Source organism: Argentina anserina, chromosome 5, assembly GCF_933775445.1.
Source record: "Argentina anserina chromosome 5, drPotAnse1.1, whole genome shotgun sequence".
Lineage (NCBI taxonomy): Eukaryota > Viridiplantae > Streptophyta > Magnoliopsida > Rosales > Rosaceae > Argentina > Argentina anserina.
In genome coordinates this window covers 17,980,932-18,045,630 of record NC_065876.1, presented here as the reverse complement: position 1 = coordinate 18,045,630, position 64,699 = coordinate 17,980,932, and the positions used below count along the sequence as shown (strand labels likewise).

At 38.1% G+C, this 64,699-nt stretch overlaps 3 protein-coding genes and 1 long non-coding RNA gene across 5 annotated transcripts; all 4 read right to left on the bottom strand.

The window, feature by feature from the left end:
* Positions 1-3,484: 3,484 nt before the first annotated feature.
* On the bottom strand, positions 3,485-6,588 carry LOC126796490 (PHD finger protein MALE MEIOCYTE DEATH 1). The gene is made up of 3 exons (XM_050523332.1): positions 6,243-6,588; positions 5,259-5,502; positions 3,485-5,168 (listed from the first exon to the last, which is right to left on the bottom strand). Exons 1-3 carry the CDS (start codon positions 6,541-6,543, stop codon positions 3,662-3,664), a joined length of 2,052 nt encoding a protein of 683 aa, XP_050379289.1. The 5' UTR covers positions 6,544-6,588; the 3' UTR covers positions 3,485-3,661.
* Positions 6,589-11,486: 4,898 nt separating this feature from the next.
* LOC126796509 (uncharacterized) lies at positions 11,487-14,409 on the bottom strand. Of its 2 annotated transcripts, XR_007672362.1 has the most exons (6): positions 14,135-14,409; positions 13,953-14,059; positions 12,940-13,550; positions 12,774-12,814; positions 11,893-12,341; positions 11,487-11,643 (listed from the first exon to the last, which is right to left on the bottom strand). It is a non-coding gene; the product is annotated as an uncharacterized LOC126796509 (long non-coding RNA). The 2 variants fall into 2 exon arrangements; XR_007672361.1 differs by having other exon boundaries at positions 11,487-12,341.
* Positions 14,410-17,675: 3,266 nt separating this feature from the next.
* LOC126793275 (protease Do-like 7) lies at positions 17,676-34,398 on the bottom strand. The gene is given in 27 exon segments (XM_050519741.1): positions 17,676-18,039; positions 18,646-18,783; positions 19,381-19,524; positions 19,669-19,705; positions 19,707-19,882; positions 20,235-20,459; positions 20,570-20,649; positions 20,741-20,911; positions 21,499-21,604; positions 21,707-21,889; positions 22,876-23,135; positions 23,263-23,389; positions 24,215-24,380; positions 25,295-25,344; positions 26,017-26,097; positions 26,665-26,772; positions 27,414-27,479; positions 27,601-27,657; positions 27,747-27,812; positions 28,994-29,083; positions 29,605-29,730; positions 30,321-30,357; positions 31,277-31,335; positions 32,975-33,109; positions 33,661-33,679; positions 33,681-33,711; positions 34,004-34,398. Coding segments are annotated over 27 exon segments (3,246 nt in total). The 5' UTR covers positions 34,284-34,398; the 3' UTR covers positions 17,676-17,811.
* A 3,355-nt stretch (positions 34,399-37,753) lies between these two features.
* LOC126794262 (pentatricopeptide repeat-containing protein At1g10270) lies at positions 37,754-39,929 on the bottom strand. Its single transcript, XM_050520926.1, has one exon. It carries the CDS (start codon positions 39,879-39,881, stop codon positions 37,968-37,970), a length of 1,914 nt encoding a protein of 637 aa, XP_050376883.1. The 5' UTR covers positions 39,882-39,929; the 3' UTR covers positions 37,754-37,967.
* Between the last annotated feature and the right edge of the window lie 24,770 nt (positions 39,930-64,699).

Below are 64,699 nucleotides of genomic sequence, written 5' to 3'. Positions count from 1 at the left end.
GAGTTTGAGATGAAAGACCTAGGTACACTCAAGTACTTCTTGGGCATTGAGGTAGCCAGGGGGAGTGATGATATCTATCTTTGTCAGAGGAAGTACATCCTTGATCTACTAACAGAGACATGTATGTTGGATTGCACTCCAATTGATACTCCTATTGAGCAGAATCATCGATTAGAGGAGTACCCAGATCAGGTGCCTACTGACAAAACTCATTATCAGAGGCTAGTTGGACGCCTGATTTATTTATCACATACCAGGCCAGATGTTGCGTATGCAGTAAGTGTAGTGAGCCAATTCATGCATAATCCCAATGAGGATCACATAGATGCTGTTGTGAGGATTTTGAGGTACTTGAAGTCAGTTCCAGGGAGAGAAGTAATGTTTTCTAATCACAACAATATCCTTGAGGTTTGTGGCTTCACAGATGCATACTGGGCTGGAAATATTACAGATCGGAGGTCCACATCAGGGTATTTTACCTTTGTTGGAGGTAATCTTGTTACGTGGAGGAGTAAGAAACAAAATGTGGTAGCTCGATCTAGTGCTGAAGCAGAATATAGAGGTATGGCTTAGGGATTGTGCGAGTTGTTGTGGCTTAGGAATTTACTACAAGATTTGGGTATTAAACCTAAGTGTGCTATACAGCTGTACTGTGACAACAAGGCAGCTATTGATATTTCACAGAATCATGTGCAGCATGATCGTACAAAACATGTAGAGGTTAATCGTCACTTTATAAAAGAGAAGTTAGACGCTAAGATCATTTGCTTTCCGTTTGTTCCTACAGAAGAGCAACTTGCGGATATACTCACCAAAGGAGTATCCAAGAAGGTTTTTTATGACTCACTTTGCAAGTTGGGCATGGTTGATGTGTATGCGCCAACTTGAGGGTGAGTGTTAGCGTGAGTGAGCTGTGTAAAGCAACAAACATGGTGGTAGAACAGCTAGATTCATCATTAGAGATAGTGCTAACAGCAATGCAATTGTCCAATTCATTTCCTATAAATAGCTAGACTTGTATCAAGATCAATCAATCAATATCAAACAATCAATACAAGAATTTGTTCATACCTGTTTTAACTAATGCAAGGGACCTTCGCAAACCCTATATGGATGAATTTATAGAAGCTAATGCGGCTTAGAAAACAAGTAGAACCGACTTGATTGGGGTATAATACATGATTATTACGTGGACAACTAAGATTAATGTAACTGATCGATCATATTGATCTAAACGAATGACCCATTTCTTGATCAAGAAGTAACGAAATTACAATGCTCTATTTGGAATCACTTGTATGTACGTACAGTTACATCTGGGTGAGGTCAGAAGCATGAACTAGCATCCTTACGATTTTCTCCCAATACATGGATCTTTAACCAAAACCGTTTAGTTCAATGTTTCTGTTGGTATAGTTCACCGGTTACGGCTCCCCTAGCTTCCTTATCGCTCTGTTTCATCTCAGTCGACTATATCTATCACCTTATCGACATTGAAAGCAAGATTTCACCAACCACTAAATTAATTTGATATCGATCACTTCGGAGCAAAATTGTATGAAACCATCACGTACCTCGCGCAATTGACCGGAATAATGTAATGCAGTTCCGATCAACAAGATGCGAGTAACGTACGTGTGGCTGCAAGCATGAGATGTGATCGAGAATGTTATTGACAGCTAAGGAAGACTAGAAGAGAGAGAGAGAGAGAGAGAGAGAGAGAGAGAGAGAGAGAGAGAGAGAGAGAAATCCGAGGGAGTATGTTCCATGCTGAGGAATGAGTGGCCGATAAGGACGTCAGTGCAAATGAAAGATGTACTTTACAATTTCTTTTCATATGTACTTAACAATTTCTTGGGACCTTGGACTTGAGCCCTGAATTCCTGAAAGACGCAAAGCCTAAAGTTTGTTTTGGAGTTTGAATGATCTCTGATGTAAAGGAATAAAGGGCATGAACAATTTTAAAGAAACTCACGAGTGATTCAATAGTAGGTATATTCAATCATACCATGAAAATAAAGCATTAAACTTAAAAGTGGATTAGTTGAAGTGTACCGGGTAGTGCAATTAGAGAGATGAGGTGTGCTGGAAGTGGCATGAATGGTGGGGTAAAAACCTCATTACAGAACCCAGAAACAATAGCTACAACACAAAAGAATATAAATTCAAGACAGACATTGTTAAAATGTCACACTTTCATGTACTGTTGATATGTAATATCTATGTTCTCCATACATTAGAAGTTGGTCCAAGATTTATTCCTAACATCTTTTAGGTGCTTATTGTTATAGCTCTGTTAATGTAACTATAAAGTTAGCACACCATACCCGCTTCAATTTGTTGGACTGAAATAACTTCATTCAAGGCAAAAGCACCAGAACAAACATAAGAGCTAACAACAACAAAACAACAAAGAACAGCACTAAGCAAGAAACAGCTTAGGCAAAGCTTAACAGCTAAACAGCAAAAGAAATTAAAAGGGCGGCCCAGGCAGGCCATCATTCCGCAGAATCAAAACCAAGGAGGTCGGGGGCCATACCCGCTTCAATAGGGAAGCCTTTTTCGGAAAGCCTGAATTATCATTTCCACCTGAAATACATCCTTTGCTGACACAGAAACTAATAATAAGCAACCTTTGTATCTCAGAGTGATGTTGTAAAAGGAAAGCAGATACATACTTTATCAGAGATCAGAAACAACTCACAAAGATTACCCAACAGCTAAATTAAGTTTCAACTAATGAGAAAAAACTAAAGCATGGAAAAATGAATAAATTAACTGAATAAAGAAAACAAAAAATACAAAAATACATTAAAAAGCCAAGAAAATCAGATGAATATATACCCAATTACCTGGAGCTTGTTCCCATTACCCTTCTGACTTGGGTTCACATCAATCCAATAGCAAGCTTGTGAAAGAAAATTTCAACAAACCCAAAATAAAAATTCAAACTATAGAATGACGACAACGAAGCAAACGCCGGATCTGGAGACAATCAAACGACGACACGCATGCAATCGCTGGAAGCACCACCGCAACCCACGCAGCGGAAGCTCACCCAAACCCACGAACAAAAGGTCAAAAGAGTCCAAAAAACCCAACAAAAGGGTCCTGATGTATTAGCACCAAATTTATGAACAGTGCCAGGAGTGTGAACTTTATTATATAGAATTATTTCCAGACAAGAATAATGATATTCTCTTAAAAAAATGAAAAACATTTACTGATGTATAGACAGCCTTTGGATTTAGTAATAAGATGAACATATCTTAAAGAAAGAGAACTCTTAGAAGAGAAATAACGGTGTTATCTTAAAGCCCTTAAGCAGTACACATAGATGAAAATTCAAAGTAGTAAAATAAAATATGCATGAAAGAAACAGGTCTGGTGCATCAGATTATCTTTTAAAAACCTGTTTATGAAATTTGAACAGAGAGAGAGAGAGAGTCAAAAAGAATGTATTGATGATCCTTTATCTGTTCAAAAGAATGAGCTATTCAGCATGACATTCACTTATCTACACTATTGAAGACACAAAATGTATCATCTATGCATATACAGTGCAACAGTCATTGTTACCAGCACAAATATCTCAGTCGGTGTGCAAAAGTCTGCAGCAGAATTCCAACGGGTATATTAGAACCTAAACCCTGTTCCATTCTTAGTGTCTCCATTCCAGAAAAGCAGTGGAGCAGTCAAATCCAGGTGCAGGTTCAGTTTTAGGGGGAACAAGTGTAACATAACATGTTGAGCAAATGAACAAACGTGGGACTTCATTGGCATCCTCCATTCCACAACAGCGTGTATGCTGCCACACTTCACATATATCACAGGCCACCATCCTTTCACCATCATCATCAGTAGCCCCACATTCACATCTCACTGTCCAAGTGTCAGATCCCCCTTGGTACCTCAAAGGTGTGTCTAAATTGATCCCACTCCCTCTCACTCCAACCTCTGTTCCTGATTGAACTGCTCCAGAAAGTACATCCATATCATCTGATTCCTCCAGGCCTTTGATTTCCCTCACTACAAACCGTTCTGTGATACAGTATGTATCCCTCAGTGCACTTTCAGCTTCATGCTTTAGCTCCCCAACAGTTGCATTCAGCGGCACTGTCACTATCTCACCTGGAGGCAACTCCCTCTGTTCCATTTCCTTATCAGTCAAAGTTGGCAAGATTTGGCAAAACAGTGTCAGTAAATTCTCTTTATCATCTTTAAATGAACATTCCTTAACAAAGTGTTTAGTGTCCAATACTGCTCGCGTAGCCAACTCTACCAATTCAGATTCTGGATACCCCAGCAGTACATGCTCATACAGATATAGAACATCACTGTACACATCAATTCGAGGAACAATAGCTGCTGGTAGAGGGGGTAGGGAAAAAACGATCTCTTTTTCAGGTTCAGACACTTTCTCCCCATCATCAAGATCATGAACCGTATATTCCAAAATATGAGTTGTTGGATTCATTGAACGGCACACAATGTGATTCCCAACAACCACATTGTTCAGTGATTTCAGCACGTAATCCAATAAACCTGTATCTCCAATATGTAACCTAGCCGCATCTCGCACATCCTGCCGGGCCATCCCACCATTTTTAGAATCCTTCTCTTTCTTTTCTATCAATGCATTCACAACGACATCTGCTGCAGACTCTAGCCTTCTGGCAGGCCATCTGCTATCCATGTGAGAAACAACAGCGGCAAACTTCCTACAATTTGTAGACTTTTCCTTTATCGGAGGCTTGATCTTGAGAGATTCTCTGGTTACAGGTTTTGCATTCTCCACCACATCTGCAGGTTTTTCGCTAGGAAGTAGGGAGTTTCTATGTGCTGGAAAGCAAGCCCTGATAGTAAGCATAAACCTGAGAAGATCCTTGATAGTAATCAACTGTGTCTCACTCAGATATCCGTAGTAACGAACAATTTTCTTCAGCTCTTCATACTGGTCCATGTCCCTAAAATCTTGGATTATCTTTTTAAGTTCTAGTGAGCTGAGAGTCTCAAGTGCTCTTCCATACATGTGCTCTTTGACCCCAAAGCTTCCATGGCAAAATTTGTAACCCCATCTACCAAACCATGGATGCCCATAAGCAACTCCATGGAGCAGGCGAAGTTCCATGGACCGCTTCTTTGAGACATCTTCAACTGTGATTTTCCTGCAAAAGATATGACATCATCAAAACCAATAATTCAGCTTACATTAATATAACAGCAGGAGATGATGATATAAGGATTGCTTCTATTACCTAGTTCGAAGATTACTGCAGATCCGGTCCCATAGATCCATGAGCTCTCTGCCACAAAGATGCTTAGAACCACCTTCAAGTCCATTGATGCAGAGCAAATGAGCAAACCCATTACAGTGAATCAACCCATGTAAGAGATGGGTTGTAGTATCAAAGACACCATCATCCAAAGGCTTATTCCAGTCGTCATCCATTGGGATTATCATGTGGTAGTTTCTCTTCGATACAAAATGGTTACTCCAACCTAAACAACAATAACAACATGCCATGTCTCAACCACAGGGGAAGCTGAGAGGTAAGCCGAAGATGATGTAACAGAAAACCTGCAACTACACTGGTGTAGTACAAAGAAGAGAATAACGCCATCTTACTCAACTAACAGAGTTGTACAGATTTCAATACTCCCACTATAGCTCGATGACTGGATAACCAACATTTGCATATTAACAGTAAAAGAAGTCTCGTTTTGCTATAATACAGAATCGATAACCAAACCATTAGTGACTTACTATTATTCCCTACGGTCATGGTCTATCATCTCGCTAAGATTAGCTTATTTCTTGATAATTTTATATTCATCAAACATTCTTCAGAACCCAATTCAAGTACATCAACATAGACTAAAGCAATTCACAAAAAAGACAAAAAAAGTGACCAAACAGAGTAGAGTACTGATAAAGAACACACAACTGTACAAATGCTAAGATTAAAGGCAACCTCCATTACAAGAAAAGCAACAAGCTTTATTGATTTACCCAAGTAACAAATCAAGTGCAGCAATTTAAAGAACCAAACCAAGCAAAACCCCCAAATTCCCAATTTGGTTCCTAAAACCCTAAACCCAAGTAACAAACCAAAGGCAAGTTGAACTGAAAATCAAAGGCAACCTCCATTAAAGAAAAAGCAACAAGCTTTATTGATTTACCCAAGTAATAAACCAAGTGCAGTAATTAAAACCCCAAATGAAGGAAGAAGCAAGAATACCAGTGCAACGGCAGTAATGGCAGAAAGGGTTGTCAGAATGGGCAACGTTCTCTTCAATGGTGTAGAGAGGAAGAACAAGGCCGCTGCGGTGGTCGTGAACAAGAAGAGTGGACCAGATGGGCATGCGGCCATGAAGACTGTAACTCTCAAGCTCTGCGCATTGTTGAAGTAAGAGACGAATGTTGTCGCGGAATGGACCCAATGCTTCAATCGGGCTACCGGGTTCGCCGAATGAATGGAAGTCGTACACTTTGGGCCTCCGCTTCCTCTTCTTGCAGCCTTCCAGGGTTGGGATCACCATTCTTCAAAAGCTTGCTTTCTTGGATTCTTCAAGAAGAAGAAGAAGAAGAAGAAGAAGAAGAGTGAGTGGTGAGTTTGTTGCAGGATGCTCTGTGTCAGTTACACAAGTGGAGAGAAAGCAAATGAGTTTTCTGAGAAATACGCGGCGGCCTCTTCGTAATTTTTCACAATTTTTCCACATGTTAAACGATTTTCATTTTTTCTGATCTTTCTTTCTTGTTGGATGGGATTTTATTATTTTTATCACACTCAGCGTAAGCATACAGAGAATATCTCGAGATAATAAAGAGACTATAATTTGGCCAGACAAGGAACTTGTTCCCTGCGTAGAACAATAAGAGGACGCGATGTGTGCAGTGCAAGACATACCTCACTCCCTTTTTTTTTTGCGATGTAATTAGGATCACACACATCATGTCGTCTTGCAAGGATAGAGTAAGGGCTTATTCTTGGCATAAAGCCACCACTATTTTATCCTAAAACAAATTATAAACTCAAAATTCACCAACCTGCGACCAGAGCGTAATAGTATCAGCATGAAGTTAAATAGAAAATGTCAGGCACTAGGTCGCAATCGCATTGTCTTATATTTGTCGTATATATGGTGTTCAAAGGATATCATTACGACCCAGTTTGGCAGGGATTCATGACCTGCTTTTGGGGTTAAAAGCGATTTTGGGGTCAAAAGCGATTTTGAGTATTTCACATGGTGTTTGGTGAAACACCAAAAATCAGCTTTTGGAGACTTCCGCTTCTCCTAACAGCAGATATTGAGAAACAGCTTAAGGGTAGCTTTCCAAAACTGATTTTGGAAAAACACGGAGCTGCTGCACGGAAAATTCTATAACACAGCGCTGCATATAATGCAGCGTGAATAGTGCCTATGAACATTAGTTAACAGTAACATGAACAGTAGTGAACAATATTTGTGCACAGTAAAAGTAAATAGTGATACAAATGTAAAAACTAGATAGTAAAAATTTATTACTACTCTATTTTAAACATATTTTTGTTTTCCTATGAACTAGCCTTCAACATGTCAATATTACCTAAACGACCTATTTGTTTAAACGGTTGCTTTTAGCGGAATCATTGTTGTCCTAGAAAGCAAAAATTGAGTTCTAATAAAGCAGAATAAACATAGATGAAATAAATTTAAATACTCATATGCAGTGCTATAAAAATCTAAGTAAAATTAAATATTTTTGCGACGGATTTTAGGGCACCCGATAAAGTTTATTTATTCAACATAAATACAAATATAAAACTCAGAGTCTTCCTCTTAGGTAAACAGTTATAGCTATTTAGCTACTCATATTTAAAATACAAACTTATTTGAAAAATACACTCCACACCGGATTTATACAGTAGAAAGATTTTACACAACTATAGCACACTCATGCTCGAACTATCTATTTTATTTTCAGAACCCTTGGTAGAACGACACTCTTTGAAACTTATACTAGTCTTCTGATTTTTTCTTCCTCCCAACTTCTGCCTTCTCAAAGAAGTTCCTCCTCCTTATATAGAACTCAGACCCTAGACATCAAACCAAACCTGCTTTTTAAAAATAGACGACAAAGAATCTTTTCCTTTTTTAAAAAACCTGGTTGTCCTTATGCGTCGGCAAACTATTTCACAAAAACAAAAAGAGACGTTTTTATTGTTTGGATGTGTCGGCAGCTTCTCGTTCCTTGTTTGGATGCGTCGGCAGCTCACGTTCCTTGTTTGGATGTGTTGGCAGCTCACTTTTCCATCATGTTTATGATATTGTAATATTCTTCATCAGCACAGTCATAATCTGCCAAAGAATCTTGGCCTTCATGGTCACTTTCTTGCTCTATGTCTTATTTTTCATCCAGATCTGAGTCGTAGGGAAAATGATAAGGAATCATGTATCATTTTTCTTTATCTATCTTTTTTAGCCATGTAGTTGTTTCTGGAGTTCAATCTATCTCGTTTCTCATTATGGCAGAGAAGAAGTCACAGGCATTTGGTGGAAGATGATTGTAGCATGTGACTATGATTTTTTCTCCATTGGCTAAAAGACATGACTCATAATCCTTTGGAACCATGTTTTTGATGCACATTATGGCCATGGCTTTCATCCACAGAATGCTATTGTTGGGATTGACATTTTTCCATGAACCTTTTGAACTCTTAATCGGACCCTAAATAATTCTCACATAATGATATGGAGAAATGTAACTTATGCGTTCATCCACTACTTCCCATTCCGGAGGGGTAGAAATGAATTTCAGTCTGAAGATGCATCCATCTGGACGAATGTTCCTCACTGCCTGAGTTATGATTTCTGGAAAACCCTCTAGATCCTCGTTTGACTTAGTCCAAAGATTGTGCACAAAACCATTATCAATGAGCCATAGCTTCTGAGGGTGTTCGGCTTGAACATTTACAAGATATCTCCCATAATATGGGCCAGAAACTATTGCCAAGGTTGAAGGAAGCATATACCATCTCTGATTTTATAGTGAAACTCCCACCAGGCTAGTTCTTTTAGGGCTGAAATAGGAACTCGCGCGCTTTCATGATCTTCTACATACTTGATCATTGCACCTCCTTCTTTCGAATTTTCTTTTTCCTTTTCTTTTTCTTTTGCATGGACTCCATACAATTCCTTTGTCAAGGCATTGAGACTTTTCAACAGATGTTCTTCGTCTTCCTCATAGAAAGCTTGTAGAACGTTATCCATAGCAATCTTATGCTTGAAAGCCAATAGCTTCTCCGTTTTGAATATTGGTTCTTTGAATATCTTCAAAGGATAGCCATGAATATTTTTCTTATCAGTGACTTCAACCATTTTCCCCTAAAAGGGGGCATTCTACTTTTTGGCAAAGCAGCAGCCTTCAACGGACTTGATAAGCCTTTACCGTCTGCCGTTTGAGACGGGCTAGCCAGTCTTTTTCCCTGAGATCGATCAATTAAGGTTGTATCATTTGGACACAACAAATATTCTTTTCTGAGATTTTCTTCTTCATCAGATCCTCCAGTACTTTTCTCGGACTCTTCATCCCAACCTTCTGGTTGAATCTTATCTTTAGTCTTGGTCTGAGCCGATGCAGCTGCTTCATAAGACACGATGAATTGGTAACCTGGTCCATCATGTAGAGGTCGGACAGTCTTGTCTCCTTTTTTGTATCTGTTCCAAAGACTAGGTGGTTTCGATTTCCTGCTCCTAGGATTTCGCCTTTCATCTCCATCTCCATCTTCTCTTCTAAATGTTGTCATTTCTCTAGTGAGAGCGTCTGGCAAGAAGTTCTTGTTACCTGCAATCATTTCCACATCATATTCATAATGGGATAAAAACATTTTCCATCTTAATACTCTTCCTCTATCTGTTGCATTAGTTAATTTGTAGTTTTTAAAAATTTTAACTCTTTTATTGTCAGTTCTAACTACAAAATTGTTTCCTAGGAATGCTTCAGCGCCTTTGATGCTCTTGATCAGAGCCAACACCTCTTTATCCCTAGTGGAATAGTTTAATTCTGCTGCATTAAACTCTCCAGATATGAATTTGCAAATCTTTTCTTGATTGGTATCCGGGGTCATGGCCAGAACCACTTCTGCCTAGTAATAATCATTTGCATCTGTTTGCAAAATAAGTCTCTTTCTTCTGGCAATTGTAATGGGGTAGACTCTGGGTTAATTCCTTGATCTTTTTGACAGTATTACTGTCATCTTCCGCAAAACACCATTTTTTCTTGGAGCTGATTTTTGGTGAGAGTAAGGCAGTAAGACCACTTAGTACTTACTTGAGGTATAAAGTCTCTGGCAAAGTTGACAACTCATAAAAATCTTTGCAATGATTTTGCATCAAGGATTTGATCTGGGAATTGGCTGATCTTCTTAAAAATGTGTTCTTGGAGACGAATCTCTCCATCTTTAACATGAATACCCAGAAAGTCGATATCTCCTTTGACCAGATGTATCTTCTTTTGTCCCAAAATGATTCCTTTATGGACAATAAGCTTACAGACTTGCTCCAGGTGCTTTAGATGTTCATTCATAGTTCTTGAGAAGACTAAGATATCATCTATATAAACTATGCAAAAGTCTGAATATGGCTTAAAAATGTTGTCCATCTTCCTTTGGAAAATAGAAGGAGCTTGCTTGAGACCAAACGACATAACTAGTCATTCGTAATGCCCTTGCGGTGTTCCAAAAGCCGTCAGGGCTATGGAATCTGGAACACAGCGTACATAGCTTTGTGAAACAACAATGGTGGGTGCTTTCAGAGTTCTCAGACTCGGACATTACAAACCCAAAGCCTCTGTCTTTCCAGACAACTCACTAACTCCCACACCCAACCAATGGCTTCTCCAAACTGGTCGCACTTCTGAACTCCTGAACACTACACCACAAAACAGATTTAACAACATTCATTGCATGTTGTCAAAAGTAATTGACAACACTCAGCGCATGTTATAGATGTCAAAGTCATTAAAAGTCTAAAATTTTCAACAACACTACTTGCACGTTGTAAAAAATATCATACACGTTGTTGTATTCTTTTGACAACACAAATTGCTTGTTGTCGTAATTTTTCAACAATAAACATGATGCACGTTGTGCTTTTTAACAACATACATTGCATGTTGTTGTAAGTTTTCAACAACATGCATTTTGCGAGTTGTACTTTTTAACAACAAGTTATGTATGTTGTTGTAAGTTTTCAACTACAAGCTCTGCATGTTGTAATTAGTTTTCAACAACATGCAAGACGATCGTTGTACTTTTTAGCAACACATTGTGCATGTTGTTACAAGGTTTTGACAACTTCAGGGCATGTTGTCATTTTATGAATGTGTTATTATATGAATTCAATAAATACACAATTTACACCCAATTTACTGGGCTCTTTTTTCCTATAACTCTATAAATATTCACCAAGATTTAACCACAAGGATTGCATCACAATATTGGTGCACACTTTAACCATAGAAAATATATATATGCCTCAAAAAGTTTTGATACATCATGCATCCTTCCCATTACAACTACAATGAGAAACATCAACTCGTATTACTCAGTAAATTACAAAACTAGACCAGGTCCTAGAGAAGGCTTGATCACCTGTTTGCTGCATTATAAAAAGAAGATAACAAAAAGAAACATTGAGTATGATAGTCACATTTACATAATGTTCTATAAACAGTTTATAAAGCTAGTGCAAAAGATATTAGTATATAAAACCAGTGAAGTTACTACCAAATTGTTTTTTTTTACTCCTTTAATATATAGACCAGTTAAAATTGCAAAGATGACAAATGTAAGCATATGTTGTTGATTGCAAATCGCCATTTCATATTGTTTGAAGTTCATCTTATACCTTGGGAGGAACTCAGTAATGATAGTGATGTTGGGAGGACGTGTAATAGCACCCATGAAAAGCACAACATTTGGATGGTGCAGCCTACATATTATCTGTACCTAACATTACAGACCAAAGATTACATACAAGGTACATTCAGATTTGGAACTAATGATATTGAGCTTATGTGAGGACAGTCATAATCCACCATAAAAGTTAAGTGAGGAGAGGAGAATTATCATTTGTAGTTTTAACTTAAATTTAAAAAGCTATACCATACCAATTTATTTTGTCTACAACTTTGCTAGGGTGTAAGTTTATTTGGTTTCTTTCTTTTCCTGAAAATGCTGGAACTTTAAAGCAGAACATTAAAATGCACATAAGGACTAGAGAATTACTTATCTTTTGAACTCAGCCAAAGCAGCACCCGAGAAATCCTGGTCCAAGAATTTCTTCACAGAAACTTCCTGTAACACAACAACAATCCACCAGCCAAAAGTTTAACCGTCAATCTTAATTCCTCTTGTTAATACTGTGAAATTAAAAAGCACAACGATTTCAAGCATCAGCTAATGAATTAAGTAGATGCATGGTTCCAAAAAGTAATGGCAATTGCAGATGTTACCATTAAGATTAATGAGGATACTCAGGATATGAGTCCTAATTATGAAATAATGCAATTCTGACTCGAAAAAATCGCTTCCCAATTAAACACACCAGCAATTTGCCTTACTTTACCTGATGTTGCTATCTTTTTCTATGCAACTATATGACCCACTAATTTACATACCTCCACAGTGCTAGTGATATGGAAACAAACCCCAAACAATCGAAACAAAATATAACTTAAGTTGCACACGAAATATGGATGGACATATAGGTTTTAAAATTAAACTCACTGTGCCATTCCAGTCAGCATGGTACACTTCTCCATATGAACCTAACATAAAAATGAGAGAAGAAAATTAAACAGCTCTCCAGGAAAATTGTATAAAGTTGTCTTAGGATTGAACACTGACAGTTTTAAAGACAGAATATGGGAGTCTGACCAGGCATGTATAATACCTAGTCCAATTCTTTCTCCAATAACCAGTCTTCCCATGGATTTCACTTTCACTTACACCAACATCATCAAATACTTGCTCAACCCTACTTGAAACGGAATCAAAGGATGAATTGCAACTCTCTGGATCCTTCAATTTGGAATTGGTCTCCAAGAAGTACTTCAGTGGAATCAATGCTATCAGTTATTATCCAAGAAGTACAAAGTTTGAAGCCTCAGTAGAATGACAACCTCATATTTATGGTTAATAACCCTACAAGCTAATTATATAAGAAACTGATCAATACTGCCTTAAATTTAAATGACCACAAGGTATGGCGATGCATCTGGTACTTGAATTAAAACCTAATAAGCACCTGAACCCAAGAATAAGTCACTCCTACTATGACACTTGAATGAGATAGCAAATCAAAAGAGTAAAGTCACTGAACCTTTATTTAAGAAGTTAAACGCAGACATACAGTTCCAAATTGTCGCTGGTATGAGTGTACTTGAAGGCTTCATTGTAGTCCTGCTCATGCATGAACACATTCCCAGGGATCATCCTCAGAATTGGGTTGTTACCGATCACCAGATCCGCTAGTAACTCCTTAAGATTTGAGATCGCCGATTCCTGCGCCACACACATTATTCAATTCTCAATTCCAATTCAAATCAAAATGCGAGGATTCAAAACCCTAGAGATCTCGACTTCCATACACATAAATCACCACCGAATCAAACAAATAAAGTTAAATTTAGTGAATCTAAGCTCTCAAACAACAAACAACACTATGAATTAACAATTTCAGGCAATTCATCATAAAGATTTCCGAACACAACAACTAGAAATGAAGCAAAAAGGTGATTCATCAAGTCGAAAAACCGATTCCTAAGCCAAACGAAACAGATACAAGCAGAATAGGTGAATCTATGCTCTTACTTAACACAAGCAGCACACTACAAGTTCTCGAATCACTAAGGCAATTCATCAAACACCTAAAAAACTAGATGATAAATTAGATTGGAATCATACCTTGAAGAGATCCATACTCGTCCCAGCATCACCTTCTGCACCTTCAAGTCTGTTTACTCGTCAATGACCGCTAGTAAGTTTGGGCTGCTCGGCAAGCTCTTCACCTCCTACAAAGCCTAAACCCTAAGTCATACTCTTTGGATGATTTTAGACTGAAAATCTAGGAGAAATCAAGTGCGTACCTCGGGGATGGGAGATTGGGGTAAAAGTGACGAACCTACGTCCCTGAAAACAGAGCTAGTGAGGGCAAATGAGTTGTCGGAGAAGTCGCGATCGACGCTGACTACGACATGGACCGGAGCGAGCTTCAACGGCTTCGCCTCGCCGGAACTCTTGGCTTCGAATTGGATCTCCATCGGAATTTGGAAGAGATGGTGGAAGAGAAATGAGGTTTGGGCTGAGAGTAGAGAAGAAGAAGCAGTTCAGATCCAAAGGAGGTTGTATTGAGACATGGTATTAATAGAATTATAATCGAAACAGCGGGACTTGTTTAAACTAAAAAAAAATTATGACTGAATTTCAAAGTTTGTTCTATCTTTATGAGGGAAATCAAACGACAACATGCCGCATGTTGTCATTTTGAAAATATGAAACAACGTGCAATTCATGTATATTATGAATTTAGTCAATTGACAACTTAAAAATAACAACTTGCATAATATATTGTTGAAACTTTACTATTTTTCCGTTTTCCTTTTAAATTTTGAAGCTTATGTAAAACATTTAATAAGATGATGCATATTGTTTTTTATACACATTTAACAACGTGCATTTATGTTGTTAGTTTGAAAGCCTTTAATAACATGCATTTATACTAGTTGTAAATATGTTGAATCGACAACTTCCAAATAACAACACGCAGAATGAGTAGTCAAAAACTAGATTAACAACATGTAAGTGACGCATGTAATTGAATATAACTTTTCACAACGCATAAAATAAACATGTTGTCGAAAATAATAATCAATAACGCTCTAAACACGCATGTTGTTATTGTAATGTTGTCGTATGTCATTTTTCTTGTAGTGGAAGCCTCCACAGACTCTCCGACGCCGATTCTGGTGAGTTTAGTTCCAAAAGCATATTTCTTTCTGGATTGTGGTGTATAAACCCTTTTGGGTCTTTGGAGTGACATGAATCGTTCAAGTAAGAAATCCAATAGAGAAAGATATGATCAAAGGTTTAGAGAGAACCATGATTCATCTGTTAATGTTTTGTTGCTCCGCAGTAAAGTTCGTAAGGTGTGTTTTATCCTAGAATCAATGCATGTTTCATGTTTATGTATAATACATAAGTTGATGCTTTTTCTGTCATGTTTGTGACTTTTCTTGATTTGCTTTACATCTGTTGTTCATGTAATTTCGAATTGCCATGAGTGTATTACAGAAGAAGCTAGGTGGTTCTCACTAACTGAATTGCCGATGGCTCTTGATTTGATTGGCAGGAACGGAAGATAATGACTGCAATTGAGGTGCGAGATTTCGTGACCAAGCTGCGTGCCACATTCTCATTTCTTGAGGTTAATATTCTTCTTGTTTTACCTTGTGGTTTTCTGTAATTGCTTGTTGTTAACAATGTCTTTAGTAATAATAATAACCTGAATATATAAATGTATGAGGTGAGTAGTTGGTTTGAGTGCTGATACTTCGTACGCTCACTCGTGCTGAAGGGTGCATTGTTTCCTTCACCTGAGATTTTCAAGATCTCTTGTAGTTTTTTTTTTTTGCCTTGTCATACATTGTATGTTATTAAAATTATCTAATACTTGCACTTGCCCGTAGTTTTGAGTTTGAATGTGCTCAACCTCCGAAGGTCAATATATGGTCATTGGTGTACCATAGCTTTCCAGATTTTTGAAAAATTAAAACATAAAGCCTATATCTCTCTTTTCCTCAACCTAAGTCCATTACAAACTTTCACTGAAGTCTAAGAGTTTCACAAAAGTAGCTCTAAATTCCTTAAAAGAGTTCTTTGTGGGGTCTGCCTAAATTGGTGTAATGGAGGCTAAAAACTTTAAGCCCTAAAGACCACAGTTTGCAATGAGGACCATGTCTTAAAGTTTGGGGGTCAGCCAAAAAAATAGTCGGTGTCTGTTAGGCGTGGAACCTCTTGCATTCGAGAAGGTCAAGAATGTATCAGTGAAGCAATAAAATTGGAACTTTTTTCCAATTTTTTTTGTTACAAAAGCCCAGAAATAAAAAACACAGAGACTAAATATCAAAACAGACTCATGTGCGCCTAGATCTAGCAACACTGGCCGGATCATCTAAGAAAGCATGCGCAGCATGTGCAGGAGGATTAGGAAACTCAACCAGCCTCAACTCCTGAGAAATACTCTGTTTGGCCAAGACATCAACAACCATGTTACATTCTCTAAAAATATGTAGTTTGGAAATCATAGAAGCACAACTAGCAAGCAGGAACCCAAGAGGATGCATAGAAGTGTTATCATTTTGCATAAGTTTGAGAGTCAGACTCAATTTCAACATTTCCACTGCAAATACCTTCTGTTTCCGTGTGATGACCCCAAGTTCTTACAAAATTCTCTTCATCTTATAGAACCAGATTATTGAAAATTTGTGTCAGTCTTCTCCCTTTCTGAAAGTCTATTTTTTTTCCAACCAACTGCAAACATGAGTGCTATGCATACCCCCTTCAAATTGGTTTCTTTTGAACTAGTTAATCTGTGTCCATCCAATTTTTATTTGATCAATACGAATAAATTGGTAAAATCTTGAATGGATTCAAGTTTCTTTTTTCTCCTTTTGAACTAGTTAATCTGTGTCCATTCATGTTATAATTTTGTTTCCAATTGAAGGTAGCTGTTTTTTATTGTTCTGTTTCAACAGAAGCATCAAGTTTATGCCTTTGTTAATTACGAGTGATTGCTTAGGCCTTATGTGCAGTGGCGACGGTAGTAAGGGGTGTAGTTGAGAACACCCCAGCCCCAAGCAGAAGCATCAAAACCAGGTAAGGTTTGAAGCTGGGTGAGTAGAGTGCACCAACTGGGCTCCAAATCGAGTGTTGGTTTCATGTTCTCAAGAGCCAGCCGAGCATTTTCTCGGTCTATCTGTCTTTGTTGTAGCTCAGCCTGACGGAGCTTATTACTATCAACATTATGTTTGGTCTGATCAGACAATTTAGTCGAGTAATGTTGATAGTGGCTGCTCTTTCTCCAGACCTGGAGAGCCTCTTTGAGTGGATCACCCATCTCGATCTGCTTTTAGGGTTTTTCCCAATCAAATTGATTTTCAAACACCACACAAACTTTGACACAATCAATCTCTTTTTCCTTTTTCGAATCAAACAGACAATCAATGGAAATCGAAATACTACGACAACTGAAACCCCCGATCACAAAAGAAACCGATCCGATCCGATACTTTATTGATCTGAGAAGATCTGAATCGTGTAGAACTACAAATATGAAAGCCAAACGGTGGAAACCCTTCCTGGGTTTAGATCGATTGAAAAAAAAAACTGAAATGAAATGACAGAGAATCAAAACGAGAGAGAGAGAGAGAGAGAGAGAGAAGAGTGGTGAAGTGGTTATTATTACATAGATTTTTGGGTCTGCAATATGACCGTTGGGTAGTTATTGCGTAGAAAGTCGGTAAAGCTGATCTCTATTGATTAGCTGTATTCATTTTCTCATTTTTCTGGGACTTATTTCCAGTTTTAATTTTATATATATATATATATATATATTCTGGCTTCGTCGCCTGGTTTATGGAGTCTCGAGTCCTTGGCTAAAATTTTATATTACAATTCTCATCAAATAATACCATTCCAGAATAGGATAATATACACAAATAATAAATGATGCGGATAGTTCCCTGCCTGCATATGACTCGATGTCTCAATGGATGTCATAGTACATTTCCACCAGATTACAACATGTGTTCTTTATTAGACAAGAAGTATAATCCAGTGCCTTGATTGTGTGTCGACGCCACATAGCGGAGTCGGGATCAAATCTGACCTCCCATGTTAGCCGGTAGTGCAAGTCCTGCTTCAATGTTAGGACTTTAGGTTTTCCATTTAGGTGGATGGTCCGTACACGAACAAACTGCCCATGTTCTATTTCCTGATACAATGTCCAAAGGAGCATCACAGATTAATAATGGCAAGGAAATACAAGTCCATTTTAACAAGAGAATTCCTATCAATATAATCAATAAAAAAAAACGCCCCGCGGATATCTTTGCTTCGGAACAAAACAATTCGAATCATTAGATTTCTTACTATCACATCTTTTTTAGTTTTACTCAATTCATCTAACCTTTTTAATTAGAAATTTTCTCGAATGGGCTTCATCTAGACCAGACATTGGCAATGAATAGAGCCAACGTACATCATTTAAGATTCTAGACTGGTATATAAGATTATTAATTTAGCATCAGCAATTACAGAAGAACTCAATGAGGTTCTACTGAATAAATCAACTAGCACACAACCACGGGTGCGCACTAACATCCCTACAGATGATTGTATCTACCAATTAGGGAGATGGACTTCTAAACAAAGCCTTCAAAGTCATGCAATACATGACCACTTTATTAAAAAGCCTTGGTTCCCCACTAGGTGGACCTTACATCAATATCCCAAAAACAAGCATCTAAAATGAAAAGGAACTTTGCCAAAAAAAAAAAAGGAAAAGGAAACAAAAGCGGAGAACAATGAAAAACTGTACCTTTGTGACACTCAGAAAAGCATCTAAATCAGGAGTCTGTTTTCCATTAACTTCAACAATCCACTGTAGAGCATACAGGCCGTATCGATGCGCTGGGCTACCATGACACCACCTGGTAATGAACAGGCAGAGAGCATACTGAGAAAACTGAACTTCATTTCAGACCAAAAGAAAAGACAAACAAGTTGTTTTCAACAGTTCCTCTACTCCTACGAAGAAACTTATTCCCACAAGGTTCCTCTACTCCTACGGAGAAATTTATTCCCACAGTTCCTCTACTCCTCTCCTACTCAATATTCTTCGGTGACCTTCTATTTGTTTCAACCAAGCAACCAATACTCTGTACAAGCTAACATTACCAGTAAAAAATCTTCATAGCTTTAAATCCCCCCCCCCCCCTCTCTCTCTCTCTCTCAGTATCACACTGTCCAACTCAAATGCCTCCCACAATCACCAGCATGAAAGAGTTACTAGTGTAAATGGCCAAAAAAGGCATAATACATATTGTGGGCAGGGAGGAAAAATGAATAACTAATCCCTCCCCCCCCCCCCCCCCCGATGCTCGTTTAGATAGTAGCATTTCTTCTACTAGAAAGACATAACTTCTATCCTGAAATCTGGTCTAGTGTGTGAGAGGGTCAAGTTTCGACAATAACCATGCAGATATCCTGTCATTATGAATAGACGAAAAGATTCTTAAAAGCAAACATTTACAAGTTCAAGCAAGACTCTCACCTGGCCATGACCTTCTGGAAGAAATCCAAGAGCACGCACTGCGGGATGGGGATCCTGAACAATACATCCACACCAATTTATCACACGAGTAGTGCCACTTCCATCCCTAATATCTGTTTCAACGAGAATATCAATTTCACGCCCCTGGCAAATAATACAAATGGATGTTTGAGATACTCTATAAGAGAAAATCAAATAGTAAATGAAAAAACGATCCACTCTCTTCTCCTAAAATCATATAAATCCTAAAATGACAGGTAAAGGCATTGCAGTTAAAACTCTCTTTACCTGACGGAAGATGGTCATGCTAAGCTTTCCATCTCTGTTCATCTTTTCCCAATGTTTGACAGACATTTTCTAAAGCACGGTAGCATGTGACTGGCTCCTTATTGATTGCCAATACCATGTCTCCTTGCTCTAACAGATTTTCTGCTTTAGATCCAGCTAAACATCCTTTCACACCTAAAACTTGTCGTCTCATTGGATCTTTCTTGACTAGTACCTACAGAAATAACAATTGACTAATAAGCAGCAACGAAATCACAGGGTAATGGTAACACATCCAGCGTAAATGTCTACAGGAGCTATTATCCTATTGTACATGGCGCGACAAGAAGAGTTGCAAAAATTCATCAAAACATTTTTGTTCTGGGAAGAAAAGAGACTCATAAAAAAGAAATTGAAATGATACAAAATGGACAAAACAGAGATGTCAAAATTTTGAAACAAAAGGGGCATAATAATGAACCTCCCAAATGAGAAATAAATGGAACTCCTAAAGTACCGCCTCTAGTTTCATTATTTCATCTAATTCAAGGAAAAGGAAATGAGTACTCAGTTTCAGGAAGCCGTACTTGGACCCAATCATCACTTAGTCTGAAAGTGCGGGCTTTTGAAAGCAGGGTAGGATAAAGTTCAACCTCCAAAATTCTAACTAGAGGCATTGGTCTTTTGACACAATTAATGAGAAGCGGAGGGCCTTGAGCACCAGATATGATTTGGTCAAGGACTTGACTGATTGTACATATTATACCTCTCACAAATTGGTGATCCTCAGAGCTTCTGCCACCAAATTTTAGCTGCATATACGAATCAATAATGAAAATCAAATTACCTGAAGTATAAGGAAATACGTGAATTTTTTCTTGTTTCTCTTTTTCTTTGTATTGCGAAGGAGAAAAGTATGCACCTGAGTTGAGAAACTACCCCAAATAGCTCTGACCCTTCCATGTCCATCGGTAAGAACTCCAGAGAATGTGCTGCCAAAATCTGAACCGCGTAGACGCAAAATTATGGAAATTATTCATTGAAACTTTTGAAAATTAAAAAAAGTGATACAAGCAACAGTAACTCCAATTACCAGTATCAAGCTCGATTACTTCCATATTGGTTGCTCTGTAACGTGGGCAATCAGCAGATCCAATATTTACTGCAGCACAAGGGTTGGTCACAATAGACTTTCTAGATGTTGCTTGCAGGCTTCTACTTAGCCCAACAAGATGAACAGAATCCCCACGACATACTGCAGACTCTGTCTCATAAAATTAATTTATAAGTAAACTGTTCAGGCATATCAATGGACTACAAGCAGCAGACCACCAAATGAAAGGACACGAGAACTGAATCAAATTACAATACTTTAAAATTTCAAAAAAAAAATCGAAGAATATGAGGCATGTTAATGGACTACAAAGAAGCAGACCGCCAAAATGCAAGGACATGAGAACTGAATCAGATTATCAACCTTTTAACAACTTGAAGATAATAAAACAATATGCAGAGACAGCAGTCATGTAAAGGCACCCAATGAACCTGCCCGATCTTCCAGGCAGTTGGGTCAGTACCACATATGCGAAACAAAGATAATGAATGGGAAATAAGTCAAATAACCAAACAAGCCTCCTGGGTCAAGCAAAACCAAATTTAAGTGTCCCACAGGCCAAACTTCGGGATATATGTATACCTATTACTATACGCTTACAGAAATTAACCCCATAAAAAAAGATGTATCTTTAAAATAGTAATAAATTAACTCGTACAGAATGCATTTCACATGCACGGCATGTAAACTGACGGGGAAAATCAGGCAAATGTGATGAAATGAAAATTTAACCCTACCAGGAAGCAGTTCAGCAGCACTTACGAGCGAGATACCAACAGCACCCAGGCCCAATGGATCATATGAAATCAGAGCATAATTGTGCACAGGATGGAGAAAAACCACCTAAAATTCAACTTTGCAGATTAAGCAAAATCAAGGCACCGTGAATATGTCCATCTCACACTGAATTACACAATCAACACATGTCAACATTGCATATAATACCTCCCCTGGAATTTCAATTGGATATGCAGCGAATGAGAGCATCACATCAGATGAAGATATTGCAACAGTATTCTTGTCAACAGAAATCAATCCCATGTTTTGAGTATGGTATATAATGACACCCGACCCAAAAAAATGTTCTGCATGTACACCATCAAGCATACATGATGGTGGCACATGAACCTGCAAAAATATAATACACACCTTCAGATTCCAAAAATTATCTAATATAAACATTTGCTTTCATGAAGAAAACTGATGAAAACCCTAAAACAGGATAAACTCAAGTACCGCACCAATATGTGCCCTAAAACTATATATAATACCTGTGCCAAAAAGAGCAGATAGAATTACATATCATCTGAGCATCGATGTAAAAACATTGAAAATCATTTTGCTAAAAGAGTTGCCGACCAATCCATTTAAAAACAAAACCCTTGCCAACCAATAAAATAAGAGTACAAACAAAATTATTGCGAGTTCTCACTTCTCAGAACATAAAATCCCTTACAGAGAACAAGCTAAAGACAGACAGAGGATGCAGTGAGAAAAGGCAAGTGCCAACTTTGCTGGTCTCCCAAGGTGTTTTTTTTTCCTCAACAATCGGAAAATTTTCTGGTGCTCACTGCTGAAATCAGAAATTTGTGGAACTGTTGGGGTCAATCGTTTTTTTTCTTTCAGATTTAGTTAACAGGGATATTGGGCCAGTACTGGTGTATCATGGAGAGTCAGGGCACATTGGGGATGAAAGGAGTTGGCTTCCCATGGTCAACCACCCAGCCATAGAAAAAAAATGTAAACAAGCACCGTTCAATTTTTAACAATATTATTACTGGTGCCAATTTTGAACAGGGAAAAAAAACTTTGCTTCAGCCGGTAAACAACCTCATCTCAGGTTGAACCCTCTTCTGGTGGTAAACGTCATATTTGTATGTACAAGAGCAGAGATAGCGAGAGCAGATCCATCCCACACACACGCGACAAAAAAGCTAATAAAAGAAAAATAAAATAAAAACAGCAATAACAACCGAACTGACTTGGTTTGTTTGTAATATAAAATGACGTGATAAACTAAATATATATAATTCACTAGACTGAGACACAACTTGGCAAAATATAAACTTACACGACCGAAAAAAAAAATTGATGGTTATGATATAAGAAGTTACCTCAAGCATAACAAGAGTTGGCTCAATAATACGTTCAGCTAGTGAAGAATTAGCTGCTGCCACATTTTCACCTTGAAAATCTCTCTTCACAGAATTCTCCACGGTATTTGCTTCGTCCAGATCAACTTCGTTAGTGTCAAGAAAGGAACAGTCGGCTATGACATTACCATCAGAAGGAAAGTCCTCATTTACTCGACGTTTTTTTTGCTTCGACATCAGATTCATCCTGAGGATGTCCTCCTTCAGAAGCATGTTCATAGCTGGTCTCCATACTGGTGACGCCATCAATCAATTCAGCGTGGCTATTAAGATGCATGTGTCCGACAGAAGTGGTCTTAGTACATAGAGGGACTGTATGGCTTCTTCCACCATCATGATCATTAATACCAGATGAAAGTAGACTCGCATCAGGCTGAAAAGCAGGCTTCACAGTCCAAAGACCAGTACTATCATCACGGGTGTAAATCTGTGGAGGGGCATACCATTCATGGCAATCCACAGTTACCAGGACTGACTGCAGCCATCCAAAATAGTTCATCAAGAGAGAGAGAGACAGAGACAGAGAGAGATCTTATTACGTGTATGTTCCATTACATTAATAAATAATGCCTACAATGATGGTATGAAGCATGTAAAACCTTATCCCATAAAAAAAAATATAACAATAGATGAAGTGCTAAAGTATGTGATGTCACTGAAAAACAAGAACTGGAGTCTCTTCATACTAACAGAATTAAAAATTCTTTGACAATTGTTTCTTTGGGCAGAAGATTACTCAATAAAGAGAGCCAATAAGGTCACGACTGTTCGAAGAGAACTTTGGCCATTTCCTAGCTTGATTTGCAGGAGTTGACCAAGTGGAGGGAGCGGGAATTTCGGACGAAGAGAGATTGCTTGCTTCTTTCGATTCCAAGTCAATGAGCTTTGTAACATATCCTACAAGCTTAAATATTCCAGTTGAAGGGGGAATGACTTATCCGGAAGTTGTCTTCCTTTGTAGCTCATTCATATCTTTGTGTTTGTCGGACTTTTTTAGCCATTAGGATAGTAGTAATATTCTTAATGAACTTCGTGTCTCATGAAAAGAATAAACATTAACAAGTAAAGAGCATCTGCAGGATTTCATACAGAAGTCACAAGACAAGACTATGCTAATGAGTAGTGAGCAGTATCTAGAAGGCACCATTGCTTGAAATCAGAACTTTTCCATTTTGTAGAGTCTAAGATGAATTATGCAAATTTAACGTCTTTAATCCTGTATAATATACAAGCATTTATAAGACACCAAGTTTATTTCAATAATTACTGAAATATGTTCTAAGAATTAATCAATATATACCTTCCTCCGATGACGATCCATGTCGCTCACATACTCTAAAGGCACTCGAGCACCCCGTGATAGCTTGCATAGAACTGAAATTAGATCATCAAGTTGTGATATTTCCTGTCCAGCAAACTTCTTGATGATAGCATGGCGAGGAACTCCAGCTCTAAAGAGCATATATTTGAAACATTTCAAGTTAATAAATACTAGGTCATCTTTCAAGAGGCCAACAAAAATGAAATAAAGATCCAAACGCCTATGAACCCTACTACATAAATCCATTATAAAAAACATCAGATTAAGACAACTTAACACCAGAACTTAAAGCAATGTTCCAGTCTAAACATATATTAAACAACAAAGTGGTATATGATAAAACAGCTACAAGGTGGATTTAGATGTATCATGTGGCAATCAACACCACATCAACCACAATGTAACTTGTCATCAAGCCGTAAATGAAAAGGAACCAGAAGAAAAACAATAGAATGGTAACAGACAAGTTTCTAGCACCAATCCCAAGACCATTACTGTTCTATGATTAAAACAACTCAGGAAATAGTTGCAAGGTTGCATGATGGTAATTAAGAAAACTTTCCAATAAATTTTGTTTTGTTTTTTATTTGGCTTCTAACCGGAAGAGTTCAAGCGAATCATTACATATTAATACATTAACTATTACCGACTTCATTGAAATACATAACTATTACCGCGTTCATTGAAATACATAACTATTACTGGCTTCATTGAAACAAATGGCAACCTGATATAAACACTCTTTTAAAAACAAAACAGCTTTTTATTAAAACAAAAGGCAATATACAAGGAAGCACACAAGGAATCCGCTTTTGAATACAAAAGAGAAGCATAAGACAGAAGCTTAGCAGCCCATCTGTTATTCCTAAGTCAAAGAATAGGCGTCTAGGGCTTAAATTATAACTGCTTGCCAATTAAGAATGATAGAAGAAAGACTATAATCCCTAAAATCCTTAGAAGTAGAAGCCCAGCCTGATATAAACAGACATCAGCATTGCATATTTTACTCGTAGTGGTAACACTAAGATATATATAGACCACAAGATTAAGAGAACATACCCTGGTTCCGCCACATACACAAGGCCACAATGGAAGCAGAAATTTCTAGCCTGTACCACAAGTATAGAAGCACATTGTGAAATTCAAAGGACTATAGAGCAGGACAATCTAGATGAAAACAAGAGCCATGGTACCACGAGGAAAAAAAACATGATTCATCACAGGTTTCCCTGTATTTCAACCAACTCTATTTTTTATTTTTTTAAATCAAGGAAAGTAAATTCAATTGGCCAATCAACAGAATGAAACAATAAAAGTGGACAAGAGGTAACAAGCAAAAACACCAAAGACTTGAAAGCAAAACACCGCCAAGTGACAACCCTTATTTGATGGACAAAAGACCCCCAAAGAAACAAGCCTAGACTCAGATACCCTCCAGTCAATCATGACTAAGAAATGATGTAAGCTCTCAAGTCCACTGAAACAGAAGCTATAACGCTGCAAGAGACTAAACTCTAGAGACCATATTTCCTCCAACTCTACGATTTCAGAAATCTTCAAAACTTATTCTATTTAATTTTTGTCAGGAGCTGTTAACTAACTCTCTCACATGCAATATGCAAACCATTTTTGCTTGTTAACCTTATGCCCAACATGTGTGAGTGCAATCTCTACACAAAGCAGACTGCATAACCTAAACTACTTCGTATCAATCGTGAATACGGTAGACCAAGAAAAAAAGACGACAGTACCCAAAAAAAATGAAGCAATAATCTACCTACCTGTTGATATGAGAGAGGATGTATCACTGCACCACTTACTTCTAAGAAGTAATTAGGGGTTATCGAGTGTAAATCCTGCACCTAAAATAAACAGGATAATATTTAATTTTTGGTAGTGCTATTAGTTTTGACTGATTTTAAGAAATTACATTTATAAAACTGGAAACTGAAACTGACACAAATATCACTTCAGTGCAACCAAGTAAATGATACAGATCCACTAGTTGCATGCCATGCCCCTATCTCAAAATTTGAATGCTAGCACAAAGGAATATGGACTCTAGCATGCAAAATAATAATAATAGCATATGACAGATATAAGGGCATCCAGAATAAGTGGGTATGCACTGAGTTTTTCTGAAGTCCCCTAAAGGAGATGGTTCAACGCTTTGAGAATAAAAAATTAATATTATTAGAATTTAGCATCTGCAATGTCATATATTCAGCCAATATATATTTAATTTCAAGGTGATGATTGAACACTTGAACTTGAACTTGAACTTCATACTTGTACACAGCATATGAGCAGTAAACAGAGGTGCTACATATTGCAAAATAGAGCACCAATTGATAGATGATGCACTCAACTTTTGAGACAAAAGATAGGAGATTCTTTGTTAGTAAACATGAAACACGTTCAACTCTCACCAGAAAGTTTACGGTCAATGGTATGCCACCCCTTTCAATCTGTATTTCAATTTTCTGATTTACACTGTCATCAAGTAATGTCTCCACATTTAGGAATTGGGTAATTACCTGTATCGGAATTTTATGTGTTAGTATTACTTGGTTAAATATGAAAAAGGAACTGTAGTTATAACATTAATCATATATGTTACGCTGTTCAAAATATGTTATGTCAAGAGCAGAAACTTAGTCAAAGAAAATTATGAGGTCTAGTTCCAGGAAATATATATGGATTGGTAAATAGATGAATTGCACTTGGAAACAAGAAAAACAGGAGTGATGTTTTTCTTTCATCCCCTGTCCTTGATATCTTATTTAACATGTAACCTACAATCCAAAGTTGCAGCAGCTTCTTACCACCCCAATCTGGAAATGCTGCCAACCCCTAAATGTGATTTAGATGTTTTGATTTTGTGGACCCCCCTGATGTCATGTCAACAATTAGTGAAATTGACGGTGAATGTGACATTGGCAGAAATTGTTATGGTTTTAAAAGAGTCGGTTGCAGTGAGTTAAAACTACATTTAATCCTACTCCCATAACATCCAATCTGATGATCCCAGAATGAAATATACTAATACATACCAACATATGGAAGGACAGAAAACAAAGAACAATACTAAAAGCAGCCAATTTTATAGTTGTCCCTTACAAGAAGGGCTCAAATCTATATATGGCAAAGTGAACATGAGAAGAAGAACATAACTTACTTCCCCATTGATGCAAACAAGTACATCACCTGGCTCCAAACACTTGTGAGCTGGACCGCCTGGCACCTGAAACAAGTCCAGACTCATTGCAATAGAACCAAATATTTACACCCCACCGATAAAAAAAAGAATATATATATAAGAATTAAGTTTTTTATGCAGTGTAAAATTGTGCAACCATACTTACCACAGATTCAACAACTAGCATTCCAGTTTCATCCTGAGGAGATGCATGACAAACTCTCTGCAAAATCCGAAGCAAGAGTCATTTAAGACGCTCCACTTTTCATGGAAATTATGAAAGATAGGACAATTGTACAAAAGATAAAAGACCGGCTCCATTTCACTTTGAAGGCCAAGTCGTCGTGTGTCATCAAATCCTTTATGGACAAATGTTACCTACATCATAAATTACATCGATTGCGTTGAAATAACAATCGTGAAACACAGTATCAACAACCATCCAACACAAATCTTAATATCATCTTAGAGCATATCCAACAGCTCCTGTATAACTGGAATTATCTGTAGTTTAGGGGGGAAAGCACTTCTAAAAATTCTGCTCCACAGCTAATGTAAAGCATCCTCAATTCTAGAGAGAAAGTGGGAAGAGAGAGAATCTCTATATCTATAAAAATTCTCAAAAGGGATACCTATCTCAAAATCTCTAAAACCTATTGTTTTCCTTTTAGAATTCACTATCTCTCATCAAAAAAGGAAAAACGTTGATAAAAAAAACATTTGAGTTTGATTCATTTAAATAAATATATAAAATTTATGGATTCATTAAATTATACATGAAAGCATTTAATTTTGTAGGATATTTAAGAAGAGCTGTTTATTTTACAGTGTGTAACTTTCTCCTCTCAAATAGATAATTTATACAAGAGCTGTTGGATGCTCTTAGTATAATAAGTCGGCAACTACCTGACACTGTCATGGAAAAATATACGACATATGAGCAAAAGAAAAACAAAACACACACACGCAATTACGCAACCCCACCAGTCTTCAAGAACACTCACCTTTTAAGTACATTGTGAATTTAATAATCTTAGCATGGCAGCTAACGAAAGCACTGACTCAATAAAAAATAAAAAAATAAAAAACCCCAATGAAGGAGAACAAAACAGGAAGCTTGCTCTACTAACAGCACATGTTCAATCTAAATTCATGACCAAGATTCAAAATAGTGTGATTAGTGTCTACTTATTGCGAGAACATGAGGGAATAGGTCACTGAGGATGATATGATAAGAACTGACAGGAGACCTACAACAGAGCTCGGAGATAAGTTACATCTCAGAACATAGATCCCTCCAACTACATTAGCATTATCAAAACCAAGGCAGATAGTTTAAAACCCGTAATGTTTTCAAAATTTGATATTAATGAATACAATCATTTAACATTTTGTTCAGTAACAACTGCAGCCAGTAGCAATTCAGCCAAATTTTTAACCAACCAGGTTGCAGAGATAATCAACATAGGTAAACAGTGGATAGATATACATCAAACTTGTAAAAGTAGAAATAATAGAACATTTGAAGTGAATTGCTTGGAAACAAATCAAACACAAACCTGAAGTGTACCACGCAGTATCGAAACTGCCTCCCATTTTCTGCCAAAAGAATCTCGGCCATTTTGGAGAAACTTCAATGCCCTCACAACCTGAAGTTTTAATAAAATCATGTCATTCTTGTCCAAATCTGGATTATTGCATCATGTAAACCAAGTATTTCATTAGAGATGGGGATTAATTAATAATTGCACCCTTGTTGTCGTTGCAAATTCGCACTCTGAAATTGCTTAATGGTCAATCCACACCATCTCTATAGATTTCAACACTACTATTCAATTTATCATCACACCAATTCCATGATGGGTAGTTTCAATAGTACAAGTCAGAATTTTGACTATGTGCCGTGCTGTCCCACTTCAAATGATTAAATGTGCTTTTATCACATGATCCACAGTATGAGGGGATTCAGGGGAGGAAGATGTCACGTGGAATTTAACAGGTAAAGAGTCCGACCCAAACTCGAAATGAGAAAAGTATTTATCACGCCTGTTGACAGACAGAGAGGGTGAAGATTGACCATACAGCAAACCGATGGAGCAGTGCATGTTTTTGAGCCAATATAAGGGTTAAAGACTTAAAGTTGCAATTAAGCACTAAAATGTACACTTACTCGTTCCAGTGGTAAAAAAAAGGCTGATGCACTTGACGACTTGCTACCAGCATTCAAAGCCACCACCCTACCTAGCCAATCAATCACAGGAGACCCACTGGACCAACCTTTAGTACCAGATGCAGCCTATAGAGAAACCATTAATGAGTATAAGAACGGAAGTTTAGGCTAAAGCTGAAATAACACCAAAACACACATCCCAGTGGATAATGACAGCATAAACTGAAATTCATCTCATCATAGAGATACAGATGATGGTTATTGCTAATTTTTTGGCAACGATTCTAGTATGTTGAATCTGTTGGATTTAGCAAAGTGAGGCTCACTTCTTGTGTGGCTGCTAGCCCTTTTGTTTCTATTTATTACTCTTTGTTTCTATCTAGTTTTCATTTCCTAGGCCATGGATTCTCTGACAATGAAAACTCTGCATCATTCCATTAACTAAAGACATTAAACACAAAAGTTGCTCTAACATAGGACAACAGAAGCTATATGGAAGTATAAAATCCAAATAAATTAAAAAAAACAAAAACAAAAAGGCATGTCATCCTATGTAGCACCGACACTTCTAAGGTTTGAGTGTCGAAGTGTCCGACACTTCCCAACACTCCGACACGGCCCGACACTTCAATGTTTTTTAGATTTTCCGTGTCAGTGTCGGTGCCGGTGTCAATGCTACACAGATATGCACAAATATATTTACACATTCCACTTACTTGCATATAGAATGTATTGAAGTCATTGTAGCCATCCCTGCCATAGAACACAATCACTCATCAAAAAAGGAATAAAAGTAGATGTAAAGGACTCAGAAAAATATGCATGAATGCATGGAGAACACAATCACTCATCAGAAAAGACCATAAAAGTCGTTAATGTTGTAAATTTAAAAGCTTAAATGGAATCGGCTACCATAGATTGCCAGACTGGCCTCCTTTCTTCTTCTTCTTTTTCTCTTTTTTTTTTTCTGGGGTGTGGGGGAGGGGTGGAGCACCTCTAAAAAAATTAACATATCAAAAACAACACATATACATTGCCTTAGATAAAAGGTGGGTTGATATAATAGTTGGAATGTGTTGTTACATGTATTTGTAGTAATTACAGTTTTGAGATTAGAAGCTTTGTTTTCTATGACATGGCAGGTTATACGGTGTTTTGTCATAGGCAGAACAATGTATGATTTTCCTGGAGCAAAACTGCAGCAATATGTGTGCATTTAAGAGTGCATACATCAGATACCAAGTTAAATTGCACCGCTTAAAAGAGCTATGTTGGTAACAGTATTAAAGTCTCCATTGCTTGAAAGCTTCCCTTGGTTTCTTTAATAGTTACTTTTGAACGAAGTAAAGATCAAAAAGTATACAGCCACACACAGCCTCAGAGCTTAGGGACGACAGAGCTTTACAAGAAAAAATTCAATGAAAGGATGGAGTATCAATTTTAGTTTAAGTTAGGGTGGGTTGTAACTCTGGTTTACCACCTATTCTGTTTTCCTTGTGAGGCGGGGTTCCATGTTGACTGCTTGATCTAGTCAATTCAATTGATTTATAGTATATAATAATATATCATACAACAATAAGAAGACTTCTAGAATATATTTAAAGGCATGTCATCTCATTCTTCTTGTCAAATAAATCAAACTAAAATAAAGCAATGACAAGCTGTTACATACTTTTTGTAATGGGGAGCATCTCTATCCAAACGAGCAAGAGTACCAGCTAAAATGAACACCTAAAAACAAAAAATAAATCAAAGAAGGGACATCTCAACTGTATTGCATCACCATGAAACAATTTATAAATATCATCATGGCATACCTGTCCACAAAATAGACACATGTATGTACTAATTTAATCACTAGGCTAGTAATCAAAACCTAACATCAGTGTAGCATAATAGCATGATTGGTAGTATCAATCAAAAAAGGGGCGGAAGTGTAAGGTGCTGGGTAAATTACTATCATCATAGCCTAGCCTCCGGTCAAAACCATCATCGTTAGATCAAATTACCAGGAGCGAAGAAGAATGAACATAATATCTTGATACAACTGGGCCAAAAAGGAGCCATGATGAGTAATTTCTATTTTATTAAATAGTGGAGGTAAAACATTCATTTAGTAAAAACAGAGTTTTCTAGTGACAAAGTCCCTCAAATAAGCCCTAGATTCAACAGAAGAAACACTAAAAAGAAAAGGCACATGCACAGCCATAATAAAATAATAAGTGGAAGTGAAATTAGAACTTCATTTCAAATAGAGTCAAATGGACATGCATCTAGTCTGATTCTCAAACTATAATAAAAATTTGTCATAGCTACAACTAAAAAGACAAGCATTAGAATCATAAGAATGTGTTTCATGTACAGATCAATTGTACAGATCTTGAGTTAGCATCAAGAGGTAGCAGCCTCTGTTCTATGCTGTCTCTTTAGTTTTCCAAAAGCGGATTCATTGTCCGCCTCCTTGTATATTGCTTTTTGTTTTTATAAACAGCTGTTTCTTTAAAAAAAAAAAAACAACATTAATAATTAGATGCCAGTTAAAGAAACTCTTGCGGACAGCTTGGAAATGAAAATGCAACTTCAATTCAAGTCATCTGCAGAATGAGTGATAGCATGCATACAGTACGATGCTTACCATCTCCAACCAACCTAAGTTAAGTTAAGTGCTAAAAGGCCCTCTTTTAGCACCTATCATCTCCAGCCCCCTTAAGTTAAGGACGAAAGGGCATTAGGTGAGGTCTAAACCGCACTGATAAAGGCCAAAGCTGCCCTTAACGATTCTTTTAAGTTTTGGCCTTTTGACTGGAAGATTGTTTATTGAGTAGGGCCCACTCTTTCATCAACTTATTGTGATGATTAATACTGTCATCCACCTTTTATCAATTGATTAATTCATTAAATATATAATTATAATGACTGAAGAAAGTCAAGAAAGCACCTAAAATGAATAAAATAAGTTAAATTTTAATTAAAATAAATAATTAAAGTGTAAGGACTAATTTCATCATAATATAATTTATTTACTAAAGGAAAAAAAATAAGAATTTGTAACAAAATTTTAACACAAATATGTAAAGAAAAATAAAATAAATAATTAAGTTTATGGATTAACTTTTATCATAATTTCAATTACTAGAAATAATCATCTATTACAAAAAAAATTAAATTCTTGAATTATAATGAGATGTTTGATGTCAGATCAATGAATTCCACATATTTTCAGTGCCAAATTTAGGCCCCATCACTATTTTCAGCCTTTTAGGTTGGAGATGGTTAATTAGCCCCTAACAATGTTGGATCTTAGCTGATTATGAAATTATATGAATCATAATAAAGGTGTAAGGTCAAAACACAGTGTGATGTTTCTCACCTTCTCACCACTATCATTACCAACAACCCTGATTTCTAATCCAACGGAAGCAGCCTCAGGTGAAAGAGGAATTTCTTCATACTTCAGAAACTGTATTGCAGCAGGATCATAACAAAAGAACCCAAAATCATGGACCTGTTCAGAAAAAGATATATTAGTCAATGAACAGACATAAGATGTCCATATTAAATATTAAAAACATCTGTGTGCTGAGGAAAAGGGTCAGACGTTTGATTTAGGCTACATGTGAGAAAGCGTTTTCTAATCTTGTTGCACCATAATTGAACAGGGAATGCTTTTGCAAGTGCACCACTTGATAGTTTGTGCATCCCTACTAGGTTTGATGAAGTCTTGGTCTCGAAAGGAACCAAAAAGAAAAGTAGTGACTCCATTTTTTCATTTTATCCACTTTGTCAATTTCTAATGAATTCCTATAACACATCTAAGTGATCTAACCAAAAACAAAACAAAAAAAGCAATTGGTGGAGAACCCCAACACTGTACTGCTCTCAAGACGCGCCTCTCAAATCTGGTATAACACAACACCTTACCTCAAACAATAAGTGGTGAAAGCTGACAACCTACCACATCCTTATACTTCCCATGAACCGTTTATAAACACCAAGAAGGCAATGGCAGTGTACGATAAATCAAACATATGCATATAGAGAGGGGAGAGAACAGACCCGATCCCGATAAATCGGGATTCACAAACATAGCTTCCCCAACTACAGGTCCTGCACATTCGAATCAAATAAAAGGAATCAAACGATAGCAATGTAGGTTCAAGATCCTCTCCACACCCTAGTTTAATAATCACAGTTGAAACAATAACAGACAAATTCAACTGTATTCGCATTTCGTAAACTCTCATTTCCCTAAACCACCAACCAGTCAACAACCGTATCCAAATCGATTTTCTGAAGCAATTATCACCTATTCAAACAGACATATACAAACTCGAAAGCAAATTCAATAGCGAAAATAGCAACGAGAACAACAACAAACAAAGAAACGAGAGAATCATACCAGGCTTGACGACATGGCGATTGGTGAGGATGATCCCGCGGCGCTTATCGATGACAAAGCCGGTGGCATAGCTAGCACCGGCGGCCTCAGTATCGAAGGCGCGGCAAGCGGTAGTCCTCAAAACGACGACGGCGGGAACGACCTTGGCGAGAGCCTTGCGCCAGTCGTCCGTGGTGGCGGTGCTTTCTCGGAACAGCGGGTCGATCTCCATGCAGAGCTCGTCATCCTTGAGCCTGGATGATGATCCTCCGGCGTCGTCGTCCAGAGGAAGATCGGCCATGGCGGAACTGGAGATTAGGGTTTTTGATGTGAGTGAGAAATGGGAGTGAAGGAAGTGAGAGAAGAAAGAAGGGGGGAGAAGTCGAGTGTAAATCGTAGTCAAAAAAAGAAGACGGGGATTTTTTTTGTTGGAAGCTGACTCTTAAACTCGAGTTTGAAACATAACTCGATCTCTTAGTTCCAAAAGCTAACTAGAACTCCAAAAGTGTTACCACGTACTTAGGCACTTGCCACACGAAACTCTTTTATGTTTTTGTTCTTTGTTAATTTCTAATTGAAACCAACTTGTTCGACTCAAGGATGGCAATATTACCCATTAAGTAGGGTATTTACGGGTATTCGACCTAATAGGACTGTGTAATGGGTAAAACGAGGAACGGTATGAGCATCCTCTATATTCGAAATATGAAATCAGGTCACGGGCGGGGATGATTATTTTGATCCTCATCCCCATCCTCACCCAATAAATTAAAATATATCTTATATATGTATTAATTAATTAATTAATATTTATGTAATTATAAACTTTTTTAAAATTTTTATTTTATTTTGAACTAGACTTGTATTGATTTAAGTTGGATTAATGTAAAAAAAACTAATTTCATTATGATATTTAATTTTTATTTTAGATTTTTACGTTTTTTCTATATTTCATATGAATTTTTATATAATATAACAAAATATTATTAACGGGGATTGGGGCGGGTATGGAAAACAGATCCTCAACGGATATGGGGACAAAGAATACTCATTACTTTCTAACGGGGATTGAGGCATGTATGAGGACGTAATTGAAATTGGGTATGGGTATGGTATTTCAATCCCCTGACCCTACCATGCTCATTGTCATCCCTAGTTGGACCCCTCATTATTTTTTAATAGGGGTGAGCATAAACCGAATTTAATAAGGAAAACTGATTGAACCGAACTAAACATAAGATATGGTTTGGGTCACCGAACCGAAATAATATGGTTTTAAGGATGGGGAAAACTGAAACGAAATCGGCTTAAATGGATTGGATATGACCAACCGATCTAAAACCAAACTGACCGAATTTAATTTTTATTGTTAAAGAAATAATACACATTAGTGTTAGTAAAAGAAACACCAAATATAATCAAAGTTGTTTTTTTAGCTCAATTGGTAGAACTTATGGTTGTTACATTTTCGGTTAAGAGTTCGAAACCTAGCGTGAGCATTTTGATGTTTTATTCAATATATCTACGAAACACTAAATAATTATAAACTTTATGAAACACTAAATAAATATAAACTTTACATGTATATTAACAAGATGGGAGTTCGAATCCTACCTCTTGCAAATATTTATATTATTTTGCATGTGGGTATGAACTGAAATCGAACCCGAATTAAAATTCGGTTAAACTGGTTTTTTCGGCCCGACCCAATGTAATTTAGTGGTGGTTTGCATTTCTAGAAAACCGATTGAACCGGTTCGGCTTTGATTTGGGCCGAAAACCGAACCGGCCCGTATATGTCCAACCCTATTTTTTAGAGGGGAATGGATTGTATTCCGGCTAGCAAGAAGCCAATTCAACCTATGCAGTGGTCTTGATGGAGACAAGCCTCCACTAGAAGTCTTTTAAAGCTAGATCAGGCACATAAAGCTCAAACGACAAAAACAAATACAAAAAACCTATCTTGAAATTTGAGTTGGGATTGATTGAAATTTGAGTTGGTTGTTCTATAAATTAGCACAACACCCCTATGTCACCAGATCACAAGCAAAGTTTAAAAAAGTGCAAAGGCGTGAGATGAGGCGTTTTGTCGAAGCCTCAAGCCCTAGAAGCCTTAAGGCGCCAAGGCACTGCCTTTTGTGCTTTATAAATATTCAAATTGTAATAAAATAAGTAAATAAATGTGGATGAAAATAGTTTTTAATTCAAATAAATAATTAAAATACTTTAAATTCATACATATTAAATAAAAAACGTATAAATTGCAATTGTCTCATTCTTATTTCTTCTCCATTTATCACTAGAGCTGTTAGATACACGTCCACAACAATATTAAATTCATCTCAAAACGTGATATAGCGTGAAAGGCGCGCTAAGGTGTATCGAGGCGAGCCAAAGGCGACGCCTTTCAAAAGCCTTATAGATGGAGCCTTGAGGTGAAATTGACTTGCACCTTTTTAAACCTTGATCACAAGCATCGTTTATCATGCACTAGAAAATACACATCGGAGAAAAAAAAAACGAAAAAGAAGCCACCAGAAAGAAAACTATTTATGTCTAGCCAACAAAATTCCAGTTGGGAATGAACGCTACATCAGTACAAGCATTGCTTCTCTTTACTCATTAAACATTGCTTTGTCCAGTAACTTGTAATGCTTAAATTAATAATCAGACGCATCAAAAACCAGACTTCACATATATACTGCAAGGAACAGAAGTTACAAAGTTTTAAAATTTTAACGCAAGTCAAATTGATGCTTGTGTTCCATTAGCATCAGTCATATTACATAGTTTCCAGCTTCATGATTACATCCTAATCATAGACCTAGCTCAGCATAACACGTAGCTTCGGTTGTACCATAGAAATTTTCTCATTACCAAAAAAAAAATAAAGAAAAAAAGAAAAGAAATTTTCTCACACAGATTTTAAAACTTTGAACAGTTGACACAGAAACTCAGAATTTTATCACACAAGCATCTGTTACACAACTTCATGATAAGTTGAGATGAATATAATCTCCATTAAAATTCCAATTAAGCATTCATATCCTTATTATTTGAAAGTTGCATATAGGCAAGTGACCAGAAAAATAATTGTAGTGAGCATCAATTTTCCGAGAGAAGACATAGAAATCAGAACTCAGAAAACAATGAACTGCCTGCTAGAAAAGGTGGCACCATAAATAAGTTTGTAAGTACTGAACTGAGTAGCAGAACTTAAGAGGTTGAGAGGCACAATCCTCTACATTGTAGAAAATAGACAAATGAAACACCAAAGAACAAACCATATATATACATAAAACACAGTGATTGCATTGAAAAATCCAAGAGCATTTGAGGCGAACACAGTGAAACAAGAGAGAGAATCAAAGCACAGAGAGAATATAAGAGCCAAGAGAGAAAGATGTGTTAGGTGCAGAAGACAGAAAGGGACATGATGTAAACTGCAAACTTGTGCAAGTGGTTCAAGAATAGGAAAGGTTTGTGTAAGTTAAGCCGGTTCTTTAGTAAATGCAGGAAAGTAAAAGCAAGAGTCCAGCTGAATTTCAGATTTTAACCCTAAACCAAATAGCTAAGCAGCCCCAAATATGTAGATGATCACCTCTTGTGCATCAATTTTTATGTATTATAACAAAAGACTTGAGAGTAAACAATTCTCTGAAATATAATTATCAAGTCCTGGATACACCCTACAGATATCATGTGGCCTACACAAATTCAGCTCATACATATGAGTAAATCAAAGTATATAAAAAAATCTACGCGGTGACTGAGAACAGGAATAATGTAGTCATCATATTAATTGCTGCATAACTTATGATAATAATTAATAGTTGCAGTAGCCAAAATCACCATTATTATACTCGAGTCAATATAACACACACCACAAGTGTGTGAGACAGAGACTTAGATTAACAATGATGAGCACTGGTGAACTCAAAATACAAACGTATAGGAATCTGATCAATAACATAGTACCTAAGAATCACGCAGTTGCTACATATTCCCTCATTTGAGGGCTCCCGGATTCTGATGGGGATTGGTGTGATACAGACCCTTGAGCTGGTCCAGATGATGGCTGATATGGTCCAGCCATGTGAGAGGGAGCTGATGAAGGGTGACCCACTCCTGCCATCTGAAAGGTTCCTAATGGTGGTTCTGGCCGTCCTGCCAGTTGAGGTGATCTTACGGGTGGGAATTGTGGTGGCTGTACCGTTCTAGGAGATGGCGTGTACCTAGTCTCACTTAATGTTCTCTCCACCTGTCCACCACGGCCAGCATTTTCAAAGACCTCGCATACAAATTGCTTCAGTGCAGGAGGAACACCAACGCGATATCTCACCATTTCGGCCAGTAAATCAAGGCTTGAGTCAAGTTCCCTTTCAGTACAAAGCCCCCTGATCACAACATCATAGCAACTGGCATCAGGTTTAGGATCTTTATCTCCCATTTTCTTCAAAATATTTGCACAGTCCACTACTTTCCCATTCTTAATCAGCTCAGTAAAGACCCTGTTGCCGAAACTAGCAACCACTCGCAACCCAACATCCACCATTCTATTAAATACCCTAAGAGCATCATCTATCCTCTCAGCGTTCAAATATGCATCAATCAGAGTCCTGTGAGTTGTCACGTCGGGGGTCAGCGACTTTGAGGCCAATTCTGTAAAAAGCTCGTCAGCCTGCAATAACATCCCATTCTCACAGTACCTAGCAATGATATTATTATACCCGGCAACGTCCATGGAGAACGGCTTGGACTTGACATTTGTTCCCACCTTCTTGAAGGTGTCAAATGCCTCACCAAACTTGCCAAGCTTAAAACACTCATTGACCATTATATTGAAAGTCTCGGCATTCACTGCCTGGAAGTTGGGCGGGGTGTGGTTATCCAGCATTTGTTCAAATAGAGCCCACACCTCCTTCTTCTTGCCATGCTTAAGCAGCACTTCCAACAGAACATTGCACGTGGCCGGAATCATTCTAAACTGCTTATCGAGCAGCGACCTATACGAGTCCATTGCCTCCTTCTCCTTCCCCTTACTGAAGAACCAATCCATAAATGTGGCATTGACAACCCCATCATACACCAAACACCTCTCCTTAAGCTCGTCGAAAAGCTCATTGGCCTTGTCCAAATTCTCCAAGTCCAAAAACCCCTTGATCAAGTTATTAAAGACCATAGAATCGGCGCCGTGCCCCTTGTTCAACATCTCCCTCAACAAGTCCACGCCGTCGCCGATCCTGCCGGCGTCGATTAGCCCTTTAGTCAAATGCCGGTAGGTCACCGGCGAGGGACTAAAGGGCGCGGTGGCGATGATGTGCCGGTAAATCTCGAGACCCACATCGACACGGCCCTCGTCGCAGTGAGTGTTGATCAGATTGTTGTAAGAGACAATGTTGGGGACAATGTTGGATTGGGTGAAGAAGAAGTGGAAAAGGGCAATAGCGTCATTGTACCTCTTGCCGCGGTACATGGCGGCGATGATGGCGTTGCAGGTGAACACGGTGGGGCGATTGTTGGAGTAGACGGACTGGCGCGCCACGACGGAGGCGGCGTCGAGGTCGCCGGCGCGTATGAGGGACTGGACGCGGTTGTGGAGGTTGAGGCGTGGACCGACGAGGGCGGAGGTGGTGTCGGGGAGGCGCGGCGCGTTGGGGTCGCGCGGGGGTGGCGGGCGGGAGTCGCGGCGGAGGTTGATGAGCGGGGGCTCGATGCGGAGGCGGCGCTTGCGTTGGCGGCGTTCGGCGGCGGCTTCTTCGGCAGTGGAATAGGCGAAGGAGCGGGTGGTGGTGAGATGGTGGGGTTTTGAGGTTGTGGATAGGGTGAGTGAGGTTAGGGATTGTGGGGCGGTGGCTGGGCGGCGGAGAGAGCGGAGGAGCAGGCGGTAAAGCGACATGTCGTTCTCTCTGAGAGAAGTGGGAGCTCTGTAGAAGTGGGTGCGGGTGTGGTGCTTAAACCCTAGTAAATAAAAAATGGATGAGTTTTGGCTCCTCGCTTCCAATTATCTACCTGAAACCTTTTTTTTATTTGTTTTTCAAAAAATGAACAAAACCTGGTTGTTATAAAAGTATCATAAGATCTCGAAGGTATAAGAACAGCTGCACTAGTCATTTATATAAAAGAAGTACGGTAAAATCTCAAAATCAGGAAAAAGTCATTCATTTTATAGAATGGTTACTTACTTTGTAGAGAGTAAGGAACGTACAATAAAGATGAGGGAAAAATGGAGAAGTTGTCTTATTCAGTCTTCGAGGCCTCCTTTATAGTTTATATAGAGGTAGGGTACCTGTGATGTATCTTGATGTAGTTGGATCTTGAACAAGTTAAATTTCGGACCTAGCATAACTACAGTGCCCGTGGTTTCTCAGTAGAAAAAATCCATTTTCCCATTTATGATCCTAGTATATATATTATGGTTTAGTATCTCCCATTTCCAATATGGAAACTTTTCTTAACCCAAGTATTGATTGTTCAAAAACACGCTTCCAAGCTTAGTTGCTCTAGGAGTTTCTCCTCAGGTCTTTGTTGAGGTATATGAATATCATAAATTACGAAAAACTCTTGATTTCTTGACGAATGAACACATGTCGATAAACAATTTCCTCGGTTGGCATGGATGAAGCTGCATGTTGCAACGCGAGATTGAATGCGAAACGACAGCTTCTGGAGATGGAAGCGAAGCATGGTCGTGGACAGTAGACAATCCTCGACGAAACGGTGAAGCTGGAGATTACGCTTGTGCCATGCTCGACCACCTTGAGAAGCTTGGTCTTTTCAATATTTGGCGTGGAAGAGCGAGAAGGGCTTTGCTAATCTAGAAATTTTGCACTATATCATCAAGCCCTTTGCGCAAACCAACGTTGTGCCTGAGGCTCATCCTTATGATAACACTAGAGATACGTTTAATTCTAACCTGGTGAAGAGTGTGATAACGATAGATCTTATTCTAATTCTGAGACTCCCACTCCTACTACGCATAGCAAGAAGTAGAGCAGACGCCGCTAGCAAAGGAGACGAATCCGGCGCGCGGATTGTGAGGAAGGACGTGTTGGCCCTGAACCATGATGCCTCTAGTTGGTTTGTTGATGGTGAAGGAGAGAAGGGATGTGCTAAAGGGCTTGTACATTAGTTGTCTCTCTTTTTTGTTGGCGTTGCGCCATTTTCCACCTTGTAAGTCAGTTCTTTTTTGAAGAAACCAAATATTTTTTTTTGCGTTTTATACTTCCACTTTGGATTTGCTTGCCTTGTTTGTTTTTATAAACTTTGCCTCTCTCTTTTTTTTTTTCAATGAAACCGTATGCGTAAAAAATTAATTTAATTGTTCTTAATGTTTGGAACATGCCTTCAGTTGTCGTCACATGAGGCCATTAGAGAAGGTGGCGAGCAGTGGGCACTACGGTTAGCTGGATATCGGGGAACAATGACAAGGAGGAGTGAAGAGTTGGGTGTTGCCATGAAAAGTTGACATGGGTGCCCAAGGAAATTTTCTGGGTGCCCATCGAAAATCTAAATTCTAACACAAGTAGTCACACCACTTGTCACACTACCCGTCACATAACAATCTTTGTATGTTTGGTGGTGTGAAAGGTAGTGTGACTGATAATGTAGCTGATGAATGTTTTGTGACACTAATGGTGTGACCGATAGTGTAATAGGTGATGTGACAACTAGTGTGACATGTCGAGAGAAACAAAAGTTCGTTATTTCTAGTCATTTGTTTTTTTTCATCTTCTCATTTATTCTTATCACAACATAGTCACAAAGAACAATGTGACATGTAGTGTGACATAGACACATTAGTAGTCACACTGTAACTGCCAATGTGACTACTGGTGTGGCTAGCAGTGTGATTACTGGTGTGATCACTTGTGTTTATTACAGTGAAACTTGCATGGCTCGCCGCAAAAAACCTAATGAAGTCGGAGAAATGGTGAATGGGTGCCCAAAGCAATTTTATGAGTGCCCAATCAAAAAGTCTATTCTTTCGTGCAACTTCAGTTTTCTGAATTCCTAATGTGACATCTAATTGCTCGATTACCGATGTAGTTATTGGTGTGACTACCAATGTAACATATGGTGTAACTCTTAGTGTGATTATTGGTATGACTACTAATGGGACACATGGTGTGACTCCTAGTGTGGCTATTGATGTGACAACGTCAGTGTCGATATATATATATATATATATATATATATCGTATTAGTTCATTTGATAAATTCAAGATCACATAATTAATAGCATACAAAGGTTCGTTATTTCTAGTCATTCTTCTTCTTATCACAACGTAGTCACACTACTAGATACACAAGTAGTCACACTACCAGATACAATGACAGTCACAATGTCGATATTGTAGCTACGAGTGTGACACCTAGTGTGACTGGTGGTGTGACGGCAAGTGTGACATGCCAAGAGAAATTCGTAAATCTGCGAAATTATTTTAAAATTCAAAGGAGATCGGTATGAATGTGTTCAAAATCAAGAGAATAGCTAGATTTATAGAGCCTTGGGCTCCGGTCTCACTGGAAAGGCTTGGACACCGCCATGGAAGGCAACAATCCCTTTCGAGTGTTTTTGCGTATTTGAAGGTACACATATTGGCCTCCATAAAGTGATTAAGACCTAATAGAGTGAAGAACAAGTTGTGACAACTAAGGAGGAGCATTGAACACGTTTCCTAGTTGGACTAGAAACATTTACGGCAAGCTATTTACGATTTGATATTACATCCGTAGAGGTACTATTTCTGTTGGATTATATATGGGTAGAATAGATTATATTTGGAAGAATGTTTTCAAATATATATGTATGTTAAAGGGTGAGTAGAAATTGTTATAGAAAAGGGATTTTATAATAAAAGGTGTATTCTTTTCATTTTCTATTCAAGTTGTATTAAGAAGGGATTTGGGTTGATTTTCTATTGGTTCTAGGGTTAAGAAGGGTGTTTCCGTGAGACACAAAAAGGGTATATAAGCAGGAGGTTGGCTGCTTGATAGACACAGACAGAGGAGAAAAAAAAATATATCCAATAGAAGAATTTTTACAAGAAAGAAGAGCTTAGTGCATAGTGGATATGAGTGACGACAACGAAGACCTTAGTGGAAACAACGACAATCTGAGTGAAATCGACATCCGTGCGTTTATAACGATCTTAGTGAGGTTGTATTGACACTTGAAGCAATGATCTTTGTGAGGTTGTTTCAATACTTGATATTGACTATATCAAGTAAGAAGTATTTTACTTTTGAGAATAATATTATTATTGATTAAGATGTAATCATTGTAATATCGTTTATTCAATAGAAAAGTAAAATTCTTCTACATATTTCGCTGCTATTACTTGTTATTGTTCTATCTTGTATTTTCATTTGGTACAAGAGCAGGTGCTGGAGGTGTCCGGTAGATCTAGCTCAAGATGGAACGTCAAGTATGGATTTCGCTCAATGGAAGCTTCAAATGAGATCATTTATATATGGTATTGATTTTCATGCATGGATGATTGTTGAACGTGGATGGAAACCTCCAATGAAAAGAAGTTGATCTAAAAGCTACTGAAGATAAATCCACTGGTGAATTAAAAGATGAAGATGAGTGGACTGAAAGGGAGATTAAGGCTAGTGAAGGAAATCACAAGGCTCTGAATACTCTTTACGCGTCAATGAGCAGAGATGAGAAAAAAATAGTTCAGAACTGCGTCACGGGCAAAGAAGTTTGGGATAAATTATATGTTTTAAATGAAGGTAATGATATTATAAAATAACAAAGATTACATCAATATTGCTCTCAAATTGATGCTTTAAAAATGAGAGAAGATGAATCTATTGATGAATTTTACAATCGTTTTACTGATATCTCTAGTTTGTGTGAAAGTCTAGGAAGACCTTTACAAGAATCTAACATTGTAAGAAAAATATTATAGTCTCTTCCAAAGTCATATATGAAGAAAAAGACAACGATTCAAGAGCAATATAATCTCAACACTTATTCGGTGGACTTGTTGATTGGAAATATGAAGGCTTGGGAGACGGAGCTTGATGAGGATGAAAGACCAAAATGTAAGAATTCAAAAAATAGTGCGTCTATAGAACACTCTAAATCAAAGTCAGAGGAGTCTGAAAATAATGAAATACTGCTTTTAACTAAAGAGTTTTAAAAAAATTTGAATCAGAAAAATAATAGGAATAAACAAAATTATCCGAATTCTAAGAGGAATTTTAATGGAAATAATAAGAATTTTGAAAAACGTAATGATAATTCCTCAGAACGGAAGTATGAGTATGGTAGTAATAGTAATAAGAAGTGTTATACTTGTGAACTTGTGGTGGCATTGGCCGCATTGCTACTAACTGCGGAAATAAAAAGTCTAATTCATGTAACAAGGCTTATAAGACCTCTTGGAGTGATGATGATGATAGTTCCTCAAAAAGGGACAAAACGTTTGCTCTTGTATCTTCTCTCTCTCTAGATTATGCAAGTTCAGAAACTGAGGATCAAGAAGAAGATGAAGATAACATCTATGAGGATAATGAGATGTTTGAATATCAAACAAGAGTTATAAAAGTTGCGGAGAAAATTTCAAAAAAGAGCATTTTGTTAAAGCAATAAGTGGAGAAGCTGGAAGGTGAAAAAGTGAAATGACAAGAGGAGAAACTAAACATGAGAAAGAAAAATGACAACAATGATCATGTGGTTGAACGAAAACGTCTTCTAGCATAAATTCAAATGTTCCAGGATGAGGTAATAGAAAAGGATAATTTAATTGACTTATTAAACTCTAAACTTTGCAAGCTACAGGTTTTGGTTGATGGAACAGATAACAAGGTTGAAAAATTCCAAAATAGTTTGAAAATCGTTATCTAACATTCTGAGTTCAGGAAAGAGCTACAATGATAGAACCAGACTTGGATATATTGGTAAGTCTAGATCAACTAGAAATTCTAATTTTTCCACTAATTTTGTTCGTGAACAATCTAGTTCAAATGCAGATGAAAAATACGTTGGAGAACAAAAAAAAATGAAAATATTCAGACCTCCTTCGATTCAAATGTTGTCAACTCAGATGATAGGTATGAGTAAGATATTAAAGATATTCGAAGTAAGTTGGAAGAACGTCAGTTTTTACTTGATATCTTTCATTTTGTTGGTTTATCCTAATCTTATAAAGAAACTAAACAGGACGTTGCTCAGAGATATCCATGTAAGAAAGTTTGGAGGAAAAAGAATAATCATGATTCCATAGAAGTTTTTTGTAATCTATGGTGTATTGATATAGATTATGAGTCTAATGAAATTGAGGGTACTTGTAATGTTGCTATTACTGCTTTATATGCTAGACATGAAGACACTAGGTATATTGACAATGGTTGCTCTAGACACGTGTGGTAACAGACATGCTTTCGGACTTCAAAGCATCAGGTGTGTCAGGTGCAGTCACTTTTAGAGATGGAAGGAAAGCAAAAATCAAAGGGAAATGCTCAATCAAATCTCAGGATCTTGCTTGCTTAAATAATGTTCTATATGTTGAGGGTTTATCTAGTGTTAGCCAACTAGGTGATGAATACGAGGATGTCTTGTTTGATATACGTCGTTATGTTGTCTTTAACAAAGATGGGAAAGTTATGATGGGAGGAAATAGATCAGGAGATAACTATTATCATGTTGCTTCTGACTTGAAATCTGACAACTTTGAATCGTGTTTCAGGACTAGTTCAGTTGAGGAAACCATGAAACTTTGGCATTAGCGTCTTGGTCATTTAAACTCTTAGAATTTACTTAGATTACCTAGTCAAAAAGTGGTAAGAGACTTACCTACATTAAGTGGTCGTACTGATATTATGTGTGGAGGATGTAAAACAAGTAAACAAACTCATACAAATCATAAAGTTGTGAATGCTTCCTCCTCATCTTAACCATTGGAATTGTTACATATGGATTTAATGGGATCATTTGCTACCTATGAAGCACGGACACGTGCTATGGGCACCGTATTGCGTGTCCGACACAGACACGCTTAGACACGCAGACACGCGGACACGCACCAACTCATAATAAAAGTGAAAGTGCTTATGGTGAGATTCGAACCTTGGTCATCCAAGGCACTCAATAACTCCTCAACCATTCCAACAGATTCAGTTTTTGTTATATTTATACACACTTTAATATATATATATATATATAAGGAGAGAAACTCATGATAAAAATAAGAATGTTTGTGCTGAGTTTCAAACCTTGGTTATCCAAGGTACTTATCAAGTCCTTAGCCATTCTAACAAGTTATGTTTTCATCATTTTAATGCACACTTTGACACATATATACATCTAAAATTCTAAATACTTTCAAATTTATAAATTATTATTTTTAATAAATATATATATATATATATATTTAAAATAATATTTAATTAACATGTCCACTACGTGTCCGTGTCCAAAAAAATTCTATATGTCGTGTCTACGTATCGAATCGTGTCTGTGTCCGTGCTACTTAGTTTGCTACTGTATGTATGGCATGTAAGAAGTATATCTTTGTTGTAGTTGATGATTAGTCTCGTTTTACTTGGGTTGATTTTCTAAAGGATAAGAGTGATACTTTCGATTCTTTCGAAAAAATGAGTAAACAACTTGTAGTGGAAAAACAACAAGATAATTTACAAATTGCTAGAATTATATCTGACAATGGAACTGGATTTACAAATTCTAAATTTTCTAAATATTTTCGAGATTACGGCATGTTTCATGAGTTTTCAGCACCCATAATCCCTTAGCATAATAGAATAGATGAACGTAAAAACATATTCTTATTGGACATGGCAAGGGTAATGTTACATTCATATGGTTTAAGTGAGAATTTCTGGGCTGAAGTAGTAAATATTGAATGCTATGTTGGGAATAGAGTTCTTCTTCGTTTAGGTACAAAGAATACTCCATATGAACTATGGAAATGTAAGAAACTCGATGTAAGTTATTTTCATGTTTTCGGAAATCCTTACTATACATTAAAAGATAGTGAATATGTTACGACTTGAATCTTTTACGATTCGTGGCGATAATAGCTTAATCTTTTACTCGGAACGAGAGTCGTACCAAGTGTGACGACTATAAAAGTTGACTTTTCAACGCGTAAGTTTTTCGGGAAAACTTCTTTCACGAAAGTCGTAGAGCTCGTCGATACGAATTCGTAGACACGCGGCACGTTTAAATTGGTTATGGTACCTGAAAGTTGTTAACAACCGAAATTTATGAATCAAAATTTGTTTTTAAGTGTTCACAAGGGCATATTGGTAATTCCACAAATCTATTCTATTTTTCCCACCCCCCTCAGCCGCACCCTGTTTCTTTTCCTTTTTTCTTTCTTCTTCCCTTCTTCTTACCCGAGCTCTTTCTCTTCTTCCTCTGCCGATGCCGATAAGGTCACCTCCGGCCATCATCTCCATGGATCATCACCACCGTTCGATTCACCACTTCATTCCGACCAAAACCAACCCAGAAATCAGAAGAAACCCATCACCATTCGTCTCCGCCTTCACCAGTCGACCTACTACCGAGAGTTCTTCACTCTCCGGCCACAACCTCGTCGCATCACCATTATAGCTCGACTCTGAAGCTAAAGAAGGGGAAATCCGGAAGATTGGGTGTCAATTGAACCCTGGCGAGTGCAGTCCCGACGCAGTCCAATCGGTGGCTCTGCAATCTCCGACTTCCGGCGACGATCCGGCCTAGCCACTACCAAAATCGGAGTCAGAAGCCCCTAATTATTCAAACCCCTATCCTTGACCTTCGATTGGTCCAGCTCCGTAGCAGCTCCGCCTGTAGCTCCGCCACCCACGGTGGCTAGGGTTTTCAGAAACGATTTCTGATAGGTAACTCTTGCTTCTCTCTCGTTTTAAAGCCTATGTTTATGTTGGAATGAGTTCTAAGACAATCCTTTTAATTTATGGGTTTCTTGTTCTTCATGTTCTTCGACCTCAGGACTGTTTGGTGTTCCTTGGCTCGATTCCGACCTTCTTGACGTCTGTGGTGAAGCTTTGAGTCAAGTGGAAGCCTCCTTGATCGAGTTGATCACCCAACTTCAAGTTGTTGCATTCTGCTTCACTGAATTCGTGATGAAGTTCCTGCAATTTGGGGATTTTAAGGTAGCTTACGGCTTTGAGGTTCAAATTCAGTTTGAATTGAATTGTAGGGCTGTTGTGTTTTCTGTTTGGAATGGAATTATGTAGTTGTCAGAGAGTTTGTAAGATTGGTTATTTCCATGCAGGTTGAATTATGGAAACTGGTAACAGTTTTCTTGTGTACTGTGAGTTAGTTCAATTCTTATTTGAACTGTATACTACGAGTTCTTTGGTTGTTCCAGTTGATTGAATTTGGGTAGAGAAGAAGAAAGCAGCCTATTAAGATGAGAATTGAGTTTTGAAACTATACTTTGGTGACCTGTGGAATTGGTTACGGATGAATGGATTAGTTATATTGTGAATTGGATATAGTTCTTGATTTTTCTGTGAGTTGAAGCTTTTGGACATTGTTTTAGGTTTCAAATATAATTTGATTTGAGTGGAGTTGAAATGGATTTCACTGTCAAGCTTCTGTAATAGGATTAAATTCCTGTTCTTTATTGAACTGAGAACTGTGAATTGCTTATGGCTGTAGAAGTTTGAATTAAATTGGATTATGAGGCCATAATTAGTAATCTGATATGGTCCTATGTGCTTAATTTTTATGCCCATTTGGGTAGTAAGATGAAGTCAATATATGTCATGGGTGCCCATATTAAATTATGGGTACAAATAGAAATGGTAAATAATAACAAGGGTGTGCATAGTAATTTTCTATAATTACTATGTGATAACTTTTGAAGATAAGAATCAGTATTTGTATTGATTGATATTGCTTTATCGATTTGTATTCGTTGAAAGCGTGTTTCCACTTTGATATGGTCAATGATGATCAATTATCGGATTAGATGATATATTATTCGTCGTAATTGTATATGACTGTGGTCAAGTCATTAATGACTTTTATGTCGGACTAGGGACCCTAGTTACCAGGGTACGTAGGCAGCCCAAACAAGGTTTGGGTGCAGCCACAATTAAATTAAATTACATTAGATTTCGGTTTACTGGTTTAAATTTTGGTTTTAACGCATAATTAGGTTAATTTTTGGGACGGGTCGTCTCAGAATATCTTGCTAAATTTGCTCTAAGATTAGATGCAAGTATTTTTCTTGGTTATTCTCTTGACAGTCGTGCCTATATAGTTTATAATGAAGAAATGAGAATTATCATGGATTCCATAAATGTTTCTGTTGATAATGATTTTGATGAGTCTAATTTATGTAATGCAAATTTAACTATCTCAAAAGATAAGAATGTGCCGTCATAAGAAGAAGCCACGAAAGTGGACAAAAATCTACAACCTACACCAAAATATCAAACTGAATTCAAGCATGTTAGACAAGATCATTCATCCACTGATATTATTGGTGATATTAGAGAAGGCAAGCGCACAAGAAGGAGAACTGTTGAGATTACATCATCTAAAGAGGATAACTCTGAAAGCTCAAACACAGAGATTGTGAAAAATAACAAAGCTCTAGTAAGTTTTATCAAAGAAAAAGTTAAAGAAACTAACAAACTAAAATGTTTTGGTTCTGTTTCTTTGATTGAACCTAAAAATATCAAGGAGACTCTTCTGGATGATGATTGGATCAATGAGATGCAAGAAGAGCTCAATCAATTTGAAAAGAATGAGGTATGGACTCTTGTTCCTCGACTTGAAAATACTAATGTGGTTGGTACTAAGTGGATTTTCAGGAATAAAATAGATGAACATGGCACAATTACAAGGAATAAAGCTAGACTGGTTACTCAAGGATATTCTCAGGTTGAAGGTTTGAATTTTGATGAAACATTTGCTCATGTAGCCCGACTTGAATCCATCAGACTTTTACTAGCCATTGTGTGTCAACGTAAGTTTAATTAAATTCAAATGGTTGTAAAAACTGATTTTTTAAATGGTGAAGTACATGAGGAAGTGTTTGTTGAACAACCTCCAGGATTCAAAGATAGTTACCATCCTAATTACGTTTGGAAACTTAAAAAAGCTGTTTATGGTCTAAAACAAGCTCCTCGTGCTTGGTATGATAAACTCTATACTTATCTTATTTCACAAGGATATTTTCGTGGTACTGTAGACAATACCCTGTTTGTTAAATATGTTGGAAGTCATCTCATGGTTGCACAAATGTATGTTGATGATATTGTTTTTGGGTCTACTTCTGATGATGTAGTAAAGAATTCACTAAAGTTATGACTAATGAGTTTGAAATGAGCATGTGTGGTGAACTCATTTACTTTCTAGGCTTGCAAATTAAACTAAATCAAAATGGTATTTTTCTATCTCAATCTAAATATGCTGAAAATCTTATTAAGAAATTTGATATGACTGGGAAAAAATCTGTTAGTACACCTATGAGAACCATTACAAAGTTATGTTGATAGGAGCACTTTGTGCGACGTTCTTAACATGTTTTTACCTCCAGTTGTACTTTGCTTAGCTCGTATTGTTGTAGTATTGAGTCATTTAGTCGAGTTAAGAGTCTATGGTGGCATTGGTTGCATTTTGGTGCTAAAACATGTTGAAAACACAGAAATTGTCGAGAGTTTTATTTAGAGTAGGATTCCTTGTGTAACTAGGAAACCTAGTTAAATTAGGAGTATTTATTAATTGACATTTCTATAACATTTGTGATAAGATGAGAATCCTATTTTCATTAGGATTCCTTTTTGGACTAGGAAACGTACTATTTAGGAAAGTCCTACTTGAACCGAAACGCTTATTCCGTAACTTTCCTAAATCTTACTTTCCTACTCCGTAACTTACTTGTCTTTATTCTTGTCTTTTATTATTTTCAGATTTTAAAGATGAGATTGTGTAGCTAGAATGAAGAAAAAAAGTAGAGGAAAATAAAGAAAGAATGAGACATCTATAAAAGAGAAAAAGAATGAATTTATCAAAGGAGATTGCACCCACTAATGACAAAAAATTAGTGAAAGAAAAAGAAGAGATAAAAGAGGGATTAAGTAAATAAAAAGAGATAATGCAAGAGAGAAAGAATGAGACACCTAAAAAGGAGAAAAACAAGGAATTTATCAAAGGAGATTGCACCCACCAATGACAAAAATAAGTGAAAGAAAAAGAAAGAAGAGATAAAAGAGGGATTAAGTAAATAAAAAGAGATAATGCAAGAGAGAAAGAATGAGACAACCAAATTAAAGGAGAAAAATGAATTGATCAAACAAGATTGCACCCACTAATGACAAAAATGAGTGAAACAAATTGAGAAAAAGTCCAAGCTATTGAAGGAAAAACATCATTAGTGTGTCTTCGTTAAAGCAAATAAAGGAATGAATTAATGACGTTTATGGTCAACGGATGAAACGGATCAATGACCATTATTTAGCCTTAATGACCAATGTAATTACCATTTACTTCTATTGTAATCTTGACCCTTATATAAAGGGGATTATCAATGAGATGAGGCGATCATTCCATTTTCCCTACAACACGTTATCAACACATTGCTTTGACCTTTGAGTTTTCAGCCAAAGAGAAGAAAAATAGAGAGATGTAAACCATAGAAAAATTCTGTCGAAAAATTGCAGAAGAAGACAAAAAGAAATTTGTTTGTCTTAAGGACACCCATAAATTTGCTCTGGGCACTCCTCCCTTCTCCTCCGATCTGACTTGTCGGGATTCCTCCACCCGGCGCCTAGCATCGACGTCGCCCCAAGGCCGGAGCCTCCACTGTTTTCTTGGGTTCCACCAACTAGCGACGACGATGCAACATCGACGCTGCACCACCGACGGCCGCTCCTGCACCCATGTCGGACCCACGCCGGCGAGCCTCCATGTCTGCAGCGTCTAGACCGATCAGCCCAGATCCAGACATATGTTGCAATAAACCCCCGATCGGCGACATCACGCCTAGATCGGCGAGATCGACTGCGACCCGACGATCCCTCGACTCGAATCTGTTCGGGCCCCGATCCAGCCTAGACCCAACCCATGGAGAAAAGAGGTTTTTACCTCTGGTAAATTCAGAACTTACCTCTGTAATAAAAAGTTAAAAGGTAATTATTTTGTTACTTTTACGACTCAGTGAATCATATTTACTATTCAGTGTTACTGATTTCAATTTAATAACTACTACGTAAATGGTAAATGTGTAATCTACTTTATCTTTTATATATTATTTATTACCTTCATTGAATAAGGTAAATAAATATGATTAAAGTGAGTAATCATGTAAATATTGTTATTATTTTTTTTGCATGTGATTTATTTATAACCATGTGACGAGCAACATGAAATCATGAGATCAAGAATCACTTTAATGCAGTTTATTTGGCAAACTGACAAGTAAGATCTAAATTAGTATTGTTTGATGCAGGATGAAATAATTATGTATTATTGAATGATATGGTGGCCTATATATAGCCATTTACAAAACCACAATCCCGTAGGATTCGGAGTCCTAATCTATTACGGAGATGCTAATCTATCTCCTAATGGGAAACCTATTAGGCTAAGACACACACAAGGGTAGGGTAGAATAGTAATTCTCTCGGAACACTCCCCCTTGTGTCGCATGCCTAGGTTGCATGGCGCACAACGTTGCCTCGGTAAAAACCTGGTCAAGCAAAACATAAACCTCTTGGGTAAAACAAAAGTGTGATCGAAGGAAAAAAGAGCACAACGCACCAACTACTTAAGGATCTTAACATGTGATGTAGACTCCCCCTGAAGTCTACCAAACTCTAGTGTTCCGATAAACGACGCATGCCAATGCTCTTCACATGTTTCACAAAAGTATATTTAGGCAAAGACTTGGTGAACAAATCCGCAACATTGGATTCTGAACTCACTTGATTGATCTGAACATTCAAGAACTTCTGTTGTTGAACGTTGTAGAAGAACTTAGGCGAAATATGCTTGGTGTTGTCTCCCTAGATGAAACCTAACTTTGTCTGCTCTATGCAAGCAGCATTATCTTCATAAATGCACGTAGGTTGATCAGTTGTAGAGACTAATCCACAAGAATTACGAATATGGCGAACAAGTGATCGTAGCCAAACACATTCTTTAACTGCTTCATGGAGAGCGATGATCTCCGCGTGATTCGAAGAAGTAGCAACAAGAGTTTGCTTAGTGGATCTCCAAGATATCGCCGTATTCCCAATGGTAAACACATAACCGGTTTGAGAACGAGCCTTATGAGGGTCAGAGAGGTACCCTGTGTCAGCATAACCAACTAACAAGTTGTTTGGACTCTTTGCATCGGGGGAAAGAGCTGCACAGGACCGGCTGCTGCTCTCGGCACCGTACACGGTCTCCACGCCATGGCGACCGGCGGCGTCCCTGTGGCGTACGGTGGCAAGGCCGGTGTCGGCGATGGCGGTGGTGTGGGGAGATACCGTAGCGGTGTTCTCTCTGCAATAGGGGTAGAACAATTCCATGTCAAGGGAACATTTCAAGTACCGAAACAAATGCTTGATTCCATTCCAATGACGTAGCTAGGCGCGGAGATAAATCTAGCTAATAAGTTCACTGCGAAAGATATGTCTGGTCTACTGCATTGAGCAAGATACAATAGTGCCCCAATCGCACTAAGGTATGGAACTTCAAGACCAAGAACTTCTTCATCATCCTCTTTAGGACGGAAGGGATCCTTCTTGATGATCGATTCGATTACTCGAGATCAATATTAACCCTGTAAGCATCGTTAGTAGTATAAAACAAGAGGGTATCATTCACAAACCGGGGATCCATCCAGGGTAAAGAATCACAAACATTTAACCACGAATTCATAAGAGTTTAAGATTTGATATAGGATCGGATCAAGAACATAAAAATAAATCCTAAACTAATATATACATGTGATCAACCAACCAACACATAAACATCACCAAACAAATCGTCACAAGTAGCTTCAAAATCATAATCTCATCCTATGCAAACACCGAGCCTTAGCGGACAAGTATTGAGTGAACAAACAACAACCAAATGCCGAACTAGGTTACTTAGTGCATCCCTAACTCGAAACATGGCCTGATAATCCTATCTTAGCGCTTAGAAATTACAAGGTAACATGTCATTCTCAATCTTACCACTTCATTGATTCATCTCTTATCTAATTACTTAGCCATCTTAGATAACAAACGAATCATGGTTAATTCCTAGTGATTACTAACAAGTCAAGCATGTCACTTACTTTAACAAGTTAACAAAAACACTTAGGAATCCTATATGCAAAACTAACTTAGCGCCTTGAATCACATATAGTTAACGCACAAGAAAGAGAATCATTAAATCATTGAATTATAAACTCACGACATCTACATAGAAATCATAGAAAACAAAATCAGAACTACTTTATAACATCTTGCAAAATCGTAAACTACATGAGAGTATTCCACAAATTCGGAACTAGCCAAAAACATAAACACAACATCACACAAAGAATCCAAACCGAAAACATAAGTTAAGAAGTAACGAGTTACACTTTGTAAATCTCCTTAGAGGTATCAAAACAAGGCAGCATGGCTTCAACTTGAATGGCAATCCTAGGCGTAGCACTTTGGATCGAATGGAATGAAGGAAAGATGGTGTTTTCGCCTTGAATGGCTTTGAGGATGATGAGTAGTGTTTAAGGCAGAGCTTTGGCTAGTCTTGTGAGCAAGGTTGATGATGTTCTTTTGTGTAATTGAGGTGCTATATATAGAGGAAGAAACCCAAGGGAGGATGGCCACAAAGTCCACAAAGTTGAAACCAAATTGGTTGAGGTTTCCTAGATTCGGCAGATCTGACCTTTGTCCCTTGTTGTGGCCATAACCTTTTCTAGAAAATAGATATTGAGATGATTCCAACTGACAATTTCAACTAGACTTCCGTGGCTTTTTATCCATATATCATGCATGTTATCAGTCATTTTGAGCTGTCCAGGGGAGCTCGTCAAAGTTAGATGATCTGCAGTACCAGAATTCTGATTTCTATAAGGATTGCATATCTTTTGCATTAATTGCATATCTTCTTCCTCCTTTAATGCTGATTTCTTTTGCACAAATTTCTTCCTTTGAATTAGGGAGGCAGCAAAAGTCTTAATTGTTGCAGCCATGTTTGATTTTTCTTACCTCTCCTCATTAAATTTGCTGCATGCCTTCTTTGACTTTCTTGCCTCTTCTCATTTAATTTGCTGCATGCCTTCTTTGACATTCTTTGGTGCAGGGAATTATGGATATTCTGATACATATTTGTTCTCTATATGCAGGAGGAACAAAGCCCCAAGTTTCTCTCATAGCCCTTGGATCAAAGCAAATCAATGGCTGAGATAATTCCGTCGAGCTCACTGGACCTCCGAGTAATGATTCGGTCATATCTCCCCGTAGGAATAAGATATTTATTTGATTCCAAATCCTACAGAAACTAGACTCAAAATAATTTTTATCCATATAAGGTACGTCTTCTAACGCAATCGGAGCTATCCAGGGGAGCCCGTCGAAGTTGGACTACAAATCTTGACAGCATTTTCATTCTTGCATGGATTGGGCTTTTAAGTGTATCTTCTTCTCTTTCCTTGTGGAACTAGGATTGCTTTCCTTTTCCAACATGGATTTGTATTTCCTAATAAGAATAAGTATATTAGAAACAAAGAAATACGCAAAGATGAATCCTACTCGAACAAGGAAACATATATCAACAAGGATTCTTAACACTTAGCACGATTTCATCATCAATTCACTTATAATTGATATAAGCTCTACCTAAACAATTATTCTTACAAAAGAAACTAAAACATACTAAATAAGAGGTAACAAAGAGTAAGAATAGGGCATAATCACATTAAGAACGTCACACATTGTGCTCCTATCACTTGATATCTAGACTTCGGACGACCATGGGAGTAGACAATGGACTGCATAGATCCATATTGAAACGTCGAAGCATCTTCTGCGTGTAATTTGACTGATGCACTAAGATGCCGTCGGCCCTATGCACAAGCTCAAGGCCGAGACAAAATTTCATCCTCCCTAGGTCTTTCATCTCAAATTCCGACTTCAAATAAGACACGGTCTCTTCAATCTCATCAAGAGTACCGATTATGTTCATGTCATCAACGTAGACCGCAATGATGACGAATCCGGAATTTGTCTTTCGTATGAACATGCATGGGCATAGTTCATCATTCTTATAACCCCTTCTCACCAAGTATTGATGCAACCGATTGTACCACATTCTTCCGGATTGCTTTAACCCGTATAATGAACGACGTAATCTGACTGCATGAGCACTCCGTGGTCTGGAGGCACTTGATGGAGGTAAAGGTAGTCCCTCTGGAGCTTTCATGTATATCTCTGCGTCAAGATCCCCATAGAGATAAGTTGTGACCATATCCATAAGCTACATGTTTAGTCTTTCGGACACTACCAGACTAATAAGGTAGCGGAAGGTAATAATGTCCATAACAGGAGAATAAGTCTCTTCATAGTCAATACCAGGTCATTGTGAGAACCCTTGCGCCAGGAGTCTTGCCTTATAGCGTACAATCTCGTTCATCTCATTACGCTTACGAACGAATACCCATTTATGTCCAACAGGTTTGACATCTCTTGGAGTCAATTCAACCTTTCCGAAGACTTCTCTCTTCGCTAATGAGTCAAGTTCTACCTGGATTGCTTCCTTCCACTTCGGCCAGTCTACTCTGCGTTCGCATTCAGCTACAAAGCGAGGTTCAACGTCGTCTTCAGATATGATCTCATGTGCGACGGAATAAGCGAAAACGTCATCAATGCATGTAGTGGCTCGGTTTCGGACCGACTGCTCACTTGTGTAGTTCACTGAGATTTCGTTGTTCTCTGGCATCAAACAAGGTTCCATAGCGTCCCACGGTAACACTTGATTTGATTCATGGACATAGCTGTAATCAGAGACAACTTCATACGATGGTGATTCATCGTTGATGACGCGATGTGCCTTAGTCGTTCGCTTCTTTCTAGGTTTTGAATCCCTAGAGTTTATCGGTCTCCCCATTTTCCTTTGAGGAGCCGAGGCCAAAGCTGCTCCATGCCGGGCCATCTCGGCATCGTCTCCACAAGGGGCGCCGGCAACACCACGACGTACGGTGGTGCCGCCTCCGGCCTCCGTCCCACTGTCAGGGGCGGTGCCAACGTTGCTAGGTCCAGGAGCTTGTCTTCCACGCCCGTATTTTGGGACATCCAACCGTGCCGGTACGTTCGCAGCGGGTATGTTCGATATCATCACTTTAGCAATATCTACAAAGCCGTCGGGCATCGAATCCACGACTTTCTGGAGGTCGATAATGCGTTGCACTTCTAACTCGCTTTGAGCAGTGCGGGGATCATAATGAGACATAATGGGGACACACCACGTCAATTCCTGACGTTCATTTGGAATGATTACATTCCCATCTCCCCCTAACGATGGGAAGCATGTCTCATCAAAGTGACAATCTGCAAATCTTGCAGTAAAGAGATCTCCGGTGGTTGGTTCTAAGTAGCGGACAATCGTTGGGGAATTATAGCCAACATAGATACCTAATCGTCTCTGAGGACCCATCTTAGTACGCAGCGGAGGCGTAATAGGCACATAAACGGCGCAACCAAAGATGCGTAAGTGTGAAATATTGGGTTCGTAACTAGTTACCATCTGGTACGCACTAAACGCTTGGTTAGCCGCGGGTCGGAAACGAATAAGTGTCGCTGCATGCAACACTGCATATCCCCACGCAGAGACCGGCAGGTTAGTACCCATAACCATTGCCCGAGCAACAAGCTGAATACGCTTGATGGTAGCCTCTGCTAGACCGTTCTGTGAATGAACATGAGGAACGGGATGTTCAACTTCGATCCCAATAGACATGCAGTAATCATCAAAAGTTTTGGAGGTGAATTCTCTAGCATTATCCAAACGAATGGATTTGATAGGATAATCGGGGTGGTGAGCCCGAAGTTTGATGATCTCAGCTAATAACTTAGCAAATGCAGCATTCCTTGTGGATAGCAAAGTGACGTGTGACCAACGCGTCGATGCATCAACCAATACCATAATATATCGAAAAGGTCCGCATTCTGGTTGACCAGAGTCCACAAATGTCACCTTGGATACATTGTAAGAATGGAATGTTCTCGGTCGAAGCCTTAGCAAAAGGACTTCCTTGAAATTTAGCAAGAGAACAAGCTTTGCAAAACGAGTGATGGGCATCAGAAATTGCCATGGAGGCATTTGAAAGCACGGGAGGCATCACAAGCTCTTGTGAAGGAGGGGATGCCGCCACCGACGGCATGAAAGCCGTGGAGCTGCCGCGTCAGGCATGTTCGGCCACACCATGCGGTGCATGGGTAGGCACGGCCTCACCGTGCGGAGCACGGGTGAGGTGATCCTCCAATCGCTTCCGGGACTTGTAAAATGGATGACAATGTGAATTCTTAAGAATTCTAATCATCATATCACGTTCAGGGTGCCCGAGACGGGCATGCCAAAGCATATAAGAGTCTGAATCACAAAAGTTGCGTTCAACCGCATATGATTCAATGATCCGAATGGAAATAAAATACAAACCATTCCCAAGACTCTTCATCTTCTCTAAGATGCGGAGATGGCCTGCTTTCTCAGAGGTAACACAAAGATATTCATCTCCATTCTCAACATAAGTATCGAGGTGAAAACCATTGGCACGTATGTCCTTAAAACTTAGCAAGGTGCGGGGAGACTTCGGCGCATAAAGAGCGTCTACGACGTTAAGAGTCGTACCATTAGGCAACATGAAAGAAGCAGTGCCTCTTCCTTGAATGATGGATTTCGAGCCAATCATTGTAGTCATCGAAGAAGTCGAAAACACTAGATCCGTGAACAACTGCATGTGCCGTAGGACAATGTGGGTGGTTCTGCAATCAGCTAGACATTCGATTTCACCGTGGGATATCTATAAAATGACAATTAAGAGAGTCAGTGACACGGGAATAATTCTATACAATACGCCGTAGGATATTGTAAGAATGGGAATCGGAACAAAGGTCGATCTCATCGAATGTATCACATGGCAATAGTACTACATTCTTCAACTAAAGAGTTGGAAATCATGGTATTGAAGCAGTGAACTACCAAACAGTAAACTAGGGTGGTAGAAACCATCCAAAAATGGTGTGAAAACACACACAAAAAGTGCCGGTGAGCGCATATAACGGACTTGGAGAAAACCGGAAAAACGAACCAGAAAACCATGTCAAAATGACTCAAAACCGGGTGAATTTTGGACGAGGAAAACGTGGCAGCAGGGACTGCTGAAACAAGGTCCAAAATCACAATGTAGTGCTATTGGGGTCCCATGTAACCCAAAAGCGTCCAATTTAAAAACCACGTGAGTTGCACACGTTGATCATCATGCTAAGTATAGGGTAAATAAAATTCTCAAAGAGATCATCTTGTAAGCAAGAGAATGAGAAATTTTATTGAATGCCAATGTTTAATACATCACGCATGAACTTCTAATTCCAAAATCAAAAGACTATTACAAAGTCAATGAAAATAACAATGGCAGTTGGCCATAACAATACTTGAATCATAAAGCTAAAGAAGCTAAAACGACTAATCAAAGTCGGGAGTATCCATGGTAGAGGCCGGAGGCCTAGCCTTAGAGGCAAGGGGCTCGGGCTTCATGTAGATATGGTGAGTCTCGATCTCATGGTCCTCATCCACATGATTCGATTCGGGTTGTAAAAACTTCTTGTAGGCGGAGTAAGCCTTGATCATCTCTTTGCTAGCGCGACAATCGCGATTAAAATGCTTAAAGGAGCCACATATGAAGCATGAAGACTTGCCATTACCGGAAGTGGAGGCATGAGGAGGCGCACGGCCTCCTTGAATGTTGGGACGGGGATGGCCTCCCCCGGAGGGTGCGGCGCCGCCACCATCACGGGTCCAAGTATTGGACCGAGGCTGAGACCGGCCTTGTTGCCTCCCACCATGAGAGTTGTTGTTTTGGTGCTGGTATGGAGCGTTCCTTGATTGATTCTTTTGCTTAGGAGCTTTCCCATAGTTAGACTATGGCGTAGAAATTCTTTGAGTGCCAACAGGTCTATTGATGTTGTTGAGGAGGATCTCAGAATGTCTTTCCTTCTTAGCCAAGAGCGCCATTAAGTCGGCAAAAGACCGGATCTTCCCTTCCTCTACATGAGTGCGGTACGTATGAGCTTGAACCTCATAGTTGATTGGAAACATGTCCAATGTCTTATTGAGAAGATCTAGGTCAGTCTTGATGACACCAACGGTGCCGAGATCGGATTGCAAGCATAGCATATCCTGATTAAAATCATCCACTCTCTTATAGTCCAATAGACTTATGTTATCCCATCTAACGGTCAATTCAGGAAGAAGCTTATCATGAACGTTGTTGTACCGCAAGCGTAGTTTGTCACATAATTCTTTAGGATCTTTTACGTTCAAGTATTGCCTCTTGAGAGTTGCATGGATGTGACGTCTCATAAAGATGAGAGTCTGAGTCTTAGCCATGGGTGGGAAATCAGCAGGAGGGTCGGCAAACATGCCTTCGATCCCTCGGCTCTCGAAAGCGAGCTCCATGTCGGAAACCCAGCGGTGGTATTCCTTTCCTTCTAGATCAAGAAGGCCAAATTTCGGTCGAGATGGCGATGACATCTACAAAACGAATACATAATCGATTAGATTCAAGTATAATAGGAATTAGAAGGGGTGACGTATTTGGTCACAAGAAAAATCGATGCAAGTGACGATACTCATGATCGCACCCAAAACAGCGGTGCACTCAGGCGACCACACGAAAATCGATTAACTTCCCTTTTAAACAATCGTGACTCCCCCAGGACCGTCACACAGAAAACATCGACCAAGAGGGGAAACCCATCCCTCTATAGTCTCATCGGCGTTATAAGAAAGGCCAGAATTAAGACAAGAAGAAGGCTAATAGCGCCCGATATAATATATCTATACGTTCAAAAGCGGGAACGTTTATGAAAATTTTACCTTTGAAGGTTTGTAGTATACGGGAGTAGCTTCTCTTGAGCGAAGTCCTTACTTGTGAATTTCGCGTTTCTTGCATGAATATACGGGAGGAGCAATTTTGAATGTTTTGATGCGGGGACTTGCGGGGCAAAAAGATGTTTTTACGGAGCAAATGCGGAGGAGACCATGCGGGGCTGCAGGGGTCGCGAGCGGGGCTGCGGGGTTGCAGGTGTCGCGAGCGGGGCTGCAGGGGTCACGAGCGGGGCTACAGAGGTCGCGAGCGGGGCTGCAGGGGTCGCGAGCGGGGCTGTGTGCGTGGCTGGGTGCAGGAACTGCGATGCGGCGGCGAGCAGGAGGCGCGCCAGCGAGGAGATGCCGGAGGCCGGAATCGGCGGCGGCCGGCGGAGGAAGATAATAGAAAAAAAAATTTCTAGGGCTCTAAAAATTCAGGGTTTTAGGGCAACGTACTAATAACGTGATGCAGGATGAAATAATTGTGTATTATTGAATGATATGGTGGCCTATATATAGGCATTTACAAAACCACAATCCCGTAGAATTCGGAGTCCTAATCTATTACGGAGATGCTAATCTATCTCCTAATGGAAACCTATTAGGCTAAGACACACACAAGGGTAGAATAGTAATTCTCCCGGAACATTGTTGATTTTATTGCATTTGATTCATATAAATGAAATTATATATGTTATGTGAGCAAAGTACTCTCTAAATATTTTTCATGTTATATGCTATGCTTTTTATCAAAATTCTATTACTTAGCATGTCATTAAATCGTGATGCTATGATTTAAATTTTTAAGCATTATATATTTATACATGGTCATTAGCATGTATCATGAATACGATAATTTCCTAAGTTTTGTAAATTACTTAACCATGTTAAATGATATGCTCTATTTGTTGCATATGCTATGTTTATATAATTTTTATAATTATGTTATTTATCATATGATATGAGCATTGTCATGATAACGAAATTTCATGATAATTTTATAATTCAAAAACAAAGAGATGACAACCATATTCTTGTGATAAAGCATTTTCATGAAACATCGAAAAATACGACCATTTTAATTCTTGGTCTTACAATCCGATTTGTATTTCCGGGAAATTCATTAAATTGTATATTTTTATTATGATAAAGCAACTTCATAAAGCGCCAAATCGGGCATAATGTATTTTGGTATGTTTAATTTTCGTGTAAGTTTATTTAGACTTTTAGACTGCGAAACTAATAAGTCTCGTACTCTATTTACACTTGGTTAAACCAACACAACATATATTGGACTCTAAAGAATTTGAATCACTTAAAGTATGATTATGTGTATTTATGTGTGAAACTACCTACTCCCAAGTATATGAGGTCAAGTTTTAGTAAGGGAAAGTGTAGAGTATCGTACCCAAGGGATTGTGAGAAACTCAACTCTAACTAGATTTCCGCAAGAAAAAAACTAGAAAAACATGTATTCTAACTTTTTACAAGTTTACAACCTTAGCCCTTTGGAAGCTAAGAGTCATGGAGATCGTATTAACAAGTGGTAGTGAGTCGACTTGGTTGATTTTATAATTAAACTAAGCAAACTAATTCTTGCACCAAAACAACAAAGAAAGGTAAATATAGAGATATAATCAAAAGAGGAGTAGAGACTTAAGCATTGCACCTAGCCTTACTCATGCACAAATGTAACTCAAGATTAATGCATAAACATGGTTGACAAACTTCTCCCTAGTGCTTTGGTGAATCTACCAAGAAACCAACTAATCATGTAATTTAACAAAGTCTTTTGGAGCCAAATTAAATCACATAACCTTAGTCCCAATTATATTACCTTATAATACAAGTTGGCTATATACCACAAGCATAACACCCCCTTAGAGTAATTACACTCATGACACAAGCATTAAATTCAAGGTAAGAAATTCAAGCAACTTAATATTTCCCATAAAAAATACTAAGCCACCACCTAAGGGCTACCCATGCTCACGGATTCAAGAAGTTGTCAAGTTCAAGTTCCGAGTCATTAACTACTTAAACATGTTTCTAGGTGACAAAACTAGCAACACATTTAGTAAGTATTTTAAGTGTAGAAGTCCATAGATTCAACATGCATCAACATCAATTAAAAGTAAAATGAATTTATTAGCACATGAGTTTAGCTAGGGCTAGCCTAGCCTCAAATCCAACTACTCATAACCCATTAAATATAACAAACCCTTGAAAATGAAATACATCAAAAGAGAAGTAGAGTAAAGAGAGAAGCGATTACCAAGGGTTTGGTACAAATAATACCAAACCGTACTTCTAAAGGTTCACAACCCACAAAGATGTAATAAGAAAGAAAGTGCTTCTAAGTATGGTATTAATGGGTTCTAACAAATGAAGAACTCCATGAACACCATATTTTATCCATACAATCTAGGAACAAAGAGCAAGGGTTGAGGATGAGGATGAGGATGAGTAGAAGATGAAGAGAATGAAGTGAGTATGACTTTGGTAAAACCCCACACTATCGCAACTCTTTATTCCAACCCAAATCTATGAAACAAGTTTGTGATTGATCAAATGTGTAAATGATCTTTAGTTTTTGGTGAAAACTCAAGACACTTTACACTTCTCTTTGCACAACTTGATATCTATGACTTAGGCCTAAGAAAACTATGTTAAAACTATGGAAATGATGAAGTTTTGATGGAGTTTTTGTGTGGTGAAGGAGATTGCACGAATTTGGGAAGAATGATGGTATTTAAAGGCCTTAAGGTCACAAATGAATGGTGGAGATGTATGGGGATGAATGGCTAGATATGGTGGACAAATGTGGAAGCACAAATTGTGGATCTTGTTCTTGAAATAATACCCTTCATTTGTCTTCTTCTATTTTAAATTTATATCACCAATTCATGGAGCACAAATTGTGGATATTGTTCTTGAAATTGTCTTCTTCATTTGTCTTCTTCTATTTTGAATTTAAATTATAAATTAAAATTCACAATTCATAATTCACCAATATGCTTTATTGACTTATTGACTTTAACCACCACCATTTCCGGCAACCACCATCTCATCGCCGGAGATTAACCGATATTTTTTGGCGTTGACTTTTGTTTTCTTTTGGAATCTCCACATTTGCTCTTCTTGGCTTTAAATTTCACCCGAATCCAGAATGTGTGCTAAATCCACTCTTTTTGACGTGTTTCCGATCATTTGCACATTTTCCTAGCATGAGTAGGAAACGTAATAAGAAATAAATAAATATACAAAAAGATAAAGAAAAAGAATAAGAATAAGATAAACATTACTAGGTTAATATTAACCTAACACAAGCTCAACCATGATCGAATTATGCAAACATGTTTCCCTGCACGTGACTTGGAAGCATATTTAAAATCTTGAATGACAAAGAAATGTCTCTCAAGACAAAGAAATTTCTTTCAGAAAAAAAAAGAGAAAAAAATTCTCAGAATGAACTATGGATAATAATAAAGAAATAACCCTAAAACAAAGGGGAAATATTATAAACATGTAGGTTCATACAAACTGATCCATGGCAATTGATAACAATGTACCGTTTGAAAAATGCATAGGGGATATGATATGAGCAATGTAATGCCCTCTTATAAAAAAGAGTATAGAATAATGAGAGTACG

Bases quoted from the DNA above. Each gene is read 5' to 3' on its own strand.
- LOC126796490 (XM_050523332.1), bottom strand. From the start codon at position 6,543: ATGGTGATCCCAACCCTGGAAGGCTGCAAGAAGAGGAAGCGGAGGCCC. The intron at 5,503-6,242 runs GTATTCTTGCTT...ATTGTTGTTTAG, and splicing joins CCATTACTGCCGTTGCACTG to GTTGGAGTAACCATTTTGTA. The intron at 5,169-5,258 runs GTAATAGAAGCA...TATCTTTTGCAG, and splicing joins TGCAGTAATCTTCGAACTAG to GAAAATCACAGTTGAAGATG.
- LOC126794262 (XM_050520926.1), bottom strand. From the start codon at position 39,881: ATGTCGCTTTACCGCCTGCTCCTCCGCTCTCTCCGCCGCCCAGCCACC.